This window comes from Parasteatoda tepidariorum, chromosome 3, assembly GCF_982258835.1.
Source record: "Parasteatoda tepidariorum strain Cologne lab strain chromosome 3, Ptep-v5.0, whole genome shotgun sequence".
NCBI classification, from domain to species: Eukaryota; Metazoa; Arthropoda; class Arachnida; order Araneae; family Theridiidae; genus Parasteatoda; species Parasteatoda tepidariorum.
The window spans coordinates 112,291,014-112,363,102 of NC_141757.1; the positions used below are offsets into that span (position 1 = coordinate 112,291,014).

The 72,089-nt window shown below is 27.4% G+C and overlaps 1 protein-coding gene and 1 long non-coding RNA gene across 2 annotated transcripts in view; both read right to left on the minus strand.

The window, feature by feature from the left end:
• The window catches only part of LOC122271514 (uncharacterized), a 5,706-nt gene extending 541 nt beyond the window's left edge, over positions 1-5,165 (minus strand). Inside the window, exons 1-2 of the long non-coding RNA XR_006226414.2 lie at positions 5,035-5,165; positions 3,319-3,363 (exon numbers count right to left, since the gene is read on the minus strand). This is a non-coding gene — a long non-coding RNA (uncharacterized LOC122271514). The remainder of the gene's footprint in view (positions 1-3,318; positions 3,364-5,034) is intronic.
• A 5,733-nt stretch (positions 5,166-10,898) lies between these two features.
• On the minus strand, positions 10,899-22,980 carry LOC139426257 (uncharacterized). The gene is made up of 2 exons (XM_071184404.2): positions 22,818-22,980; positions 10,899-11,341 (listed from the first exon to the last, which is right to left on the minus strand). The coding sequence occupies exons 1-2, from the start codon at positions 22,969-22,971 to the stop codon at positions 11,190-11,192; spliced, it is 306 nt and encodes a 101-aa protein (XP_071040505.2). The 5' UTR covers positions 22,972-22,980; the 3' UTR covers positions 10,899-11,189.
• Between the last annotated feature and the right edge of the window lie 49,109 nt (positions 22,981-72,089).

Here is a 72,089-nt window from a genome sequence, read left to right on the forward strand (position 1 = left end):
GCACACCTTTTCTCAGATATTTAATTTTCAAAGACATGCCGTTTTTTTCCCTTTATTAACTTTATGGTGCTCAATTTTATTGCTTTTAATATTTAAAATAATTATGATATTCCAATGTAAATAAATTATTGTTTTAAGGAAAGGTATAGAAGAAAAATTACTTTTAAATATATATCACTTACTTGCACGAATTTATCAATTGCATTTCTTTTCCGCTTTACTTTAATGATTAAATTTTTAATTGTATGCGCTTGACAAAAAAAAATTTCAAAATTTACAGCATTTTTCATATTAAAATAGGCATCAAAACAATGATATGTAATTAATTGAAAACAGTTCAGTAATAAATGTTAAAAGGTTGCTCAAAATTTGCTAATTAAAAAGGCAGATAATTTTCCAATTCCGTAATAACTTTATATTTCAATAAATTTTTAAATTACTTTAATGGTGATGCTTTGCGAAATTAATATGTTTTCCTTACATAAAAAACTCAAGAATTAGATAAGAATTACTACAGATTTGACCAGTATCACGATTTTCGCAATGTCTCTATATAACTGGTATAGATGTAAGACAAAATATGAAAAGTTTAGACAACTATTAATAACATTGTTTACATCTCTGATGAAATTTCTTTTCTTCAATTTTTTTTGTTTATTTAGTTACTTTCTTTAGCGAAAAATTTTATTAAATACTCCACTACTACGCCTAGGAATAAAAAAGGGCAAGGTGCTTCCTCACAGAAATGGATACACCGAGTTTTAAAGGGTTCTTAATTAATACCGTAAATATTTAACAAAATGTGTACTATTTTGTAATAGATGAATTTGATTCCCAACGACTGTAAAATTACCATCTTATACTATTTTACATGTATATTTCAAAAAGTATTTCTCACAAATTATCAAAATGAGAAAAATTTGTAGTTTACGAAAAAAAAATATATGCTCATAGAAAATCATTGTGCACACTTTAAAAAAAAATTGTTAGACTTGAGAGCTTTTTCTATAATTTAAACTGAAAATTATGAAGTAAATAAATATTTAAAGGTTAATTTTTAACAAAAAAATTTATTTCAAATTTTTTCTTTAAAATCTATTAATGAACTTATTAATATCAAAAAGAGAAGCTTTTAAAAATTTAACCAGTTGAGAAAAATCCTTACAAAGTAAATATTTGTAATGGTATCAGAATCAAACCTATTATCAGGAATAATTTTAAAAATGTGTAATTATCATTTACACAATTAATTTTTTAAAAGGAATGTTATCAGACAGTGTCATCAAAGGGCAGTGAGGACGGATGGCCCTTCTCGAGGAAGTACACTGCATACTACATGCAGTTTCGTTTGATACAGAAAAATTAGTCGTCATTTTCCGTCGATTAGTATAGCAGGTGTTGCACATTAACCACTTTCAATGTATACTTATTGAATTTAGTAAAAAAAAAACTTTGTTATAGGATACACGTATTAAGGGTCACAAACGAAAAGAAACAAAACTTATTGAAATCTAATGAATAATTCGAAGGAAAACTGAACTGAAAACATTTAAACCTGTATGATTGCCAGAGGACAGGAAAGTTAAAAAAGAATCTTTAAAACTTCAACATTTCAATATGCAATAAAACTGGTTCTGATGTATTTCATCTCGTTTTACTCATAAAGAAATCGTGAGATTTCTATAACTTTTTATCTTCTTTCACACTTAAATGTTAATTTAGAGATTCCTAATGTGTTTATATTTTAAAGTTTAGTTTCAAGAAAATTTTTTTTTCTCTTAAAGGTGTATTTTTGCCAAATAAAAAGATTTTATACTATTTAAGAATGGATAAATAAGTGAAATGTAGGTGTTAGTAACATTATTTTTTAGTTACCAAAAATTAAATTTACTTACACATTTTACGAGGCATTTTACTTGCTTGGACTAAAAAATGGTTCTTATCGAAAAAAAAATTTCTACCAAATGTCTTAGAAGACATGAAATAATGTGCAGGTTAGTTTAAAGATGCTTCAAATCAGTACTCTAACATAATTTTTTTTTCTCTTTAACCTACATGTTTTGAAGCTATGCTAACAAGGTAGGTTTTTAAATTTGATTGTGTTTTCGCAATCAAAATTTTAATTAAAATAATTTTAATTAGTACTTAATAAAATTTGAAAAAATCTTTTATATACACATTAATAAAATTTATAAATATGACACTTTTCTTCATTGAATAAGGGAGAAAACTATTAAAATTAAAATTAATAACCATTTTTAAAATATCAAACAACATATAGTGACCTATCACTTCTGCGCCACCTCTTTTATGTGATTTTGCATATATACAAAGGTTCTCAAGGATCATTTATCATTATATAGGAAAATAATTTTAATGATAATTCATTTATGCATCATTTAGAAAATAAATATTTCAATTCAGCAAGCAATTTTTTTTAAAGTAGACAAAAATGTTTGATTTTTTTTTTGTTTAAATAGAAAAAAAAAATCACTTTTTCTCAGAAAAAGTTTTTAGATTGAAAATTAAAGCAAATAAACAATCTTCGTTACAGATAAAATGAAATATGTTACTGGATCTAGTTAAATAGTTCTTCTTTCTTCCACTTTTTCACCTATATTGTTTCTAGGAAGACACTTTCTTCTATGAATTTGAATATGGTGTCTTACATATTACACCACCCATATTAAAACAACCATATATATGTATCAAACATATGCTTTACAAATTTATCATGCACAGTTTCTTTCCCACCAAAAATTAAAACAATAGTTTTTGGTAAAAGAATGTTAAGTTGTAGCGATTACTATTATACAGTTTCAGCAAAAGCAGAGATGACAAAAACGTTCCTTGAAATCATAAAGAATTAGAAGGTTTAGTCACTATTCATGACTATTTGTAGTTTTATACAGCCATTGAACCTTTTCTATCCAGCTTTTCTTATTTGTATGAACTTACTGTTTTTAAAATCTTATAGACTTTTACTCTTGGTCCCAAAGACTGGTGTACTTTATAAATGAATTCGCTTAATACATTAAATGTCCCTAATTGTTCTTTAAAATCATAATTTAAATACTAACAATTAAAGTAATACTTCTCAAAATGACAATACTTATTTGTCAATAGAATACGAGTTGAATTTGGAGCGCTTCAACTTATTGAAAAATGAAGTTGATAAGCACAGAGCTACATTAGAGATTTTAGTACTTCAACTAGTTGAAAATAGTAGAAATTTCAATTGCAAGTTACCATTGTTACAAACATGAAAGCGAGTTAATTAAATTAATAATTATAAACACATTAAGTAATAAAACTCACAGAAATTCATGGAGGACTGGCACTGGTTTACCAACATTTAAAGAGCTGAAAGAAAAAAAATTCTTATTTTTATGTGAATATTAATTTGAGATATACAGTAAAAATATTTTTTGCTCAACTTTTAGCAAACATTTTAAAAGTATTACACAACGGACACCTGGAATGTTTATATAAAAATTAGACCAATATTTTTTATTAATTAGAATGAGAAAAATAACTTGTATTCCAGGAAATTTTATTAATGGAATTATCAACAATAAAACAAATAAAGTTTTTAAGTTCGGCTCAAGAATCACAAAATATATCGTTAACGTTGAAAATCGTTCAAAGAGTTAAATGAAAAATTTTAATTTCCACTGAACGATTCTCTGCAAAAAATTATAATAAATTTAGCTTTCAGTGATTCGGAAGCAGTTCTAACTTGTTTTTGTAATAGAATACAAGTTAAATTTGAAGCACCTCGGCTACTTGGAAAGTGGTCAAATATCCTTTTAAGAAGTCTTATTTATCAATAAAATGGTATTATTTTCTGTCTATAGTGGTCAGGAAATGATTGTAATTTAAATTGTCAACAAGCACAAGCAACAAGCACAAGTAGAAATTTTGATCTCAAGTTACCAATACAAGAGCGAGTTCATTGAATTACCTAATAATAATTAACACAGTAGGTAATAAGGAAACTTATAGAAGTTCATGGAGAACTATCACAAGTTTTCTAACATTTTCAAAGCTAATAGAAAAAGTGTTGCTTGCTATTTTTATTGATTATTAATTTTGTTTTCATATTGTATTGAAATTTTATATATTTTTGTAATCCCTATAAAAATTGTGCTTTTTTTATATGAATATTAACTTGAAATTCACAATAAAAAAATTATTCACTTAACTTTTAACAAAAATTATGAAGTAACTTAACATTAATTTCTAAATATAAAAGAATTTTGTAATATTTTTTTGTGTAAGTGGGGTTAGCCAATATACAATTAAACATGAGCAACTGCATGCCATAAAACTTTCCAAAATCTATATTTTTTTTAGGTTGTTTCACAACATGAATCTTCATAAATATTTATATTAACACGTACAAAGAATTTTTTCATCTTAATTTAAACTACTTAATATAAATTATTAGACCTTTACCTATTTTTACACTTGAACTTAGCTCAAAAATTTCCTTAAAATTAAATGCATAAAACAGAAAACATTTTTAATATTACTAACAGAAATTAGTTAACTAAATTCAAAATATTATTTAACTTAAAGAAATAAGTTTTAATGAAAATTCTTGATTATTATACAAACCTATTTTCGTAAAATACTTAGATAAACCTGATTTATATCATATGCTACAACAAACATATTATGAATTGCACTAAAAGCATCATCATACAACAGATTTTATATTTGTTTTTTGCGTGCTATTGCTCAATTGTCGCCAAAAATTTGGCGGCGATCTTGGTGTTGATAAAACATTTTTCTGTAGCTTTACATTGAATTAATTTTAAAAAAATTTATTATTCTATCATAAAAAGGTGTTAATTATGATGTATTAGATGAATAAAGATGATTGCATATCTAAAACATAATGCTAAAACAGCACTTCAAACGCGGTTCCTTGTAAACAGAAATCTGCACGATGTAAACATATTTGAACAATAGTAAATCAAAAATTATTAAAATAATAACTTCAATGTAATCAAAAAAATAAAACCTTACCTTTTTTGAAAATTAAAAGAATCTTTAACACAAGATCAATGTCGGCAACTATCGCTGTCCATCGTGCATCTCCCTGCAAACAATGAATTTACAGTTACAGTTACTCGCTCGAACGCCTCACTGGTGGCAGCAGACAACTTTAATTCGCTGGTACAGGGAGCAATTCAGACTGACGCAATGGAGCGGTTTGTGAAATGCGGGCCCAACTCTTCCTACAATATTGGAAAAAAATCAGAGGGCGTCCCAGCAATCAACCCAGCTGACAGTAATATGCACCGTCACTTTTCAATCAGTACCAGCAATTATTTCGCCGATGGCCAGAACTTATGTTTTTGTTGGTCAGTTCCCAGCTAGCGTCGATCACAGTGCGGACAGAACATTTATTATGAGTGTTAGACGAATCATGGGTTCGAATTCCTTTGTCATCGGACTAAACTTTGGATGTTTTCGTGGCTTTCCTATCTATGCAACGCAAATGCTGGTTAGTTCCTTCAAAAATCTTCCACGAAGGCTAGTTTGTCCCAAATGCGAGATCCAGGAGTTCTCTTATCTTCTGGTTTGATCTCAAAAATACAATTGAATATAGTTGAACAGTAATAGTCGAAATTCAGAATTAGAAAGGGATTGATTGTTTGTTACCTTTCATGAAATAAAATGAAATCTAATATTACAAAGCACAACGAATAACAAATATATAAAATTTACAACTATTAATTGTTTTATAATTCATAAATATTCTATAAATAATATTTATATGTTAATAGTGTTTTGTTATGTGCATGGTTTTGTAATGTTGATTCATACCGAAATAATGATTATTTAATTTTACCCCGAACTTTAACAGTTACAATTTGTGTAATGTTACAAGTTATCATTTATTTAAATATTTTCTTTTAATTTTTTTAAACCTTTAATTACCTATAATTTGATAATATTTTGAGTTCAAAAATTTCCAAGTAATTTTCTTAAATTAAGAAAGATTTGTTTTCTTCATTTTAAACGTAAATGTAATGATTATATTTTCTCTAGGAGAACTTTTTTCGAAGAGAATCTTATATTTCTATTCTACTGATCAAAGGTCATTGTACCTGATGCATTGGTATTATATTTTTTTAGAGAAGAATTATCCTCATTCCTCGCCTTTGCCGTCCTTTGAAAGAGGATGACATTCATAGAATTTTATGACATTTTCACAAAATCGTTAATTATGTTTTCTTCATTTCTTTCTCAGAAACATTCTGTCACTATGTCAAATGAAATTTTCTAATATTTGGTTTCTATATTGACATTGCAATTCTTATAAGCCTTGGTTATGATTTTATACGCAATTTAATAAGATATGTGCTTTGTTCCATTGTAACCACACAAAAAAGTATTTTTCAAACACAATGAATCAAAGTTGCAATGTTGATAAACTAAGATCCAATTTTATAAACTGTCTTGCATACTGGTTCTACATCCTGAATGGTGCCCTCAGAAAATTCATAGAATAGATACTTTGACTTTTGATCTTTCAAATACTATTTACTATACTTTTATACTATTTTAATTTTATTCCAGTGTGTTTTTTAGACCTAAACATTCATTTGCTTTACATATTAAGCAATACTATTCCATAATTATATTTATATGTGACCTTATGTATTACACGGAGCAGGAAAATTTTCAAGATTAGATTATTTCAGTTGAATAAGATTCCGTTTGGTTAATTTTTAATTATTCATACATGAAAATACTTCCGTTCTCCCAAATTTTATAATACAATGTTTTCAATTTTTGCTTGTCAATGTATTGACATAAGACATGTCAGGCTTATTAATTGATTGTGTTACGATTTTCATTATATAGTATGTTATAAGTCAATGTTTTATTCGAAATTATAAATAAAAAAATTCATTTGGGATAGTTTATATCCTGAATTGCTCTTGGTTTTGCTTGATCACATCATTTCATTTGAGTTCAATTTGAAAATTCATTTGGAATAACTTAAGTTTTGAATCGCTTATAGTAATACAAAAGCTTCAAGAATTTATTCGGCATTAATTTATATACTCATTTGGGATAAAATATGTCCACCATTAGCTCTTGATTGTTAGTTTGATGGCATTAGAACTCTGTCATGTGTCTCTGCTTTGACAGAACAATGATTAATATTATCAGGAAGCAACGTGAAATATAATCCTCCTTGATTCGATCACAGAAAAAAATATCTTTTCAGCTATTTCAACACGTTTATGAGAAAGTTTTAATTATTTTTTGAAAATATGCTAGATGTACGCTTGATATTTTAGATATAAATTTCAAATTTTATGTGTCTGCGTTCAGCTTGCTAGTGAATACTCAGTTATTATAAACTTAAAAATATTAATTTGATTAATGAAAACAATTTTATGCTCTTAGTTACAGTTTAGTCGTATATATTTAAAATGTCCATGTCTGGGCATTGGCATATTTTACATCTAAAAAAATGATAAGTGAGAGATTTCCTAAGGCTGCTTTTTTGCTAAATGCTCTTAAAGCCTTTTTCCAAGCAAAAAATATCACCAGTTTTTTCTTCCTCTGATTTCTTCGGATTTAAAGAACTCGCTAAAATAAATATAAATATTCACAAAAAAATTAAGTGGAAATATATACTAGATAATATAAAAACATCATTTTCTTTAAAAAAATATATCAGGCAGTAAAAGTCGAGATATTTCGAGAGCTCAAAAATAGGCACCTATCCTCAAAATTCTTTTGCCACGCATTTTTTAAAACTTAGGCTTAAATTCTAATCTGATAATGCTAAAATTCTGTTCAACCTGGTTGCATCAGCTTATCTTGACACAACGGAACTTTGTTTCATTCATATGAATGCCGATTCCCTCGTCAACGACATGAATTCCACGCCTACTCTCCATAGCTCGAGGAAATGCATTTGCGTTACACTGTAAATTTTCTAATTTTGTTTATTTATTTATTTATTCTATATTTCACTCTCGTTTTCTAGTTTCGTTAATCACCATAATTTTTTATTTTTTAGTTGGCAACTGTACATTTCTTTTTTCAAATATCTTTTGTTTTTCCCCATATTCTTCTAGTGAGTCTTGAAAATGAAAGTTTATTTTTGAGCACTCAAACAGTTCCACTTTTATTACCATCTTCTTATTTTTTGAAGCAATTGAAAATTTCAAAAGGAATTTTGTATATTTAAATCAGGACATGGGTTTTGAGAAAATTACTGAACAAATTGTTTTGTGTGTGTCTGAAAAACGTCTGAGAAATTGAATTGCTATTCGTGAAGACATATTAGTCTAAATGCTGCCATTTTTTGCGCGATAACTGTGAAACAGTAAAAAATTTTCCATGCGTCTTTCATCTTAATACTAGTTTATACGAAAAAGAACAAAATTTGTGTCGAACTTTCCCTCCAGTAACTATTTTGAAGGGAAACTTCTCTGAATCATTATTGGATAAATCTTTATGGTTCAACAACTTTGGCTAAGAGTTTTTCCTTCTTGGAAAATTGCCAGGTTGTTTAAAATGGACCCGCTTTTACTTGTGTTAAGTGATCGACATTCACGTACACTTACTTAAAATTTGGAAGAAAAAAATAATGAAACCTGTTGCAGTTTCCTTCTAAAATAAAGGCGGTGCAGATTTTTTTGTTGCAGTTTAACCAAGAAAGCAATGAGGAAAATCAACACATAGGAAAAATTTGAAAAATTCCTCCTTTACCCATCATTAAATGCTACCTACGATTCTGTTTTTTGCTCTTTTCTCAAAATATGTTCTTTGGCATGACTTTGGAATTACCTAAAGTAAAGTAAAAGCACGATGTAAAAAGTACTGCAAATCGCGTTGAATTTCTTTGTCAACTTCGAAACGCTTTGGGTTCACAACAAAAGTATAAATTTAGTGGTCCAATAATATCACCCAGTTTTTTAATTAGTGTTTTAAAAAATTAATATGGTTGAGAAACTTGAAAAAAAAAGCCATCTAGTTTCAGGAATTACATGATTCATGTTATGGTACACATGAAAAGTTGTAAATTGTCATATATTGCAACTTAAAATTAATTATGGTCATTATCTCATGATGATTGAAGATTGAATTTATTAAAATTAATTGAAAAAAGTGCTAAAATAATATTAGTTAATAGATTCAACATACAAATGAAAATGCTGCGACTAAATAAATAAATAAACTAATGAAAACCGAGAAAGTAAAATCTGACCAAATGTTATAATAAAAATTAAAATTTTTAAGAACCACTTTTTTTATCAATTTTTTAACTTATTTTATTTTAATTATTTATTTTCTTTACATTACATTATTTATTTTGTTTTACTTATTTTTATTTTTACTTATTTCTTTCCTTATTTAATCATTTTTTTTATTTAAAGGAGCAATATTTTACGCAAAAGGGTAACATGCAAAAGAATTTTTATCTTTTTCTAGTATTAAACTGGCATCAAGGAAGAATAAAAAACGGATATTATTTCACTTTATTATCTCCATACAATCATGAGCCTTTATGTGAAGGAAAAACGTGAGGGAAACTACTTAACGAAAGAAAACTAAAATAATGCACCTTGTGTTAACCACATACCCCAATTAGTTATAGTCCTCTATTTCTCTAATTGATTTTATTAATAAGCTATTCAGTACTAATCAATGATGGGAAAAGATATTGCACCATATTTTAATGGTTTTCTTAAATCTGGCAAAAACTCCTTGTTTAGTTATGTACAGTAGGGAAAAAAAAACACTCTAATTAACTTTTAATTTAGTGACCGGATTTCTTACTTTCTAGGACTCAATCTTAATGCTTCTCAGGTGCAACCTCAAATATCCTTATTATATAAAACAAATGACGTTTTAAAACGTTTTATATGTGAAAGTGGACTTTTTTTTAAATGTACGACTACATTAAAATTTCATTCAACATCAACTGACCAATTTTGGCCAAATCGTGTATTTTGCGATCCAAAATTACATTCGGTGAAATGATTGAGAAAATTGTATACATTACAATTCAAAAATATTTTTAATATTTTTGACTACAATAATAAAAAATTGCGAATAACTATTAAGGAACATTTTTTGCATGGACTTTTTTTCGATGAATAAATTTTATAGCTGTGTACAAAAATTTTTTTCTCTTAAAATGTTCTCGACTTACGGCGAAAGACGCAAAAATAAATCTTAACATTCAGTGGTTCAAACTTTGAACCACCTTCTTGACCAAACCATTGAGATAATATTTCCCAGATTGAGCCTACCCTGAATGGGTCTGAAATTTCAATTCAACAGGAAAGGGTATGTTAATTCTGTATTTTGTTCCAGATTTCGAAGTTTAATTATCGTCTGCTCTGATTAGTTAACGTACTTGAGGTGACCCCTATGAACCATTAAGATTGAGTTCTTGGACGGGAAAATCCGCTCATTAGATCAAAAGAATGTTTCTTTCTTCTAGTATTCTAGTCTAGGAAAGTGTTTTAAATAAAAAAAAAAAATGTTGAAAAAAAGAGTAAAAGATTCACACATGTTTGTTTCATCTTTTTGTCTTCCCCCCCCCTTTCTTAAAAAAAAATATATGTGCATTTACTTAAAGCGACAGGCAGGTTAAAACGACCTATCGACCAGCTATTGTAAACTTCTGCTATGGTGGACTAATAAGTAAAATGAAGCTGAATTTTAATCAAATTCTTCTCAAAACAATTTTGAAATACAACAAAGAAACTTCAATTAAAAGAGAATAATAATAACTTTTGAATTCAACGAAATTCTAAGCTCAAAATAAAAAAAAAACTTTCCAAGTTCATTTTAACGAAGCATGCAAAATAATATTTCAGGAAATCATTCAATATTACTTACGTACTTTATTGTTAATATTCACCGTTATTACAAATTTTAAAATCATGGATAATTATAATCCAAAAGGCATACATTGAAATACGAGTGACATTTTGACAAAAGACAAAATTTGTCACTTGAACAACTTGGTCATGGTAAAAAAAAATCTGTCACGAAATTTGATTACATATGCTTAATGGTGAAGCTTATGTCACCGACATAACGGATCGAAATAAGTTTGAGAATGAAATATAACAATGGAACATTAATAGATTGTAAAGCAGAAATAGAACAATAATACAATCTTTCGGTCATCTTTAATTTGTAGTGTTTTTCTTCCTTATAAATATTGTTTCTCTTCTTCTTTGCTTAAAAGCTCTTAGAACCTCATCATCAATAACGACTTCCTTTGACGCATTTCGCTCTTGGTGCTTTGAATTCTCCACACTCGCTGCAAAAGAGTTGTTTTCTGTTTCATGAGAAAGAGAGAAAAAAAATCAATTATAAAATATTTCTACTGGCTACTGTATCGAATAGTGCTACATTATAGAAGTTTATTCTCTTTAAGGTAATGATAGCCGCGAAAAAGAATTTCTAATATTTATAAAACAAGTTTCTAATATTACACTGACTAATGTGGCTTCTCGAAGTATTGTCTTCCCATGAAATAACATTTTCCGGAAATGTATGCATATTTATATATATATATATATATATATATATATATATATATATATATATATATATATATATATATATATATATATATATATATATATATATATATATATATATATATATATATATATATATATAGATATATATATATATATATATACAGGGCCAATTATCCAAACGTCCAATTATCTGAACTATGTCCGCATTCGTTTTTTTCTTTTTAAGTTCAGAATACTTTTAAACTTATCAACAATTTTTCTAAATTTAGAAGAATAAATAATATCCACTACATTTAATGACCGTATTTAATTTACAACCTTTTTTTTCAGTTTTCCTATAGTAGTCATACATGCATGTATTGTTATACAGTTAAACCTACAAACCCCTTCAGCCCTCTTTAACTGAAAATTATTTTCCAAGAATGAGAGCTTCAGTTTGACAGTCTATAGCGTCAAAATGATGTTGATCCAGTTCGATCATAACGATTATACTGAATCAAAAGTAAAAGGTAAAAAAAAAAATATACGTAATGAAAGCATTAAATTTCAAAAACATTATTTTAATTTAAACCAAATACTATGAGAAACTATTGAGCAATAATATCAATTAATTGTAATAACGAGTATAAATTTCAATATTACTGCAATAACCATGTTGTATGTTAAATTGTTCACCATATGAGCATGAATTATTTAAAAACATTCCTTTCAGAAATAAAATAAAGCACAATGGTGAAGCAAAAAATAAATAAGTAAATAAAGTAGAAAAAACTATCATAGTTAATTTATGTCGCTATTTTAGAACTAAATGATTCTCGTGGAACAGAATTTATCTAAACACATTTGGAATTTCATTTATCTTTTACAACACCGTCAGTTGAGAGAAATTGTATTTATGTAGAATCGTTGTGTTTATGACACAGACGCATTTTCGATTGTAGAGACACGGGAAAAAACCCCGTCATATTGCGTGGCACACTTTCGATAGGACACATCCTCGATCCATTCTTCTTAATTATTATTTTTTTAATAATGTCATTTCCAGCAAGTTTGAGCAGTCGACTTCCGATGAACACAAGTCCAATTGTGAAAAACGACAAAACACTTCATTTTCAAAGGGAGCTCAAGAGTTTTTTGTTAGTCGTAGCATCCAATTTATACTTCTTTTCTGTCTCATCTTCATCAGGATATTTCAGCATTGGGCAGTTAATTATTTATATAATAGGAGTTTCGTAGTTCGCACCATCAGCACAACAGTTTGGCAACATCTACACCTCGTCTGAAACTGTGTTCGCCGTCGGACATGATGGTTTCGAGGAAAGGTACAGTTCTGGGAAAAAATTCAATTTTTTTTCCAACTGCTCTATCTTGCTAGGCTTGTGATTTTAGCAGTCATGGTCGAATGTTCAGCCCCGCAGATAGCAGTTGGAAGGAAAAAATATTTTTATTGAGCTTCACATCGTGTATTCAGATCATTTTCTAGCACTGGCGAAGCTCAAATTGCTCTCCAAAATCTGTGTGCTTTAGTTTTTATCCTAGGGAAAGTAGCATATACTTAAACCAAAAATAGTTTAATAGACAGGATGTGAATTTTAAAGTGTGAAAAAGAGTCTTTCATTTTGAATAATAAATTAAGAAAAGGATTTGCAGAAAAGGAATAACATAACGAGATTAATTAAAAGCTTTTTAAGAGCATATATATATATATATATATATATATATATATATATATATATATATATATATATATATATATATATATATATATATATATATATAATAAATAAATAAATACAAGAAAACACTACAAATTTCACAACATTTTTGAAAATTTTAAAGCTTTATTTCCATTAAAAGATTTTAACATTATTAAAAGTTTTAAATATAACAAATCACTTGGTAGAACCATTTTTAACTATAATGATATAAGCAAAAATTTAGGGTGTATCAATATATCCGATTATGAATGTCACTGTGAGGAGGATAAATATTTTGATTTTGTTGATAAACATCATAAACATATTATCACTGGTAATTTAAATATTATAGAAAACTTGGAACTTAGGAATTTAATGATAAAAGGCACAAAATTTAGACCCATTTACCATATATCAATCAATAAGATTCTAAAATACTTTCTTAATGATCTCAATAGTTTTTGTTTAAAGATATCAAATAGATTCTCTTTACCTTTAGGTATGCTAACAGAATGGAAATGGGAAGTTTATTATTACTTTAAAAACTTTATTTTCAATAATAAGGATAATTTAAATAAGAATAACAATTCAACAAATTTTTCTAATATTGTTCAATCAATTAAACAACTTCAAAAAAATTTTGTAATTACTCCCATAGACAAAGCTAACAATAATTATGCTATATTCTGTAAAAAATTCTATGCTGAACGAATACGGAATTAAAAAATAGTAAAAATTTTGAACTTAGTAATTTCAATAATAATATTGCCATTAAAAAAATTTTAGCTTTTTACAAGAGATTAAAAATTAAAATTAGCAATATACAATTTCCTTACTTAATTATCCGTCCTAAATTTCATAAAATTCCAGTAAAATTTAGAACTATCACATGTGGGTCTAATACTTATTTAACTAAACTGGCACCATTTTCTCTAACTACTTAAATAAGATTATTAACTATATTACTAAAGAAGGTTTCTCTTGGATAATCACTAATAATCAACCGATTTTAGATTTCATTAAACATAATAAAATTAATTCTATTGCGACTTTTGATTTCCAGGATCTTTTCAATAGCATTCCCCTTTCTAAACTAAAAGATGTCCTTTTGAATTATTACCATGATTTTAAAAATATCCTTTGTTGCGATTTTGATTATTGGGAAATTCTGATTAATTTTTGTCTTTTTAGTAATTATCTTTACAATGGTAGGGATATCTTTCTTCAAATTAATGGAATACCACAGGGATCTAATTATTCATCTCTCTTAGCTAACTTATTTTTGCATTATTATGAAAAAAATTTTACTCTGAGTATTAAATTTGTTTTTAGATATATTGATGACTTAATTATCTTTAATTTCCAAGATTTTACTGTTTTATTGAGTGATATATACCCTGAGGAATTAATCTTACTTCGTAATCATGATGATAATATTAATTTCAATTTTTTGGATTTGGGTATTATGAAAGTTGAAAATATCTGCTTTGTTGATTTATACGATAAAAGAAATTATTTTAATTTTAATATTAATAAACTAGTTACTTGGAATTCTAATGTTTCTAGGAGCATCTATTTAAATACCACTTTTAATGAAATGAACAGAATTAAAAGAATATGTAGTAATATTTATTTATCCAAAATACAAATCGATAAACTCTTTCAAAATCTGATAAAAAACAATGGATACCCAACTAATGTAATAAAATTTTAAAATCATTGAGTTAATCGTATATTTTGGTGGATATATTTTCTAAACATTTTTTTGTTAATTTTTATGATTTTCCCATGTGCAAATCCATTTCAGGCCAAAATTCATTGCCAAAATTATTTACTAAATAATTTCTTTGTTAATTTATGTAATTTTTCCATGCGCAAACCCATTTCGGGCAAATCCGTGGCTAAAATTATGTACTAAAATTTTTTCTTTGTTAATCTATCCATGTGCAAATCCATTTCGGGCAAATCCGTGGTTAGAATTATTTACTAAAAATTCCTTTGCTAAATAATTTCCCTTGTTAATCTATACAGTTTTTCCATGTGCAAATCCATTTCGGGCAAATCCGTGGATAAATTGTTTGCTAAAAATTTCTTTATTAATTTATACAATTTTCCATGTGCAAATCCATTTCGGGCAAATCCGTGGTTAAAATTATCTGCTAAAATTTTTTCTTTGTTAATTTTTCCATGTGCAAATCCATTTCGGGCAAATCCGTGTTAAAGATTATCTATTAAAATTTTTTCTTTGATAATTTAAATAATTTTTCTATGTGCTAATCCATATCGTGCAAATCCGCGGCTAAAATTATTTGCAAAGCAGGCAATTTATGTTTCTATTTATATTTTTTCTTAAATAAACATCTATCTTCTAAAACTATTTATGATCAATTTTTAAAATTATCCAGTATAATATTACCTTGCGCACATCCATTTCGGGCCCATCCTTGGTAACTAACAAATCAAAACTCAGAATAACAAATCACATCAGCAGTGCAGTAAGAACGACACTTTAAAACCCTTTTGTTACACTCAATTTGCGCTTTTGTTTTCATCTTTTGTTTTCATATTTTGTAATCTGGCAATCTTTCTGCGAAAACATTTTTAAATCATTCTTGAAAAATAACCGTCCATGTAAGTTGTTATGATTTTGCTACTCGCTTTATAGTCCCCCCTTTTTAATGTTTTTTCTTTTTATTTTCTTTTTATTTTATTTTATTATCTGTTTTTACATGTTATATTTACTTTTTATGATCTATTTTTATGTAGTTATTTTATAAAAAAAATTTTTCGAGTGCTCCTCACACTATTGTATTAATATATTTTGCTTTGGCTTTATTGATACAATATTAGAAAGCACTTTGTTTTGCGGATATAATCGTGTGGGCTGAAGAAAAGATTATATCTTTTTTTCCGGCTTTTTTTCCGGTTTTTTAATTAACATTTCACTTTTTTTTTCATTTTTTTTTTCAATAAAATGTTGTTTGTTATTTTTTTTACTTATTATTTCCCACCCCCTTTTTTTCATATGTCTATATTTTTTCTTTGTTTTATTCTTCATTTTGAACTTTATATATATCTATCTATATATATATATATATATATATATATGTATATATATATGCTTTCTCTCAACTGACGGTGTTGTGAAAGATAAATGAAATTCCAAATGTGTTCAGATAAATTCAGTTCCACGAGAATCATTTAGTTCTAAAATATCGACATAAATTAACAATGAGAGTTCTTTCTACTTTATTTACTTATTTATTTTTTGCTTCACCATTGTGCTTTATTTTATTTCCGAAATGAATGTTTGTAAATAATTCATGCTCATATGGTGAAGAATTTAACATACAGCATGGTTATTGCAGTAATATTGAAATTTATACTTGTTATTTCAATTAATCGATATTATTACTCAATAGTTTGTCATAAACAAATAGTTTGTCAAAAGACAGTATTTGGTTTAAATTAAAATAATGTTTTTGAAATTTAATGCTTTCATTACGTATATTTTTTTTATCCTTTACTTTTGATTCAGTATAATCGTTATGATAATAATTATAAAATTTATTTAAAGGAAATATTATCTTTTTATTGAATTATATGTTATCATATTGGTTGTTTGGGTGAAATTTAAATTTTTGTTTTATTATGCTTAGCGTTAACATGAATAAACTATTAAATATTCGAAGTTTATTTTTAAATGCAATATTAAAATTTGTTTTTAAGGATTGAATGGCCTTACGGTGCGGCAAAAAATATAAATTAAACATGTAAAAATCGGAAAATGTGAAAACCAATACAAATAATTTCAAAAAGGAATTAAATGCTTGTTTACAAAATTTAAGAATAGATAAAGTTGTACAAGATAAATCAGATATATTAATCTTTTACCCCGACATTGGTGTACAATTCACAGCCTGGCTCAAACATTTCGAAAAACAAACTATACATGCTAAATTAAATGAGGAATGGTAATTTAATTTTTTTTTTAAATGCATTAAAGGTTCAACTTTGAAATTATATATTAATAACTGCTTAAATTATAATTCTTATCAAAAGACAGTTGAAATTTTTCATGAGCATACTTTTTACCTCCTTTTGGCTGTAATGATTTTCAAAATTTTAAATTTTCTGGCCAATCTAAAGACCTGAATTCATATTTTACTGAAAAGGTAGAGTTAGGTCGAAAAACAAATTTAAGTAATGAGCATATATTTGAGGGTTTGTCTATAGGATTGCCCCCACAAATTAAAACACTTTTGGTTTCAAAAGAACCCAAAACCCCAATTGAATGGCTAATAATTGTTACTAAACTAATTCCTGATGTACCTACAGTCTTACCGAAAACTGACACTAAACAAAAATAGCCGGAATCCAAATTTATTGGGTATTAAGAACAATATCAAGGCTGGACACCAAGGCGGCCATTCATTAATAACTCAATTAGTCCGAATTATTCTAATCCTTGACAAAAAAAAATTTTTCCGAACCAAGTGAAAATTTCAAATTACTATCCTAATTTAGACCTAGAGTTAATAAAGAAAGGGACAGATTCCATAAAAATAAACAACAAACAAGTCATTTCAGTCAGTCAGGCATCCCAGGAGCTGCCTCCTAAGACTTGTAAATACTGCGATAAGCTTGGAATAACGAACCTAATTCTTTTACGGCTGAGATTTTGATTTATGTAGATTTAAAAATTTAAAATTAAAAGCTTCTAAATGCTCTTTTTTGCAGAAACCAAAATTAAATTTTTGGGATATGAAATATGTAATGGTGTCGTAACTCCTGATAACAACAACATTGAAGCAATTAAAAATTTAAAACCTCCAACTAATGTTAAATTTCTTCAATGATTTTTAGGTTCAATAAATGTGTAAAATAAATTTATAAATAATTATACTAAAGTAAGAGCACCTTTAAATAATCTCTTGATAAATAAATAATTCTTAAATAAAAAAACTACCTGGTGTTGGATTCCTAAATTTCAAGAAGCATTTGAAATTTTAAAAAATTCTTTTATTTGTATACCTATTTTGAAAATATTTAATCCTAAATTACAATGTCGTATTTTTGTTGACGCAAGTCAGAATGGTGTAGGAGTGATTTTGAAGCAACCAGATTTTTCAGGTGTCTTACATCCAATAGCATTCCATTCTCGTTCTTTGCGAGATAGTGAAAAAAATTATGCTATCACAGAATCAGAATGTCTTGCTATTGTTAATGCAGTAAACAAATTTCATCATTATTTATTTGGCAATAAATTTACCAAACATACTGACCATGTGGCTTTAGTTGGGCTAAAAATGTAGAAAATATAAAAGGTCGATTGCTTCGCTGGTCTTTACAATTAAGTTTACATGATTAAGATATAAAATACACGAGAGGCACCCTAAACTTTGAAGCTGACTTGTTAACTCGGGATATTCCTGACGATATTGAACACAACAATAGAACAATAGTTATAATAATATTGATATAAGTAATGTAAGCCGTTTTTCGCATTTTTTTCCAATTCGACGAAATTCACGAAGTCAAACAAAAGGATAATTTAACTGGAAATTTTATTGAAATTAATAAAGCTTTATGTTTACATAAAAAAGGGTTTTACCCAAATTGCTGTTCCATTTTCTTTAAGGCATAAATTACTTGAAATTACTCATGAAAAATTTGGTCATCCGAAATTGCAAAAAAACTATTAATTTACTTACTCCTGTTTATCATTGGGAAAATATTACTTTGAATATTACAAATTATAATAGACATTGTCATACTTGTCAAATAAATAAAAAACCTAGGCAAAAAAGATTTGGTTTACTTCAGGAAATGCAGCGAGTTGACAAGCCTTTTGACATCCTTGTAATAGATATTGTAGGTGGTTTTAATTATCATAATTCAACTACGAAATATTTAACTTTAATAATTGGACATCACACCCTATATATGTGGTCTTTCGCATTAAATCAATAACAACAGAAACTTATGTTCATTTTTTGCACCAAATTTTTCAAAATTCAAACTCCTAAAAATGTCTTGAGTGATAGAAAAGCAGAGCATTTACTTCTTCCCATTTTAAAAAATTTCATAAATATTGCAAAATCAAACAATTGTTAACTACAGCCCATAGACCTGAAACTAATGGAAAAGTGGAATGTTTAGGACAAATGTTATGTTATGTTTATGTTATTCCTTTTCTGTAAATCCTTTTCTTAATTTATTATTCTACACGAAGCACTCTCTCACACACTTTAAAATTCACATTCTGTCTATTAATCTAGTTTTGGTTCCAGTAGGCATTAATTAAAAAAAATACATGTTATCCTTTGCTCTTTGTGGGAATCGCGTGATCTATATAATAAACCGATTATAATTATAGCTTCCCTTTTCCCCTGAGATCTCATAAAATAGTGAGAAATACATATACTACTCTCCTTAGGATAAAAACTAAAGCACACAGATTTCGGGGCGTGATTTGAGCTCCGCCAGTGCTAGAAAATTATCTGAATACACGAATACGCGATGACAAAATAAACAAAATGCATTAGTTTTGCGTTTATCATTTTTTATTTGATCAGCCAAAGTTGAAGCCGTCGCGCCTGGCCCCTAACGTAAATTATCCATTGACGAAAATATGGATAACAATCGCTTAATTCAAAGAAAAGTTCTTCGAACAGACGTAACAAAAACAATAAATGAGTCAGCGTCAGTAGCATTTGCAAACCTTGAAGAAAAATCGAAAAGATTGTTTGAAAATGACAAAATCGTTTTGAAATATCTGTCTTTAAATCCGGAGGATCAGACCGAAACTGATAAAGAAGAAGTAAAATCTAAATCGTCAAATCTTGAAGAAGTTTTAGAAAAAGAATTGGAACAATGTGAAAATTACAGAGATTAAGTTACTTCAGCGAAACTACGCTTCCAAGAGTTTTCGAAATCCTTCGAAAGTGTATGCAAACAAGCAGAAGTCATATCGTCAGATCGGATTAGCAACAATTTTCCGAAACTCGACTTTGACGGAAATCCCAAAAATTGGTTTTCTTTTTGGGCCATGTTCCAAAAAATCAATGAGGATCCTAGAATCGAGGACGACGTAAAATTCGCATACCTGTTGCAAACAACAAAAGGTGAGGCACTCACAGGAGTTGTGATTGTTTTACTGCTCAAAAAATGACACTTCAAGAAAGAAAAGAAAAATATATTAAAAAACGTGTTGATTGGCCTCTAGCCCAAGTAATTGAAATTTATAAAGGACGTGATGGTGATTCCCGAGTTGCAAAGGTTAAAACTCAAAATGGTGAAATAGTTCGACGATTTCAACGATTATTTCATTTAGAAACAACAGGTATTGTAAGTAAAACTCTAAGATCAACAGTCAAACCTGTTAAACTGTAATCTTCAATTTCGTATTAATATACTTTAAAACTTTCTGTCCTTTTTGATATATATTTTATGTATTTGCAATAATTTTGTTTCATATTTCTAAACTTAATACTTTAACTTTTATTTTAAATTTGATAATTTTAAGCTTTAACCTTTTGTAGTTGGAGGATGTTGTATCTTCCTTCCATTAAATGAATAATTTTACCTTACGATAGACGGCGCAGTGTGCGCATCTGTAAGGATAGCAAAGTAATACATAGCTTTTCTCACCAGTCTTTTGTTTGATGTCGTTTTGTTAAGTTTTAATAAAAACTCTTAAAAGAATATTGGCTCGCACTGAATTATTTCAAACTAATAGCCTAAAAGATCCCGAGACGTAACACGTCGTCTTTGCATGAGTTTATATGGCGACCGTTGCTGTTTGATAAGTTTTTTAGAATTCTTTTTATCACTTCTAATTTATTATGCATTAAGTTGGTGAGTTTATTTAGGTAAGTGGCGATATTTAAGTTAAAGTAGTAAAATCTCAGTAGTTTACTTTTTAAATTAGGCATTTGATTGGTAATGTATTATATTCTTAAAAATATTATATTGGTCAATTCCTAATCTAAGAACTTAATCGAATTGGAAGGTGACGTTCAATTGTTAAAGAATAATTTTTTCAGATTAGTGTGTTAGTTAAACTAAGATTTATTATTTGTAGGTGACCAGTGCTCATCCTTTTATACTTCATTTTAATAACTAATATATATGCCACTTCCTTGGTTTTAAACTATTGAATTACATTGCGTAACTATATTGTCCTTTTACACTGTAAATAAGGGTTACTCAAAATTGAGCAAAAAGTCGCAATATGTAACGTAATAATTAATCGCTTATTTTGAAGTGTCCATGTTTTCAAAATTGAAACATCACATACTATATTTTGGATTAAAATGCAGTCTTTATAGAATTGCCATTTGAATGACACTTCACCACGTTCATTTCATTCGCTTAAATGTTTTTAAGATATAGAAAAATAAGCAAAAAGTAAAGTTATTGAATAATTACCGATCAACTGAATTAGCTATTGAGGCCCTGTTTTCCAATTTGCAACTCTTTGTAACATGGTAATTTAAAATTAGTATGTCATTATTAAACATTGTGGCTACCACCATGTAATCATTCCTAACTTTCCTCGGACTGGAGTATCCAACTATGGTGGTTAGAGCATCTTACTAAGAATTCGGAGGTCCTGGGTTCAGATTCTGCTGACAGCCAACAAACGTCTCTCACACTTTTCTAACTCCACAATCACTTTTGAGACAGTAATCAAAAATGCTGTTTCAATTTTGAGTACACGGGATTTTAAATTTGACTATAATTTGTTTTGAAGTTATTTTGACACTCTGTTTTAAGAGTTAGTTAAGTGCAATTACAAGCTTGATTTAAATTAGAAACGAGGGGATTTTTTTACGGTCGATTGCATAAAAATCATTGATAAAAACTACTGATGATAAATAACATTGTGCAAATATAAACTTATAACTGAATTCACGTGTTCTTTTTACAACTCACCACACTCATGTACTTTCAAGGAAAAAGCCAGTACTTTCTAGGACAATTAAGGGGGTACTATGGCACACGACACCCAAGTGTTCAGGAAAATATCATAATGGCTCCGAAATTCTTACTTCGCCTTCGATAACAGACTGCATTTGAGTATTTTTTTTCTTTCCAAAATATTTTTTTCAATTAATATAATTAAATAAAAGTAATAAAAAATGCTTTCTTTCCTTCAGAATATACGGTGATTGTCCATTCACAGAAAGCGACGTAAAAAGTAAACTCTTCATTTAAACACGTCTATATTATTCTTAAATTTACCTATCTTTCTTTATTATTATTGTATTAATCTGTAATATTTGAAAATCGTATTTATAACAAACAAAGTGGTAGCAACAAAATAGCGTTCGAGAGGGAGATGTGCTTCGTTGTAAGCTTTTTTCTTTTTCTTTTTAGTGACCTAGAAAAATGCATGAATTTGTTTTGAAGGAAAAGCAGAAGAAAAAAACGAAGCCTCTCGAAAAAAATTATGAAGCATTCAGAGACCGATCTCGTAAATAAAATCTTAGACTCATTAAACTTTTATTGCTTATTGATTTTCAGTATCATTAAACAATATTGGGCATAATTAAAATTGTCTTACTTCGAGGTTTCCATGTCCAGACAGGTGATCCTCTTTGTTGCACCTTTTCGGTGGGATCATAAAGAACAAGAAGAAGGAAACCAAAGAATATAACAGCAGAACTTATTGCTATCAAAATACACGTGTATTTTATAGAAGGAGATTCAATACCCATGTTATTGTGATCCTAACAAAAAAATAAACAATTATGTTCAAGCTATAGAACCAATAATAAATTTCATAATATAGATATATAAGCAAATAGATATATAAGCATATGCAGCAAAGAGTGCAGAGAATTCTAGATATTCTCTCTCTGTGTGTATATAAATATATATATATATATATATATATATATATATATATATATATATATATATATATATATATATATATATATATATATATATATATATATATATATATATATGGGTCATTCTCACAAAAACAGTCATTTTCATGTCCCCAGTACATTTTATGTTTGTTTTACAACTTACGAAAAAAAAAAATCAGGAAAACTGTCCTTCAGAATGCAGGCTAACAAAAGAATGAAAATAAAATTATAAATTTTTATTTTTTATTTATTTTCGGTAATTAAAATATACCAATATGTCATTCCCTTACTTGTTCCCACTGCTGATTTAGAAAAAGAAAAAAATTCTTTCTGAAATTTTAAAAAAAAAATTTACAAATTCGTGTTTTTTATTTCAGAATATTGAAATATAGAATTCAGAAAATCAATTTTAATTTTAATTTCTGATAAAAATATTAACACAGCACTATTTTAAACTTTGTCCCTAGTGTTTCGCATCATTCCCTCACATGAATGTTCTTATCACATGCAATCTTCTCAGAATAAAAACTTAAGCAGTAAACAACTGGCATCATAGAACAAAATTGCAGTATGTTTCCATCTTCAACTTAAAGAATCTTTGCTGTGGAATAAATTTGAATGAATCAAACCAGGTAATATATTTTACATTTGTCATTCCCTCATGCCGTTTTTTAGAGTAAAACAAAATACAATTTCATTAAGAAAGTGGATAATTATATGTTGCTTTCCTGTATGAATATAATTGTATATGATTGATTTCATAAATTAATTAGGCCTAACTGTTATTTTTAAATTTTATTAAATTTGTCATTCCCTCACTAGTGTATAAAGTGAGGGAATGATTCAAGATGAGTATATTATTAAATTTTCTATTGTTCAATCGTGCCAGCCAATTTTATTTCCCGAACCTGTAAAAGCTATAAAATATATAAAACGTAATTATAATAAATATTAGATATACTTAGTATGTTATCATTTTCAAACTTGAGGTAGCTGTAACTTAGAGAAAAACATGTATTAAAATAAAACGTCATTCCCTCACTTTTTAAATAGTGAAATTAATTAAATAATTTAAATATTAAGCATAATTTATAGGATATATACTTTCTTCATAATGCCATTACATATTTCTATTAATACGAAAAGTTTCAGAGCTTTTTATTCACTTTACTTTATTGGGATTTTATGAACTGAAAAATGACAGTTTTCGTGAGAATGACCCATATATATATATATATATATATATATATATATATATGTATATATATATATATATATATATATATATATATATATATATATATATATATATAATAGATAAACGCACAAGGAAGGTCACTGTCGACATTAGAACATTCTACGACAGATCGTTCTAGCCGGAAGATCGAAAAACGAAGTGGAATTTTCTAATTGGTTAAACGTTAGCCATTTTATTTTATTTTATAACCGTCGTTGAACAGCCGACCCAATTTCATGGGTTTACGCGACTACTTACGTTCAACTCCGTAGCCTTGTAATTTTGAACCAATCCAGAAGACAAGGAAACTCCTGGATCAGTACCCCCAGAGGTATTGATTTGTTGTGGGAACATGGAGGACTTTGAAACTCGACAGATTTAACGTGCATCAGTCACCATATACTACACGGGGAGTCTTCGGCCGGCGAGGATCGAACCCACGACCTCTTGGATATGAGCCCAGCGCCCTACCGACCAGGCTATCCCGGCCCTAAACGTTAGCCATTGTGTTTACTTTTCACATATTTTAAAGATACATCAGTGATAATTGTTAGCTTATAGCCCTGTTTGATAAAAAAAATAGTTTATGGCACGTATTTAAATATTTAACTATTTTATATTCGCTATGTCAGGTAAATTCAATGAACATTTCATGAAAGCATGCGTGGACTACATCACCAAATTTATACTTTGTCTGATACCACGTAATTTTATTTTATTTATAATAATTCTTTTAAACGTGTTTCTAAAAAAATAACTTACTTAAAGTAAACGGTAATGGAATAGTAAAAAAATATGTATGTATTCGATACCAAAAATTTATGGGAATAGAGTACTAATTCGTTTAGGAGAAACAAAGAGAAATCGACGCCAATGAGGCAGAATTGGGCCAATTATGCTTAATTAATGAAGGTAATGTATGCAAATTGAAACAAAAGAAATAAACTATGTACTAGAAGGCAAAAGAAATGTTGTAAAAGCATTTATTTGTGTAGATGAACCGTAAGAAATCATCATACTATCATTGACGAAATTGATGCTTAATTATATTGGTAATATGTTATAATTAAAATAAAGAAAACCGGACGAAGAAGAATATTATTTTATTAAAGCAGAATTTTCAGAAAAAACTGTATTCTTTTTATATTTTAAGCAATTTAAAAAAATTATAAATACACATAACTATATAAATTGGTTACGTTGGCTCGTTGCTTTTTACCTAAACCTTTATACGAGATGGGGATTTTGTAACTTACATATTACTTTTAAATTAAAGAAATAGAACAAATGAACATGGAATATGAAGTTTAAAAATGTTAGTACAACCGCTGCCGAAGCACTTTTCTTGTGAAATTTCAAATGAGATAGTATATATTATAAAGTAAACATTAGTGGCTGCTCTATATGCACTCAGAGCAATTTAAAATGCAGTTCAAGCTAAATTAAACATGAAATCATTTAAAATACATTACACTTATTTAAGATTAAATTAAGACTGTAAGTTAGAATTTCGGATTCTTAATTAAAACAATAAAAACAAAAATATTGTTCAAATGATGCAATTTTCTTTTATAAACAACTCAAGAAGTATTTATGGGATCTCTCTGGTCTCATATCTCAAAAATAAAGTACCAACTTAATGCATAAGAAAATTAAAAGTGAAGAAAAGAATTCTAACAAAATTATCAAACAGCAGTGGTCGTCATAGCAACGCATGCAATGTCTACGCATGCGTACTGTTTACTATTACTCTTGAACACAGTTGAAAAGTGTGATGACGTATAAATAAGGTGCGCAAGCCATCAAATTCAAAACAATACCCATTTTGCAAATGGGTAAAACTTACTTCTGAACTAAAAAGCAAAAGTATGTAGAAAAGATACTTATTCGCGTTTTGGCTAACCATAAAAAATCAGCATATTATTATTGACACTAATGCTCAATTAATATTGATAATATGTATTTATTGAAATAAAATAAAATAAGCTATGTGCTAAAAAGCCAAGCTCATAGAGGAAAGATTAATGAGAAATTCGTTTAAGAAAACCGAAAAAGATCGCCATTCACAGATGACACTTAATTCATATGTATCACTGACGGTAATATGTACTACAGGTATTATAGTAATTGGTGAATTGGTTTTGGTAAGAATTCAACAACGGGTTTTCCGTAGTCTTAGAAAATATTTTTTCTAGTGGTAGCTAAGATAGTGTATTAATATTTTAAATAATTAGAATTAAAGGAATTTTTTCCACCACTACATAAAAATACTTTAACAGCAGTAAATTAAAGGTCAGATTGAGAAATGGTCATGCTCCAAAATCCTTATGAAGTTCTAATATATTTCTAAAAAATTCAGCCTTAGTGGAGACCACTGACAAATATGTATGATCTCAAATGTTGAAGGGTTATGTAATAAGTACCAAATATAGTTAATTAGGTATAAAATATTATATATGTTTGGTGATTTTTAGAACTGCAGCAATCAGTTTTAATACCAATACTTTGGAATTAAGTGTTTTACGGGCACTCGAAAGGGATATGTACTTCAGAAAATAACTTAATAGAAGTAAATTTTAGCAATCATGAATCTGCCGCAAGCAATAGCATTATGCCAAGAGATGCTAAATATATTTAATCTTTATTCCAATGGTATGAATTACAAACAAAGACCTCTTCTTACTTCAGTAACGTAAAGCCTGCGAAGATTACAGCATATAGCATTAAATTAAAAAAATTAAATTATTTTAGCTATATTAATTCATAAACTTAGTGGAAGAACCAGGTGGGTGCCATTTTTAGAAAGAAAAAAAAGAACACATGCATCCGAATTTTTTTATTACAAATTTGTTGGAGGGTGGGACTAAAATAATTCTTTGCTTTATTTTATTTACCACTGCCTAATCTATCTGTCTGCATAGGAATGGATGTCTGTATGTGGATATGGGTGTCCTTTCTAGACTCCTAAATCATTCAACCGAAATCGATGAAACTAGGCATACAGATGGTTTGGAGGAAGGTCACCGATATTAGAGCATTCTACGGCAAAGAGTTAGAACAGGATGAGTGAAAAATGAAATGGAATTTTCTGATTGGTTAAACGCTATTCATTTTTTTTAATATAACTACAGACAATTCTGCTTTTTACATATTTTAAGAATAATATTAGTGGTAATATCTAGCTTAGAGCTTTTTTTGATTAAAAAAAGTAGTTTATTGCACGTATTTAAGTATTGAATTATTTTATATTAACTATGTCAGATAAATTCAATGAATAACATTATGTGGTAACATGGTAGGGCTGTGTCAATAAATTGATACTTTTAAAGTTGTCTCATACCACGCACTTTTTTCTTATTTATATTTCTTTTTTTATAACGTTATAACGTATTATATTCATAACGTTTTTCTAAATAAATATTAATTTAATTGAAAAAAGTATTTATGTATTTAAAGGCAAAATCAATGGGAATGTTGCATTTATTTGTTTAGGTGAAACGTAAAAAATTGCCACATTATTATGGACACCAATGATTATTCAGGCAATATATGCATATTGAAATAAAAGAAATGTGCTGCATAGATTTAAAGAAAATTCTTTTTTATACAAAATTTGAGAGGAAAGTTCGAGGCAAGAATTAGTTCAAGCTGCTCAAAAGTCACAAGAAGAGTATTCCGTTGATCTAGACAGTGATTTTCCAGAAGCATGCCAATTCAAGAGCATGCTACCTGAAGTCAGTGAACCTAAAGAACAATTGCAAACTTTGAAAAATTTAAATTATTGATCATACTTTTCCCAGTATGGACAAATTTCTCAGAACTTTTTTAAGTATGCCTAATTCAAATTCATCCAGTGAACGTGTTTTTTCTGCTTTAAAAAGAATTAAAACTGATTAATGTCAAATTTAAGGCAAAAAAATCTTAGTAACCTAAAATAACCTACTATTATCATCAATTGAATCAGATATTACCACAGAACTAGATTTTGAAAACATCAAACAATTATTTGCTGAAACAAAGTGAAGAAAAAAGCCTTTTTAAAAAGTCCATTAAATGGAATACTTTTAAATGCATAATTATGCTTAAAGGAGTATAACTCTTTCATTGAATTTAAAATTTTATTTTTAATAATAAATGTTGTTTATATCTAAAAAATTTTAAATGTGATTTTCCTTTACTAAGAATAGAAATAAATTTTGCACTTTTGAGTGTTTTGCATTTGTTGAAATGTGTTTTCGAATGAAAATTATAATCATCAACCTTAATTTCATAGATTTCGAACTTACTTTTAAACCTTAAGAAAGGTGGGCTGTCTTTGTGTTGGTTTAAGTAATGAATAAGTACAGCTTAATGATGAAGCAAAAATTCATGATAGTTCTTGATTGTGGTCACCAAATGTCTTTAACTATTTTTATTTAAGCATAACTTTGTTTCGTATTTTTATATTCTGCTTTAATATATATTTAGTAGTATTTAAGATCAAATTTTAAATCAGGAAAACTTATTATGTTATAAGTTGAATCCGATATTACTGCAGAACAGGATTTTGAAATTCTCATAATATTATTTACTGAAAAAAATGTTTAAAAAAGAAAGGAAAAACTTTTTAAAAAGTTAATTGTATTTAACACTTTTAAATGTATCAATGTTTCGTGTCTAACTTTTTTATTGAATATGAATTTCAATTATTTTGAAGTGTTATTCCTAAATAAATTATATATATATATATATATATATATATATATATATATATATATATATATATATATATATATATATATATATATATATATATATATATATATATATATATATATATATATATATATATATATATATATATATATATATATATATATATATATATATATATATATATATATATATATATATATATATATATATATATATATATATATATATATATATATATATATATATATATATATACTCTTACACTGTGACATAAAAAGTCTCATTACAACTCCCCGAATGGCAACGCTAGAAAATCGATCAATGATTGTAGCTAAAAATGTCACTTGCCAAATCTAGCTGAGATGGCTCAACATATAGCGCTTTTAGAAACGGAAACTGAAATAATCAGAGAGAGCATTCTCACCAAACGTGATCTCTACCGAAATTCACCATATCAGCTGCGGCAATCTCATACTATAGTCTTTGTCGATAGATCTCTATTTTAGTATTTTGTGGAAAACGCATTTTTTTACGAATTTATATATTACGAATTTATTTGATGATTTTTGATTTATATCACGAATTTATTTGTTATATTATTATTATTCATTGAAAAATGAGTCTCAGTCATGCTGTTACTCTTTAAGATTTTATACTGTAGCACATTTCTAATAGGCTTAACGAATTACATGTAATTTATTTGAATTCAAATTTATTTTAATGACTTAGTATTTACTAAAAAGATGTAATTTTTAAAAAAAAAATTTTTTTTAATGGATTTGAATGATTGTTTTGAATTCTTAGAATTTTGTGCATTTGCAATGTACCTAAGTTGGTAGCGAGCGAAGCGTGCTTGGTTTGCGAAGCAATCCATATAAGATTGCGTAGCGATTTTCGGGGGTTGGCGAGCATTAGCGAGCAGAGAGCGCTGCCCACTAGTATATAATATTACCATTCCAAAGGAAATATTTATAGACAAATTAGGAGACCCATAGTGTGATCCAATCTATCTACTTTGACTAACCGCAGAAATCACTTAAAATGCTTGCTATGATTTGGTCACTTATATGGACCGACAGGTTTTAGTAATATGGAGCTACAAATCGCTATTGCTGTAGGACCCAGGTTCGAAACCCGAAACCCTTAATCTAGGTTATGTGTGATTATGGGTTAGAAACCATCGAGACAGTTCACTGATTCTCAGGGATTTTAATGACTCCAAACTTAACTGGGATTATTGTCTAGAACACTGTATCTGCTGGGCTAAGAAGATATTCTAGTTTTGCAGAAATGCTATTTGTAAAACCTTGGAAATAGGCCCCAACATAATTTACTGGATGCACTCGATGATTATTAATCCTATTGTCTCAAATGGGGCTATTGTCTAGTGGTCTAGGACTAGGATTATTTCCGTCAGGGCTAGTCATATACCTATCCACATCTGATCTAGCAGTCAGGCTGCTCTCCTATCATTATCAAAGTGTAAACTTACCTCTTCTATAGTATGGAAGTGCTTTTTGGTCCTCTGTGACCTTATTACTCGTAGCAAAGTATACCTGCATTGGGTACCTGGACATAATGGGTATTCTTAGAAGTGAGCAGGCTGACGAAGCAACGCGGGCATTCTTCAGGCACAACTCAGATTTCCAGAGACAAGTTAAAGAGCTGAATCATGGCTGTCCTAGCGTGCTTCAAAAAGAGCTTCTTAAGCTGAACATGAACAGTTTGAGGAAGATCATTGGTTTTCTCATTACACCCTCAAGAAACCCTTATACATAATGGGTGTTGTATCTGAACCTCTTTGTCAAGGTAGTCATCTTAAAGGAGGAGACCTCTCTACTTTAACTTTGTGATTGTGAGGTCAATTATGCTCAAAGATTTGAGCATTTAGGGCAACATTACATTAAGAAATGGGAACAGCTAGATATTCCAGTCAGGTGTTTGCTGAAATTTATTTCAGCTATAATGCTTTCTTGCTAATCATGATTTAGGGTATGGGTACAATAGACCTCTGGTCAATATTCATTCATTGGAACTGCCCAATAGTCTAAGTCTATCAATAATCGCATCATGTTATTTTTCTTTCCAATGAGGAAGCAGAAATGATAAAAGAAAAGAAAATAACTTTCTAGTAAATTAAAAAAAAATTAAAGAAATAGAGTACTATTTTTTTTTACATCAACTTTTAAATCAGAGTGTTTTAAACAGAAATTGTTGTTAAAAGAGATGACTAATGTTTTAAATAATTATTATAAATAAATTTTTATAAGATAAATTATTATAAATAAATTTTTATAAGATAAATTATTATAAAATAAATTAATATAAAATAATTTATTATAAGATAAATTATTATAAAATAAATTATAATAAAATAAATTATTACAAGATAAATTATTATAAAATAAATTATTATAAAATAAATTATTGTAAAATATATGATTATAAAGTAAATTATTATAAAATATAATATAATAAAATAAATTATTATAAAATATAATATAATAAAATAAAATATTATAAAATATAATATAATAAAATAAATTATTATAAAATATAATATAATAAAATAAATTATAATAAAATCAATTATTATATAAAATGAATCATCATAAATATATAATTATAAAATAAATTATTATAAATAATTAATAAAATAAACTGACTTTAGAAAACGTAGAACTTACGTATGGGAACACTTGTCCGTGGCGTATGGCCATTTCTAGAAATGTAAAAAGAATAATTTTGAATATGGAACATTTTCAGAAGGATAAAACTAAAAAGTATAAATATGTCAAGATTAAATGAAATAAATTACATGAATATTCAAAACATTCCATGAAATTTTTAATATGACTGAAAGACTCCACTCAATGTTCTTTTCAATCGCCAACCCTTTAATTTCGTTTTATTCATCGTTTTTTCCCCTTAAACGTCGATATTTATCACAAAAACACTGAATAATTTGCAATGCTTGGTTTATCAAAACTTGTTACAGTTTGAATAGGAAGGGTTCGTATCACTTTTTTGTATTACTCCGGCAGACAGGTGAAATGAGAGTAAGAATTAATGATGAAAGCATAAAAGCTTGGTACAGTCAGCCCCCAAAAAAAGATATCACCCTGAATAACTATCGTTCTAATGATCAGATTTTCACGTACTAAGTGCCAATCTTAATGGTTTCTGGGAGTGACCTCAAATATGCAAATTGTTTAGTGCCAACTATTAGTTTAGTTACGAAATTGGACACAAAAACGTACTTTCTCTGAGTAACTTATATTTGTTTTTACATATTTGGATTCTTAATCTTCTAAATATAGGGGGTAGCCGCAATATGGGAAATTTTGTCCCCATAGTTTGGTCAAGAGAGCGTTTCAAAGTTGGGACAACTTTTTGTTAACTTCCCTTTTTACGTTTTTAGTCACATATTAAAAACTAATAAAGCAATTCAAACAAAATTACACCCACTCATAAACTCATTTACCAGAAGATAATGTCATGCAAAAAATTATTTTTAATAATTATTTATTATTTTTTATTATTTAATTAAATTGAGGACGAAAAATTGTTGAATTCTAAGGTATAAATTTTTTTATACCATATTAAACTACATATTTTTCAGTAAAAAAATCTAAAGTTTCAACTGAGCTTATTTAGTAGAAGCTGAGAAATAATTCTTTTTAAAAAATTAATTTGGCGACAATGAAGAAATATTTAAATGGGGCGATTAATATTAAAATGTGATTAACTTACGAATAACTTGACTTCGCGCGCATAGCGCAAATTTTCATTCATATTTTTTTCGCTAATAACCGATTGCTAGTCTTTTAATTTTTATTTTTTCAATACCATGCTTCTTTTTTAGTCGTCTAATAATTTATTTACAGTTCAGTAAAGAAATTTGAATAAAACATTTTATAGAATAAAAAAAAAAAACATTTTATTCAATGAATGTCGAGTTTCATAAAAGCATACTACTGAAAGAATCTGATTATACAAAAGATTGTACTTATAGAAGTGCGATTATTTTAAATTTTTTAGTTTGTTTTATCAATAATTGATACAATTTCAATAATGTACATACGCATGCACAGATTTGGAATAATATATTCATCAATGCGAATGCGTAGTCAACATTCTTAAGCATCTTAAAATATCTCAACATCTTATATAAAGTCTTTATCTTAAAATAAATTTTTTAATCACCTGTCCCGGAGAGTTTCGCAGAACTATTTTTACCAACGATTTTTAAATTTAAAAAAGTCTTATTATTTACGCTACTACGTGTATTATTTCTTCATTAATATACTAATAAATTTTTTAGTACTTCAATTTACGTTTTCTTTAAAAAAAAATTCTGCCAACTCATAAAACTCATTTACCCAAAAATTTTAATTTTAAAAATTTTTAAAGTTTTTTTTTATTTTTTAATTTAATTATAGATGAATAATTTCTGAATTATGAAGTATAAAAGTTTTTATATCATATTTTTTTTTATTGAAAAGCTAAAATTGAAAAATCTAAAGTTTCTGTTTTTATTTAGTTGAAACCGAAAAATATTGAAATTAATTATTTTTAAAAAAATAATTTGGTGACAAAGATGAAATATTTAAATGGGGAGATTAATACTTAAGTATGGTTAACTTACGAGGAAATTATGACTCCTCGTAAGCGTGCGCGAAGTGTAAAATTTCATTCGTATTTTTTTTTCGCAAGTAACCAATTGCTAATCTTTTTTTTTTTTAATTATAATATACGATGTTTCTTCTTTTAGTCTTTTGAAAATTTATTCGTAATTTAGTAAAGTGATTTGAATAAAATGTTTTATTGAATAAAAAACATTTTATTCAATGAATGTATAGTTTTATAAAAGCGTGTTTCGAATAGAATGTGATTATACATAAGCTTATTTAATTTTATTTTTTAGTTTGTTTCTTCAAAAATTAATGCAATTTCAATAATGTACATGGATATGAATAAATTAGAATAATATATATTTATAATTTTCTTCAATATATATAGTGTATATTTATTAATACGAATATGTAGTTAAAATTTTTAGTCATCTTAAAGTTTCTCAACATCAAATATATCATGTTGATCTAAAAATGAATTTTTTAATTACCTGTCCTTGAGTGTTTCGAAGAACTACGAGACTTGTCTGCTAAGCTCCGTTTGGAAATAAAAATCAAATGAAAGAAAGTTTTCAGGAAGCACATTTATTTTCAGATTCTAGCATAGTTGCCAAGTTTACTTAAACATTCATCCAGTGGCGTGCCTAGGGTATGGCAGGCATGACGAGTTCCATAGGCGTATTAGTTGCAAAAAGTGCAAAATCAATCAATATCAATGTTTTTTTTTATTATTTTTTCTATTCATTTTTCAGAATATTTTGATACTTTCTTTATTTCAAGTTAGAACAGAATTTTAAAAAATAATAAAAACAAAAAATTTAAAATAATTATTTAGAAAACTGTCCAGAATGCATAATAAAAACTTCAAATGATCCTCAGAAAAATCGTTATTTTTCCAGTGCCCCAAGCAAAACGACAAGATAAGCACCTCTTCATATCACATTTACAGAATGTAAACGGGCACTTATCCGTGAAGGGGTAGAACCCTTTCTGACAGAGAATGGCCCTTTGGTGGTGATAGAGAGCAGAGTAATGTGAAAACCAGGGGATGTCCCTCCCTGAATAACATGTATGTAGGTAGATTTTAAATTTTATCAGGGGTGAAAATCTCTTTGAAAAGCGGCTTTCGAATTTGAATATACAAACAGAACTCACGTTGTAAATTGGCGTAAATAATTCCCTTCTTTTTTGCCTCCCAAGGTGGGAATCACCGTCACAAAACATTAAAAAATTAAAAATGGGAGATGTCCCTGCCTTACTTGACAACTTAACTTGAACCAATGGTAAGACTTAACAATGAATTCACCTTATCTATTTTTTTTTTAAAAAAAAGACATTCTTAAGTTTAAGTTGGAAGGTGTTGAAGCTCATACAAACGAATTCTGCTAATTGAAATAGTTTTTTCAAGATTTAGGATTTTTACAGGGGATCTAAACTTTTAAATTTCATTCAACAGTAAACTTTTTAAGTCAGCGACTTAATAAATCCGCTTAACTATGTCCACTATGTGAATTACATGAAGAACATCTTATTTAAAAAATGTGACTTTTTTTGAGGCAAAAAGAAAAAATACCTCTTGATTCATAGTGCTTTTATTAGATATTTCCTACAATAAAGAACTTAACATTTCTTTTATACTTTTTAGCAATTATCAATAAATTCTTTCATGTCTATGAGTACATTATAGTAATTATTTTTTTAAAAAATATTCCACTTGTATTTGCTTCCATTGTTAGTAATATATTATTTACGTACTTACTTTGTTATTACAATTCTTTGGAATTCGAAATTTCTCGATTCTACACGTCTGAAAAAATAATTGTTGTGTAATACTTATTGTTTAAATGTTTTGGCCTTCCACGTTCGTTGAATCTCTGTCACGTTGTATCTAGTTTTATAAATTCCGTGTGACTTTTGATGTGAAAAATTTGTAATATACATTTACCTTTATTTTAAAACCGTTTGTTTGGCACAGCATGTCCTTCTTTGAACTTTGTTCCATTAAACCCTACATTCAATCTATCAATCCACACTCGTTAAGTATTTTTTCATTTCTTTTCCGCAGATAAATTTCTAGGCTAATCAGAGTTTTTGATGTTTTCCCACCGATAATGCTTTCACTTTTGTTGAAGAAAACTTCATTCAAATTTCTAATTAATGAATTTTATTCTTAAACTCTTGATCAATAGCAAGTATTATTAGCAAAAAAAAAATGTTTTACGTATAATCCTTTGGAAATTAATATGACAGATTCGTAAATTGCTTTTTTTGCATTTTAAAAACAATTAGTTTTTTTTTTAACTTATATAGTCTAAAGCAAGTGGCGTTCAATATATGTTTCACTATTATGATTACAGATTAACTATAGAAAATTTTAAAAATAAGTAATAAAAAAATTTGCTTTCACTAAAAAAATTTCCATATTTATCAATACTTTTAAATAAAAGAATATTAATTAAAACAAGTGTCAATATTTTAACTTTAACTTTTACGAAGTTTGATAAAAATGGTGTCGGAAAACTTGATTATTGTAATAGCTAGTTCTCAGCTGAACAGCAACAAGTGCAATTAAAACGATTCTGATGTTATTTTTTTTCAGTAGCTAAGGACGGTGTTTACGCTGTACAGGAATTTTATTCAAGTATTTCTCGGAGAATAAAATAATAAACCCTTCTGAAAACCACTTACAAAAGTCGAATATATACTTTGTATGATGACAACTTGCTTAATTGGGTGTTTGACAAGCATTGAAGGCGACGGCTCTTATTTGAATAAAATTGAAAACAAATCGCAATATTCAAGAGCACTTTTGAAATATTGTTAAAGATAAAACAGAGAAGAGGGACTAATTGTAGATGAAAATGTATTTGACAATAGAGGAAAGGGTCGGAAACGTGATTAAACGATAATTTGAGCAAAAACAGGTTTCGAAAAACTGGAGATTGAAATTAGACGAAAACATTATTGGAGGTGACAATAGACAAAGCAATTTCAACAAAAGAAATATTGATTTCGTACTGTTCTGGTTTTTATTTAGTGGTTCAAGAGTTACATACTTCTATTTGTGACAACGAAAAAAAATATTTTGGTACTTTTTCTTACAACATTTACTTTTTTTCAATCGGAGAGAAATATTGAGGAGAAAAAGATTTTTTATGGGTCAATAATGGAATTCGTTTGTATTCTAATAACGCAGTATTTTGTTAAGTAATAAAGCATTTAAAAAAAGAAAATACTTTATTTCCTTTAACAATAATATGATTTCAAAGAAAAAATTCATTTTTATAAAATATATATATTTCGTGTTCTATCTAAACTGTTCTGTTCCTTTGTCCACTTTCTAAAGAAAATCATATGGAAAGATGCGATAAGCTATTGAATTTTGAGTGCTCTGTTAATAATTTGGTCATGATGGTTGACAAGATTATGCCAAAAGTGTTTTCATTTAGTGATAGTTTACCTGAGTAAAAATTGTTTAGTTTAAAGTAGAAGGTATGAAAACGGCCCAAAGCGAAAAGAAAATGAATGTCAATCCCATTTAAAAAAGAATGTTTCAAGATTTCTTGTCCCTAATATTATTTTTTTCACATAAAAAACATGTGCCTAATTTCTCACAGTTTTTACAAAAATTCTAAAAATATTGTTATTATTCCCTACATTAGACACAACCCTACATATACAATTATAGAACATATATAATTGAAAAAAAAACATAAAATTTTAAATTTCTTTTACGTATGCCTCAGATCAGTCCTAGAGCATTAGTTATTTAAAAAATAAATAAATAAATAAAAAAAAAGCTAGGAGACTCAGTCCCCAGCTCTCCCCGCCCATCCCCGCCCTTCCAACATATATTATTGATTCGCCTTCTTGCTGTTTATGTCTTCTACATCGTCAATATTTTCCACAAAAACAGAATATTTTGGTTTTAAATTAAACAATAATTAAAATTTTATCTAAGAACATTTTGTTAATCATAACAAGAGGACAATTGTCTGGATTTGAAAGATAATAATCTAAGTTAAATAAGAACACAGAATGTATGACTCAGTACGAAGAGATAAATGAGAAGTAATTTTACTCATTGTTGAAATTATAACAGTTCAAACAGGAAACGGTTCTTATTGCTCTTTATTAAGATTCTTTTTTGTATTTTTAAAATTTTTTCTATGAATATAAAAATTTATATCTGACAATGTGTAAAATCTCTCTCTCTTTTCTTACTTATGATTGATATCTACTACGAATTTAGAAAAAAAAGAAGAAAAAATAGCACTTGAGGGGAAACATTAAAAACTTTTCTATAACATTGGACAAATAGTCAATATTTTAAACAAAACGGCTAAGAAACTCACAAAAAAGCACCTAAATTTGCAATAACTTTCGTACAAATAGGAATTTTTTTTAAAAAAGATCTTTCCATAAAATTATAACACAAAATTATCCTATCAGCTTGTTAAATTTAAGCTCAATGTATTTCAAAGAAAGTAAACCAACAAACATGCTAGTTTTTTCTGTACTGCAAGAGATTAGCTGTTAAAAAGTCTCAAAATAACAATCATTATCATAATTTTCTTTATTCCATCAAAATCGTTGAATTTTAAATTTCTTAGCGTTATAGATTTTGAGCAGCAAAGCAAAATTAAACATAAAGCAGAAAACATTTGCCAAAAATAGCTTTTTACAAATAGGAATTTTGGAAAAAGAATTCTAAATCAAGGTTCATAAACAAATGTGTTCCATTCATCATGCCAATTTTCAAATCTGTAGTTGTATTCCTGCGACGCGCAGAGTGGGCCATATGATATTTTTTTCAACAAGTTTAATAGGTAATAATCTTCAAACTAATTACGGAATGGTAATTTTTCTTCGTAATTTCCGTACACTTTAATACATACCTTAGTAATTTCCAGTTTCTAAGCCTCATAAATTTTATGCTGCAAAAGAAAAATACAAATAACGTTGCATTTTTCTTTGCACACAAGCTGAGTACACAAAACCATGGTTCGCGTCTGCTGTTACCCTTGCGATTTTTTATATTTGAAAAATATTATTCTATAATAATAATAAAAATAATAAAATATATATATATATATATATATATATATATATATATATATATATATATTATTCTCTATATTAAAAATTGTAAGGTCTGCGGAGCCCTTACGATTTTTAAATATAGAAATATATCTATTTACATTAGAATAATTGGTTTATAGCATTAAATTTGGACTCAAAAGTACAAATTAAATTTATTGTTCCATTTACATATTTTTTAACTTTTGACACAACTTTATGAGATAGTTTTGTGATCTAAGAGATACCTTTTTTCTCATTATTCTTTTTTACAATGTTAACTTTGTCTTCTGCAAATAATGTTTAACAAAATATTTCTATGAGCGAATCTAATTTAGATAGATCGGATATATACTAAAAAAACTATTGTTTTTATTAAAGAAAAAAAAACTTGATATTTGTTTTTTATAGTGGGTGGAAGTTATTTAAATCTTAGAGGATGATATTTGCTCATAATCCTTGGGGATGTACAGTCCGCAAAAAAAAATATCACCCTGAATAACTTTCGTTCTAATCATCGGATTTTCACGAACTAAGTATCAATCTTAATGGTTTCTGGGGGTGACCTCAAATATGCTAATTAATTAGTGCTAACTTATAATTAAATTACGAATTCAGACACAAAAACGTTCTTTCTCTGAATAAACACATATTTTTTTTTACACATTTGGAATCTAGACACTTAAATTAGGGGGGGGGGGGGTAGACAAAATTTTAAAAAAATTGGGAGGTAAATTGGGTAGCAATAAAGGATCATATATTTGGCGATAGTCCAGAAAACCGCCAAAAAAAGTCGCCTGCGCAAATGAATATTTTAAGATAACATATCGACTAATTCAAAATAGGAATGCTTAATTTTACTAGGTTGCTAGGCAACCAAAATCTGACCGTAAAAAAATTGAAATAAAGTTCTGTGATTGCTTGGAGAAGTTTTATTAATTGTTAATAGAAAATATAGTTTCTAGGCAATAATAGTTTCTAGGCAATAGACAATTTTTAAGCTGATTTCTGTCCAAGAAGCAAAAAAAAAAAATTTTTTTAATCCCCTTTGAAAAGAAAATTTGAATCGATTTATAAATTATTTATTATGTTCTGAGTTTTTAGAATTTAATCACATGAACTTTTTATCTGATATTATGCAGATTATGTTTTTGCTATATTTATTCGAGGATTTCATACTAAAATCAAATTAACATAACTTATTATAGCTATATACAAAATTTTAGAGATTATCATTTTTACAGCTTTAATCGAGTCTTCTAGGCAAGAAAGTTTGAAGGGAAAAAAAGTGCTTGAAAAATAAAATGTAGATTGTATAGTAATTCTAATGCACATTCACAGAGTTTTCTATAATTTACGATATTTCTTTTTTCTATAACTCAAGGAATTGCTGAATGTTTCGTGGCATTTTAAAAACTTTGAAATATGTTATGTTTAAGAATAAGATATTGAAATAATATGTTGCATATTGTATGATTAATTGTTTAAAAAATCGCTTCATTCTGCTAGATATTTAGGTTACATGGTTTTATATGGATAAAGATGATTAGAAAATAGCATCCTCATGCTTCGATACATTCTGAAACTTACACTCGCAAATTCACCATTAAGTGTCGCACAGCATATTCTTCAATTACGATAAGCTGCATTTACTACCAAATACTGCTCCCATGATTATTTTTGTTTCCTTAAGTACATCTGATACTCTCTTTCTAAACAGAGCTTGTAAGATACTTAAGATACTGAAATAGGGGCATAAAAACTTAAAAGATAAAATATTTAATTTCATTAACAGAAAACATCTGGTCTCAACGTTTTAATTTTCAAGTAAAATATAACTTTTACAATATTGATGCTCTTACGTTTTAAAAGACCACATGAATCCTGTTAAAATATTAAAATGCATATGTTTACTTTAACGAGTGTAAAATCCTTATCAAAATAATGATCAAGACCCAACTGTAAAACAGTATAATTGACAATAAAAAGTCAACTGGCTTCAAAACATATGAAGAGGGTAGTAAAAGTCGACAAGTTTCGAGCTTTCAAATATAATCGCCCATTCTCAAGACTTGTCAGGCTTGAATAACTTGTGACATTTATTTTTGTACGTTCAAAACATGTCTATTTTTATTATTGTTTGAAGTTTTGTAATGAAGTTTTTATATTTTCGATTCAGTTTGTTGGGATTACCCATTTAGTTACACAACATATTAAATTATTTCACTCGATATTAAAATAAGTTTTACAGAAGTTAGAGACATAGGTTTTTAGATTGAAAAAATTAATAATTCACTGCTTTGTGAAAAAATCAATGCAGTAATTTTTTTTTTTTTTTTGCTGCAAGCCTTAAAATTTTTATTTAAGGACATAAAAAAATTCCATTTACAATTGAAATTTCAAAAGTCGAATGTGAAAATGGAATGCCCCCCAGCACCAGGAATCGAAATTAAATAGTTACAAGGACAACTATTTAAAACAAGTTAGCGTTCCTGTCCTACTCGCAGTTGTTTGAAAAGGTATTTTTAATATATCGATTTCAAAGTTTATTCTACATATATTTTAGGGTATACTTTCAGAATATTTCAATCGAGTTTATTTTTACACCTTTATTTGCTTAAAATTATTAAATAATTTGCTTGAAATAAATTAGTCAAGCTACATCATTTAATGCATTTATAGTATAATAGTAAACGGGGCATCCATCGCATATCTTTAACCTTAATACCACTATAAATGGAATAAGCTTAGATAAATAATAAAAGTTAATTTTTTCCTCATTTTAATTTTCAAGGAATAATATGTTTCGATCAATTAGATTTCATTCTGGAAATAGCGAAATTATTGAGTAGATCCCTTGGAGAATATAAGTCTTTTAAAAAAATTGACTATAATTTAGAAAGGAACTTTACTTTAATGAAAACCTAAATTAAAGTACTAAAAAAAATTTATTAGTATATTAATGAAGAAATAATAAACTTTAAAGGGTAAAGAATAAGATTTTCAAAAATGTTAAAATTTAATTAAATAGTTGGCAAAATAGTTCTGCGAAACACTTCCGGAAATTTCTTTTAAGATTAAGACGATATAGGGTAAACCAATCAGTGAAGGAACACACCCCAGTGAAGGAACATTTCATAGATATTTTTTAAAAATAAGATTTTAATCATTTTAATTTCTATTGATTGGTAACAGTAGCTTACTACCTAACAATAGGAAGACATCTAACAATGCACTGAGTTACCTGGTCTTAGAGTCTTCTCTGGAAAAAGTTTTGAATTTGTTATTATCTGTTCAACGCCTTGTTTCTTTGACAAATTATAAGGTCAGGGTTTGTAGTTATCCGTTTGAAGTACAATTAATTGCATATAATAATGCTTTTTTTTCTCATTGTGAAAAAGAGAATTCAAAATATGGTTATTGAAGTTACGTTTTATTTATTTTTAGCATCATAACATAAGCAAGTACTGAGTAAAACTACTTATTATCCATGTAAGTGTTCATTAACTGGATTACCAAACGATGAAAAACCAATGAATAAACAAGTGTTCCTTTACTGGGATTTTTTCACGATAAAGAAAATAAAAGAAAAATTTTAATTTTCTTGTACCTTAAGTCATATCATACATCAAAATTATGTTATGCCAAAATTATGTCGAGAGAAAAATAAGTGCAACCGTAAGTGTAACTGCAAGTGTAAGTGAAACTCTAAGCGCAATTCCTCCGCTCGGAGTTGCCGAAAGGGTTGCTTAATTGCCTGAACGGTTGCATGTAATTGGGTTTCCATATTTTGTTATTTATCTTTACTTTTGGCTCATTTTATTTTATCATATTTTATAATATCATAGTTTCTGAACGATGTTCGTAAAGGGAGGAAAAAGAAATCACAGACGCTGTAGAATATTGATTGATTTTGATTTAATTTTTTACATTTGTATTTGTGTTAAGTCTTTTTTTCAGCAGCAAATTTAAATTCTAAAAAACTTTATTTCCCCAATAGTGAAGTAGCATAGTATAAAAAGGATTATGATTTCTACCTCATAATATGAGATGATATTAAGATATCATTGAATTTCATGCTGCATCCCTAAAAGGATAAGGGGGTGAAAGGGAGATGGACTTAAATACATGCTGCGTCTCTTAAAGTTAAATACTATCTAGAATTTTGACAATTTTTCTTATCTTGATTTGAGTGACTAAGGTATAAAACATGGTGCGTAGCGTTTTTGAAAAGTGCTTAAAGGTGCTTATTTTCGATTTTCATTTTTTAAAGGCCCTTAAAGTTGCTTTTCTTAATGGGTGTTTTTAAAAGGTGCGTTATTTTCCCTTTTCGAAAATGAAATTTATGAAAGGGAATGTCGATTTTCGCCACGTATTATGTAAAAACGTGTTTTTCACATTTTTCTATTTCACTTTTTCAGAATTCATTCAACCACGATCAATTTGAGCGTACCGTCAGTCCATAGCGTATGAAAGCGCCAATCATTTTACAGGTTTGGTGAAGTACTTGCGAGTCCGCATGTGCGTCTAGTGAGCTGGGTTCGGTGAGATTCTTGCTTTCTCATGTGCAACTCTGCTGCATTTTGCAAGATATTCTCAATTTCAGGCTTTATTTTTCACCCTCTGAAATCGAACCGAAAAATCTCTTGAACATTTTTTAATGGCTAATATAATCAAGAAAAGAGTTCTTTGTCAAATTCTAGTTATTTTATCATGATCATGTGAAGTCTGAGAATTATTTTGCATTTTGTCAATTTACATAGTGCTTAAAAATATTTTTTGAGTGCCTAAGATGTTCTTAAAAGTTGCTTATTTTTTGTTGAATTTGGCTCCGCACCCTGTAAAAGCATAGTTTATTTATATATATTTACTATCTAACATGCTAGCTAGGCTAGGCGAATGAGAATAAAAACAAGCTGTCTGATTTAATAGTTTAGCTACTCGAAAATTTATAAAAGTTTCATGTGTAGAAAGGACAATTTTATGACTTATACCATTTTATGCAACTGACATTGCTATCTAAACAAGTAAGGCATTTCTTCAAATTTAATTTTTTAAGCTTAATTAAAAAAAAATAGTCCTTTGAAATAATTCTTCAGAAGAAATGAGGGTTTAATGTATGAAATATACAATTTTTGACTTTCCTTTCGCTCATAAAATATTTATAACATCAAAACTATTAGTTCTATCAAATCAATTCTATTTTATTAATTTAGTCTAAAAAATACATAATAAATAATGTCTATACTACTAATGTATATACTTGTCTATACTACAATGTGTTAGAATTTTATTGTCATCAAATTAATTTACATTGCATTAAGGGATCATCACGCCCCGTGGCTGAGCGGTAGCTCTTCGCGCTGTCGTGCCACAGGACCCTGGTTCGATCCTCGGGCCGAGCAAGGTTGACTCAGCCTTTCATTCCTTCAGTGGGTCGACAATTGAGTACCAAGCATGCTTGGGAGCTAAACACTGAGGGTTTCACGTATGGCTGACCACCTAACCGGAACAAATGCTCCTGCATCCCAGAGCCCAAAGGTCAAGAAAACTGAGATGGGCACAGAAGGCCTTGGCCCTCTGTGCGCAGTCGCGCCGCTGAGTTTAGTTTTTAAGGGATCATCAATTTTATTCATTTACACATTGCATATCAGGAATATCACTTTTATGAAAATTATTTTTTCCAATTTCTTAGTAAAATAGTTTTTAAAATATAAGAGGATTTTCAGTGTCATACTTACAATTTATTATTGTAAAATTTAAAACATTCTTCATTGATATGAGATAATTTAATTAAGAATTATAGGATTTATTTTAGGACAAATTTATTGTAATATACAGTATATAAATTAAAATTTATTTATAACTATGAAAAAAAAAACAATATTTTATTAAGAACATACTTTTTATGTATCATATTATTTTGTTACAGATTTTTACGTGTTTTGTTTCGCATTTTAAATAATACAAGAATCAATTTAAAAAACAAAACATTTTTTGTCAAGTGAAACATTTAGAACATTATTCATTTTCATTTCTTATTTTTTAATTTCTTTCATAAAAACCGTATTGCATCTTTTTCCTTCTTCACCAGACAAACCTTACAGGATTATACGAAATATCTGAAATAAAAGAAAGAAATCACTTTCATGATAAAATTTTACCAACACATTATTAGAATAAGAGAGATTAAATACCATTAATTTGAAATCATTTAAGTCCTTAGGTATCCCCTTTAAACTTATTTTAAGTTTGACAGATATTTTGATTAGAGTTCTAAGATTATTCTATACACTAATGAAAGATGGCAGGTATATTTGGTTTTGTAGTTCCTATGTTTGGATTGAAATTTGTTTTAAGAAAAATAGATTGTATTTATAAACGAAGACTATTAAAAATTTAAGTACACTAACGTCCATAAATTAAGGATAATGAAGTTCAGGCACAGAAAGAGACAGAAGCCAAACAAATTTGACTTACTTGTAAAGTCTATGTATTAAACAAAAGGTAAAGAGCAAAAAAGATGCTGTATGTTTGACATAATTAATAAAAATTGCGATTTTTACTCCCTGGAGCAAATTTCAAAAAAGAACCTATTTACAAAAAACAGTATAACATGGTTAGTATGATGGTTAATACGGAGTATGTCTCCCGGACGATGCAATACAGGCCGTACAACGCCTAGGCATTCTGAGTATCAAATTATCAATCTGATCTTGGGGAATATTACACCACTCATCAAGCAATGCCTTCCGAAAGTCCGGTAGACAGGTGGGAGGGGGTTGGCGGGCTGCAATTCATCGGCCAAGCGTATCCCACACATGTTCTATTTAATTCAAGTCCGGTGAGTATGCTGGCCAATCCATACGGGTGATATCCTCCGATTGAAGGCATTCGTCTACAATGTTTGCACGGTGAGGACGGGCGTTGTCGTCCATAAACAGAAATTCAGCACCCTTAGCGCCCCGAAAAAAACGTACATGTTGTTCCAGAATGACATCTCTATAGATGTGGTCTGCCATCGTTACACTCTGAACATGCAGGTCAGTTCTGGAACCAAGAATAATTCCTCCCCAAACGAGCCATCCTGCACCACCGTAAAGGTGTCGTTCAATGGTATTGTCTTGGTGGTAACGGGTACCTGGCGCTCTCCATATGAAAGTCCGGGGAGAATCAGTCTGCAAACTAAACCTGGACTCGTCGGAAAACATCACACAAGACCACTGCTGCGGTGTCCACAATGCATGCTCTCTATTCCAGGCTAATCGCAGGCGACAGTGAGTTGCGGTAAGTGGAACATATCTGACAGGGCCTACGAGCATATAGACCAATGTGCCCTAAGCGTCTGTACACGGTCTGCCTTGAAACTGTCGTACCGGTAGCTGAAGAGAGCTGACGAGACAGGTCTGATGCTGTGCTCCGCCTGTTTCTTTTGGCAGTAACTGCCAAATACCGGTCTTCATTCTGCGTTGAAACTCGGGGGCGACCTGTGCTGTAACGTCCACTCACACTGCCATCATCTTGGAATCGTTGCCAAAGCCTGGAGATGACACTATGGGTGATTCCAAGTTCCTCGGATACTTCCAGCTGGGTACGTCCACATTCCAGTCGTCCGATGATTCTGCCACGTAAAAAATCATCCAAAGGCTTCCTTTGTGCCATAACTATGCGGTTATTGCACTGACAGGCTTTTAAAGCGCTTGTGAACAATTTTACTTCTTTGCCACCATTCCTTATATACCCCTCTCTTACACTCTCGTCATTGTGACGTACTACCAGCGTCATCTAGTGGTTTCCTGTAATTTGCATATTCTTCTTCAGGATGTGTGTGATAATTCTACAGGTGAAATTTTAATTTTAGAGTTTGATTTCCGTGTGATTCTGAACTTTCCTTAATTTATGGACATGAGTGTATATTGAAAAATTAGTAAGGAACACTTACATACTTACTGTCATTGTTGAAAAGCTAAGTATCAAAATATAAATGTGAAGTATAAATAAAAAGTAAAGTATCATTAGTAAATCATCACACGCACAAAAAAAAAAGAATTGAGGGGATGAATGTAGAAACAGACAAGGAGATTGGAAATTTGCATTTTTAATAATTACTTTTTATATATAATATACTACCTTTTTTTTACTACTTTTCAATAATTGCTGGAAAATTGAGTAACTTTGTGAGAGACAAGTCAAATATTTACCACACATATTTTCTAACTTGTTTTAAAATGAGATTTTCAAAAATTAAAAGAATTCTTAGGGAAGAATAAAATAATTATTTCACAAATAATTATAATAATAAAAAAATTTCAAATAATCGGACACATGCTTTTACAATCAACAGTAATAAAGTTTAAAATTTGAAAATAAAGAAATATAATCATTATTATATTTTATGTTATAATAATGTAACAAAGTATGGCGAGTTGCTTGGCGAATATTTCAAAGTAAAGCTTTTCGCCAGTATAAATCTTTACATATATAAAAATAGAAATTATTTCTATTTAAAGTAATTAAAACTTTGATCGGAACAAATTATAATAAGTTTTAATTTTATTAGCTTAAAATAAATAAATATTTTAAAAGAAAATTTATCTAGAAAATAGTGTACTATACTCACCGATACTAAAATGACGTGCAGGTTCCTGTTATGGTAGTACATCAACTGCATTGAGATGGTTATTTCATCATGTGAAAGTATTTTTAATGCTTTGATTTTAAAGAAAGTGTTATTATTACTCTAAAAAACTGTTCCGTTTCGTCTATAAAAAAATTTCATCCGATCATCCTCTTCACCAACGTCGTCGCCATTTTTATTTACATTTGTATACGTCATCACATAAAATTGAAACGTCATAAAGGCAAACGATCTGATTGGTTCATGAAAGAAATTGCCTGAACAGTTGTAGATATTTCGTGCAACCGTGATTTCTGTATCACACGAGGATTTTTCGAGCAATTTTTGGAGAAATTTCACTTACAGTTGCACTTACACTTACAGTTACACTTGCAGTTGCACTTATTTTCTCTCGTGCGATATAGCCATTAAAAATACAAAAATCAACTTCTAACCAGTGAAGGATCAGACATGTTCCTTCACTGGGAATAGATTTCCCAGTGAATGAACAGTATGGGTGAAATATGATTTTACATGGATAATTAGTAGTTTTGATGTATAGAGGACACCTAAAATTCAGTTAAATGTTGTATGAATAATATAAAAATTTCATTTCAAAATGCAAATTTAATTGCTAAATTTATTTAAAGAATTATAATAATAATTTATTTATTATTTATCTTTAAAAATGTAGTGATTAGTTATTACATCATACTTTAGACACCTTAATAAACTGTGTTTACTGACTAAATATAACAACTAAATATAATAAATAAAAGCTTGAATAGAAAATTTCTTTGCAGGTTTTTGTGCCAATAATTAGCTAAATTATTATCTTATGGCGGTCTTTAACGTCCTGACGGGAACTGGTAGGAAAAATCCATTTAAAGGCAATAATCCAGGTGAAAAATGGGTGAAATTATATTTAAGGTGACATCCACCGATAACTCAGTGCAATGTGAAGATAATTTTAAAAGGCAAAACTTCCCTTAGAGAATAATATTCGAAATACTGGTTTTAAGAACTTTAAAAGAATCTTTAGGAGGGAAGTAGCCCTGGCATCCTTTAAGAAAGTGATTGCATTTACAATGCGAACGAAACACGAGTTGAAAACTGCCCTTAAAAATCTTTGGCCCTAAAAATTATAAGGATTTATATTCTAAAGTACCTAGGAAAGAAAAAAGTACCTCCATTGGTAGTTTTTCTTTACTGAAGAATTCTTTGAGATATTACAGATTCAGTCACTGCTATATATTTCATTGGAAAAAGTGATTCTGTAAATGAAACGATGACCGCAGCAACATTTTACAAATATATTGCAGATGTTTCTTCCCATGGCTAATTAAAAATGCTATCAAATTCCCTATTTTGCTTCATCTGGATAGATATAAATCTCATATCAATTTGAAACTGAGCAAGTTTGTTTCATCAAAACAAATTTTCTGGTTTCTGGAAATCTCCGGTTAGATCTTGAAAACCAAGAAATTGTAAAACATATGTCCAGAAAATTTTACATCCATTTTTAAATAAGATTTTGAGGCATCAACTGATGAAGTTAAAATGCTTTTATGAAATGCGATATTTCTCCATTCGGTGTAGAAAACGTTTACTTTAATAAATGCATGCGAGACAGACACCTAGAGTTAATGAGCAAGACAGCTTATCAACAAAACACATGCGTCGAGAGTAACGATGCTCTATTTCTTCAGAAGCTTGAGAAGGAAATCTCGCAAGTTATGTTGCAAATTCTTAAAGGAACACTGACAGAAAAGTTTAATCTCCCAAATATCCAATAGCCTGTGATTTTCTCAATATAGAAGAATTTATTTCAAAAAGAACATTTGGTTAATAAAATTTTGGCACTGAAGATGAAACAACTAACATTGATAATGCATCTTGAAAACTGATTTGGAGATAAGTCCTCTTAAGGCATTGTTAGTCGCAAAGAAAATTGGTTCTATAAGTAAATGGTAAGTACTGCTGAAGATCCACTAGATATAAGTCAATGAGAGATGGATTTTATTCTAATTTCGAAACTCCTTTTTCTCATTTATTATCCAGTGAGGAATTCTAGAAATGGTACTGGAAAAATCAAAAGAAATTTCGAAGATACATTTACATTGGCCAAAAATTTGGAAAAAAGAGGAGGGTTAAATCAAAAGAAAAAGAAATAAATTACTTTTTTGCATTAACTTCAGAAAATTAGCAAAAATTTAAAGCGATTGAAAGAGCTGGAGAAAAAAGTTAAAGCCGAAAGTATGACGAAAAGAAAAAAAATACTTAAAAAGATTTTTAAAAAAGCTTTAAAAATATAGGGAAAAGAGTAAACAAAAATGTGATCTAATATAATAATAATAAAAACATCATCGGATTACACAATGATAAACGCTCATAATTTAGAACAGACTATTAAACTGTGAGAAAAAAAAATGAAAAACATTTTTTTAAATTATGTATTCAAACATATTTTACTTTCCATTCCATGACTGAAAAAATAACATTTTCCACGTTAACTGTGGTTATATGTTGTTATTCCAAGAAAAATCTTGTTTTTAGACATTTGTGTGGCCTATGGATTCCTAACGAGTATCAAACATTCTCAAAATTTAGTGTTCATTCACTGGAAAATTTAGTGTTTATTCACTGGTAAGAACTGTTCCTTCACTTGGTTATCTTACTACTTGTTATTTAAACCACCAAAAGCTTAAAACAATATTACGTAAGTTATCTAAATTTTTTTACATCATTTGCATTTAATAACAAATACGTCGACACTATCATTTAGCTAAAATTACAAATTTTGAGATTTTTATGATTTTTTTTTAAGGCAAGCTAAGCTTAAGTGTTCCTTCACTGGTTAGTTTACCCTATAAGATGTTGAGAAATTTGCGATGTTGTGAGAGATGCTTAAAAATGCTGACTACGCATTTTTATTAATATTTATAAAATATATATTCTAGAAATTGATAAATATTTTATTCCAAATTTATTCATACGTATATATATTATTGCAATTGTATCAGTTATTGAGTAAAAAAAACTAAAAAATAAAAAGTAATCACATCAAAGAAGCACAATCTGTTGTATAATCATATTCTATCAGAAGCATGCTTTTATAAAACTCGACATTCGTTGAATAAAATGTTTTTTATCCAATAAAATGTTTTATTCAAATTTCTTTACTAAATTGCAAATCGATTTTAAGAAGACTAAAAAAAAAAACATTGTATTTTATAGTTAAAAAAAAAAAAAAAAAAAAAGATTAGCAAACGATTATTAGCAAAAAAAATATGAATGAAATTTTACGCGACGCGCGCGAAGTCAAGTTCTCGCAAGTTTATCAAATTTTAATATCAATCGGACAACTTCTTCTTGGTGCATCGATTTTTTTGTTATAGAGTGTATTTCCGATACTATTACAGCAATTTTAATCAGCATTAATAGAGGAAAAAATCTTCATCATCCGAAATTGTTTTCGGAAGATCAATTGAGAGCGAAGATGAAGTTAAAAAATTGTCTTTCTTTTTTTAAGAAGGAGGTAAAATAAAAATACTTTTCTTAAACAAATACAAATATAAAAATAGAAACCAATAAAAGCAATTTGTATTAATTGTTTTTTTATTAAAAAGTAAAGCAATTAAAAAATCTAGACATAAATTACCTGTTTCTAACCTCCAGATTGTTTCGATGTTTTACTAAAATACAAAAGTAGATGTTTTGAGTTGATAAATTTGTGATGACCTGAACTTTGTATAGAATTTTTGCATATAGAAATTTGTTTTTTACGTTACTATTTTAATTATTATATTCATGGTACTTGACGGAAGGAAAGGAGTAAAATCCCATAATTTATCTACTTATCGTTATTGTTTTAAAATAAAGCCTCTCAGTTTTATTTTCGTTGATTTTTATATTGGATTTTAAGTTAAACATGTATATACAAGATGTTAAACTAAATTGAAAATTTTAGCGCATTCACTGAGTTTCAATTTATTTTTTCATTTTGCTTAATCTTATTTAATCTTATTTGCTTAATCTTATTTCTTATTTATCGTTACAGAATTCGGAACGAAAAAAATACAGAATTACTTCCCTCAATTTCTTATAAAATGTGAGAATTTGATATAGTGATATCATATTATTATTTTTGCATAATTTATGTAACTTTTATAATTGAAGCCATGGATTAGGCAAATACTTTAATATAGTAAAATTTCGTGGCAGTTTTAGCTTGCTTCGGTGGGAAGTGTAAATAAGAGTTCATAAACTAATCTAGTGAGTTTCGAAAAATGGTAGTAATTCCTTCCAAATACTAGCCAGCGTAGACTCATTGACATATTGATGACATTGACATTGATATATTGCTAATGAACATTAGAAATGCAAATAGGCATATATAATTTGCATCAATTGTCAAAAGATCACGAAGTATAGACAATTTAGGTACAGATAATTTAGTACAGTATTAATTTTAATAATGATAATTTCTTTGCCTTTGTTGATGTATGTTAAGAAACTAAAAATATATCGTTTACTTCAATGTTTATTGTAAGGCACCATAGTAGAACTTATTTTTTTATATTTATGCAATGGATTGTAAAGATATTACTGTCATATTTTACAGATACAATTAAACGGACTAATTACATATTAATCATAGTCTCAAATACAAAGGTCATATTGTATTCACAATGCATGTTAATTTTCAATTCACTATTACATACTTTTAAGTATAAATGTTCTAAATAACTTTCAGGTTACTTGGTGAAGATATTTAAAAATAATATGTTTAAGAAAGATTATATTTTTGCATACTATTAGTCAATTAACTTTATGAAATAGACCTAAGATTTCACTAACTGCTGCATTTTTTTCACTAATTACTAAATTTTAATTTGCAAATTACAGAATACTTATCAACAATTTAATAAATTGGTAAGCATGGTTGGTAGAACTTAGAATTATTGCTAGATAGCATTATTGCTAGATAATTATTGCTAGATAATTATTGCTAGATAATTAAATCTTGTTATGAAATTAAATGATAGAATTATTGCTAGATAATTAAATCTTGTTATGAAATTAAATGATAGAATTATTGCTAGATAATTAAATCTTGTTATGAAATTAAAAATATTCTGCTGATCAAATTTATTCGATGCAGAGCTGCTGACTATTTACTAAACATAATTTTATTTTTCTCGAAAAATAAAGATAAATTTTTGACTGTCTTTTTTTTCACTGATTCGGTTCAGTAATTGTATGTTAAATGAACAAAAAATTTATGGATATAAAATTTTATTTTGACATTCAAAGTTATTCGTGTCCTCTAACTTTAAGAAAGTTACACTTTTCTTTTAAAAAGTTGAAAATATTTGCTTAAAAAGTTGTTAATATTATTTCTCAACTCTAGCACTGTTCAAAAAAATATTGTTATTTCTAGAAAATGCTCGATATGCCTTATTTTGTTAAACAGTTACTAAAATAGAAAATTGTGGAAATATTCAAAAATATCCTAATTTTAAAATCATCTTCTCAAAAATTGTTATTTTTCTAACACAAGGTTTTTTTCCGACTTAAATAAATTGTGATTGTTTTAACACACGTTTTGAGGAAAATAATGAATTTTGAAGAAATGAATACAAATTTTGATATAATATTTTGTAAAAAATATTAATGATTCATTGAGCAGAAGTACTTAATTTTTTTAGAAATACTCGGTCTTTGATTTTTTGACTAGGGCTCATTTCATGCAGGTCATTCGACTTTGAAATTTCAAATATAAAATGCAAAAATTACAAGAATGCGTAAACTGGCTTTTACTAATAATGAAAAAAGGGCAAAATCGTCTGCAAAAGAAGTTATCTTATGAGAAGAATGTCTGAGTTAAAAACTGTAACAATTGTTACTCTTGCTTAATTAGGGGTAATATAAACCTAAATTTTCCTTTCTCTCTGTTCTTTAAATATTATTTTTTGATAAACTAACGAAATAAATGTGTAAGTAATACCCATTCTTTCTCAAATCTTATGAAGTGCAATCTTTTGTGCCCCCGTGTAGGTTAATAGGATATTTTAAGCAATTGGTAGTTTCAAGAGTGAACTCTTATATTAGTAGATATCTAACTTCTTTAAAAATTCTAATTTGGAAAATTATTTGCTATTTCACAAATGTTACAAAGTTAGTGTATTTTTTTCAAATATTTATTTATGTTATTTTCACATTGGCCATCAGTTTTTCCCAGATGAAGCAAAAACCTTGACCTTAGTAAGCAGCCGAGAACTAAATAATTATGAATTATTATCTTTTATTTTTTTTTAAATTCTCGAACCCTATTTGAACACTATGATCCGCTGGAATATATGTTTATTTGAGTCGAAATATTGACATTTTTAATTTTTTACTATTAACATACATCAACATAGTTAAAGAAACTAACATTTTTAAAGATTTGAAATCATTTTTTCAAAGACTTCATCTCTAACAATACTTCTGCAAATCATAAAAAATAATTTAGCACATTTTGGCAAATAATTTAGCAAAATAATTTAGCACCACTATATGCCTCTACGCAATTTAAAATTTGATGATAAAAGTGATGAGTTTTTGTTAAAAGAACCTGTTACACCCCAAACTGAAATAATAGAAATGACAGGCAAAGATACATAAAAATTTGCTACATTATACTAAATAAATTATTTATTGTAAATAATCAAAATATAAATTGAAGAAACATTTAGGAAGTTTCAGAACTGAAAGGACAAAAGTTTAGAACAAAAAGGGGAAGTTTTATGACATTTAGTTAATTTATGTTTTACAATATTTGCAATGTTCAAAATGTTCAAGAGGTATCCACTTAAATCCCATAGCAAGAAGTTCAAACATTTTTATTCCATTTATAGTTTTCTATTAATTAACTAATTAGATTATTTAACTAATGAATGTCACTGACTTACTGATCGAGAAATTAAATTGATAATTCAACTCAGTAAAACTTAAAAGAGTTTATTACCACATACGCATTTAGTTTCAGATAATTTATTTTATAAAACATTTTTATCTTATATAAGGCGGTGGGAAGAATAGTTCCTACGAGCAGCATTAATTTTTAAATATTGTTGCTAAGCTATTTTTTTCACCTATAATTACTACTACCATCTTCTAATAATTTCAGAAAATAAAAAAAAGTACCAATGATAGGATTTGTTTGCATAAATGCTGGAAATAGTTGGGGGGGGGGTCAAGAATTGAGGCCAAAGCAGGGGAAACATTTTATCTTGTGCATAAGGTGCTCCTTCAATTTATCACTTTTCATTGAGTTTACTAGTTAGTTACTAGTTTACTGAGTTACTCTAGTTACAAACAGAATTTATAAATTCAGTTATTTCAAAGCAAAGAATGATCATTTCTTTACGATAAGTAAAATTTCACTAAACATCAAAGGTTTTAAAAATCAAACTAGTTTTAGGCGAACTATAAAAAATAATGGGCTCCATAATTTTTCTTTTTACAAATAAATCTCAAACATAGTTTAATTAAAAAATGGTCCCTTAAAGAGATAATAAAGCAAATAGTTTTTAGAAATGATTTTTTTTTACAACAATACATAAAAAATTCAGATCTAAAAATAAAATCAGATGCTGATTACAACTTTATACACTTAAGTAATAAGGAATTTATTTCGAATTATAAATCTCCTAATTATGAATTTTCGACTTATAAATACAATTTATGTACTTCAAACATCATCTTCCAGCTGTATAATAAGATATATTCAATACCTGACTAACTTTTTCTGATGGATTTTCCATCTTCATAAAGAGCCACAATTTTTTCTCTTAGAATGTCGGAGCAGTAGTATATACTTTAATATAACAAATCAAATTAGTAAATATCTTATTAAAATTAGCAAATCTCTAAATATAATATAACTGCAAAATACAACGAAAAACTCCAAGTAAAATTTTCTGTGCAATTCACAAGAGTCCTCATTTGCTTTGACGTTAACTTTTGACGAACTCTAATTCCTTCAAAGATTTGAAACTCTTTTTTTTTTAAATCGGTAATTTCATTTAGAAAAATTAAGTTTTCATGCTCAAAGTAGCAAACATCTGTATTTTAATATTTTAACAGGGCTTAAATTCCCCTAATAAAGAACGAAAACTGTAGTACCAGCATCTTAATTAGAAAGTTAACAATCAATTTAAAATTAAAAATTATCAACCCAGCATTTCATGACAGCAAAGGTTTTTGAAATTAAATATAGAATGTTGTAGTGAATAAAAGCAAAAGATGTATCTTTTTAGTTTTGCAGCCACATTTTTAATTTCTTAGGGACCTTACAATCGTGTGGGCTGATGAAAAGATTATATCTTTTATTTTCCGGATTTTTTTAAAAAAAAAATTATCTTTTTTTTCTCCCCAGTTGTTTGCTATTTTATTATTATTATTTTTCCTTCCCCCCCCCCTTTTTTTTATAAGTCTGTAATTTTCCATTTTTTTATCTTCATTTTCCTTCAGGTATTCACTTTAATTTAGAAAACAGGTTTAACCCATTTATTCTCAATTTGCCGTATTTTGTTTTGTTCTTTCTTAATTATACTATATAGATTTTTTTCCCTTCACTAAATAGGATAAGTCATAATACGAGGAAAGTTTTTTAAGCAAGGATCGTTTTTCTTTTCGTGAATTAATGAAACAACTGAACAAAATTCATAGTTCTTTTCTCAAAAATAAAGCAAAAATTTCTCTCATGAAAGTAGTTTCTGCTATTTGCAAGTATGACGAGAAAATAAAAAATAAAAAAATAATAATAAATAAATAAATAAAAATATGTGTAGAATCTAAAATTATATACTAATTAAAACTAATTTATGCCAAACTTGATTAAAATTAATATTTTTCTGTGTTTATGATATATTTATAAAATCTTCTCAAGAAAGTTACTGCGAAGAAAAATTAGTTAAAATAAATATAGAGGCCATTTCATACAAATTTAAGTTTTTTTCTGTATTTTATTACAGAAGAAGTAAAATTATGTAGTTTTTAGTATAACTTAAGCGTATTTTTTTCAAACCAGCAATACATTTGTCGTGTATGAAAGAAATATTGTATAAGCATGAATAAAAATTAGAACAGTCGACAAAAAAAAAAGATATCACCCTGAATAATTGTCGTTCTGATAATCTGATTTTCACGAACTAAGTGTCAAACTTAATGGTTCCTCGGTATGACTTTAAATATGTTAATTTAATAGTACTAACTATTAATTAAGCTTCAAAATCATACACAAAAATGAACTTTCTCTGAATAAACATATGTTTTTTTTCATTTTCTATGTTTGGAATCCTGATCCTTGAAATAAGAGAGGGGCAGATAAAATTTCGAACAAATAGGGACGCAAATTCGGACGCAATAAAGATTTATATATATGGCGAAACTTTAACAAAAAAATCCTAATTACTTCTCTATAGAACGTGAAACAACTGAAAACAACCAGAAACTGAATGAATGACAAGTTGGCAAAACACTGAGTTTCTCGGTTACTTAGAGAGGACAATTTTTGAGGCTGCTTTCAGTGCAAAGAAAACGGATTGTTTTCTTTTTAAATAATTGTTTCCTTTGAAAATAAAATTAGAATCGATTAATAATTTATCTATGATTTTATAAGACTTTAAATTCTGAACGTTAAACTTTTTATCTGACATTTCTTTTCAGCTGTTTTAACGTCCTTTGTATGAAAATGTTGTACAAAAAAAAAAAAAACAAATTTAGTAAAGTGATTATAAATTTATGAAGAGTTGGAGGGTCAATTGCTTTTACACCTCAGCTTGAGTATCTTAGGTAAGAGAACAGAAAAAAAAGAACCAGAAAAGATTTGGAGGGCCTGAAAACTATAGCAATTTTGATTATACATACATACATACATACATACATATATATATATATATATATATATATATATATATATATATATATATATATATATATATATATATATATATATATATATATATATATATATATATATATATATATATATATATATATATATATATATATATATATATATATATATATATATATATATATATATATATATATATATATATATATATATATATATATATATATAAAAATATTAATAATATATATAATTAATAATATTATAATAATATATATAATATTAAAAAAATTTTTGAGTGCTCCTCACACTTTTGTATTAATATATTTTGCTTTGGCTTAGTTTGGCTTACTTAGAGAGGACAATTTTTGAGGCTGCTTTCTGGGCAAAGAAAACAGATTGTTCTCTTTTTAAATAATTGTTTCCTTTGAAAATAAAATTAGAATCGATTTATAATTTATCTATGATTTTATAAGAATTTAAATTCTGAACGTTAAACTTTTTATCTGACATTTCTTTTAAGCTGTTTTAACGTCCTTTGTATGAAAATGTTGTACAAAAAAAGAAAATAATAATTAGTAAAGTGATTGTAAATTTATGAAGAGTTGGCGGGTTAATTGCTTTTGCACCTCAGCTTGAGTATCTTGGGTAAGGGAGCAGAAAAAAAAAATCAGAAAAGATTTGAAGGGCCTGAAAACTATAGCAGTTTTGATTATATATATATATATATATATATATATATATATATATATATATAAATACAAAAAAACGAAGAAAGTTAAGGAAAACAATAAGTTTCATTTATTGCGCTTAAGCTACAAGTAAACAGAACTCATTAGATAAGTTTAAAATGAAGAATAAAACAAAGAAAAATTATAGACATATGAAAAAAGGGGGGGGGGGAATAATAAGTTAAAAGTAACAAACAACAGTTTATATATATATATATAAATAAAAAAAGGGAATGAAATTTTATTTAAAAAACCGGAAAAAAAGCCGAAAAAAAAAGAAGATATAATATTTTCTTCAGCCCACACGATTATATCCGCAAAACAGAGTGCTTACTGATATTGTATCAATAAAGCCAAAGCAAAATATATTAATACAATAGTGTGAGGAGCACTCAAAAATTTTTTTAATATTATATATATTATTATAATATTAAAAATTATCCAATTATTATATATATTATTATATATATTATTATTATCCAATTATTATATATATTATTATAATATTATTAATTATATATATTATTAATATTTTTATATATATATATATATATATATAAAAATATTAATAATATATATAATTAATAATATTATAATAATATATATAATAATTGGATAATAATAATATATATAATAATATATATAATAATTGGATAATTTTTAATATTATAATAATATATATAATATTAAAAAAATTTTTGAGTGCTCCTCACACTATTGTATTAATATATTTTGCTTTGGCTTTATTGATACAATATCAGTAAGCACTCTGTTTTGCGGATATAATCGTGTGGGCTGAAGAAAATATTATATCTTCTTTTTTTTCGGCTTTTTTTCCGGTTTTTTAAATAAAATTTCATTCCTTTTTTTTATATATATATATATATATATATATAAACTGTTGTTTGTTATTTTTAACTTATTATTCCCCCCCTTTTTTTTTCATATGTCTATAATTTTTCTTTGTTTTATTCTTCATTTTAAACTTATCTAATGAGTTCTGTTTACTTGTAGCTTAAGCGCAATAAATGAAACTTATTGTTTTCCTTAACTTTCTTCGTTTTTTTGTATTTATTTATATATATATATATATATATATATATATATATATATATATATATATATATATATATATATATATATATATATATAATCAAAACTGCTATAGTTTTCAGGCCCTTCAAATCTTTTCTGATTTTTTTTTTCTGCTCCCTTACCCAAGATACTCAAGCTGAGGTGTAAAAGCAATTAACCCGCCAACTCTTCATAAATTTACAATCACTTTACTAATTATTATTTTTTTTTTTTTGTACAACATTTTCATACAAAGGACGTTAAAACAGCTTAAAAGAAATGTCAGATAAAAAGTTTAACGTTCAGAATTTAAATTCTTATAAAATCATAGATAAATTATAAATCGATTCTAATTTTATTTTCAAAGGAAACAATTATTTAAAAAGAGAACAATCTGTTTTCTTTGCCCAGAAAGCAACCTCAAAAATTGTCCTCTCTAAGTAACCGGGAAACACAGTGTTTTTCCAACTTGTCGTTCATTCAGTTTCTGGTTGTTTTCAGATGTTTCACCTTCTATAGAGAAGTAATTAGGAATTTTTTGTTAAAGTTTCGCCATATATATAAATCTTTATAGCGTCCCAATTTGTTCGAAATTTTATCTTCCCCTCTCTTATTTCAAGGATCAGGATTCCAAATATCGAAAAAAAAACATATGTTTATTCAGAGAAAGTACATTTTTGTGTCTGATTTTGAAGCTTAATAGTTAGTACTAATAAATTAACATATTTGAAGTCATACCGAGGAACCATTAAGTTTGACACTTAGTTCGTGAAAATTAGATTATTAGAACGACAATTATTCAGGGTGATATATTTTTTTTTTGCCGACTGTTCTAATTTTTATTCATGCTTATACAATATTTCTTTCATACACGACAAATGTATTGCTGGATTGAAAAAAATACACACACGTTTTACTAAAAATATACATATTTTATACGAATAATATACAAATAATATACGAATAATATACGAATTTTACTATTTCTGTATTAAAATTCAGAAAAAAACATAAATTTGTATGAAATGGCCTCTATATTTATTTTAACTAATTTTTCTTCGCAGTAACTTTCTAGAGAAGATTTTATAAATATATCATAAACACAGAAAAATATTAATTTTACACAAGTTTGGCATAAATAAGTTTTAATTAGTATATAGTTTTAGATTCAACACTTATTTTTATTTATTTATTTATTATTATTTTTTCATTTTTAATTTTCTCGCCATACTTGCAAATAGCAGAAACTATTTTCATGCTACACTTAAAAAAAAATTTTGCTTTATTTTTGAGAAAAGAACTATGAGTTTTGTTCAGTTGTTTCATTAATTCACGAAAAGAAAAACGATCCTTCCTTTAAAAACGTTCCTCGTATTATCACTTATCCTATTTGTGAAGAAAAAAAAATCTATGTTGTATAAATAAGAAAGAGTAAAACAAAAAACAGCAAATTGAGAATAAATGGGTTAAACCTGTTTTCTAAATTAAAGTGAATACCTGAAGAAAACCAAATTAAAATGTTTGTTTTTGTTCCCATTAAAAGTTTTGTTTGTTAAAAAAAATATTTATCAGAAAACAAGAGCTAAAATTTCAAATTGAGGATGAGAGTACTTACTGGTTTGCTTTTCCGAGAACCTACCTGATGTTTCTTCTCTACGGAATTTTCATCGAATGAAAATACCGTTTATATATTCCACCTTGACTTACAAACTAATAGCGCCATCTGAATGTAAAGGAATTCTTACCTGATTTAGAACAACAATGAAAGTTTCTTTCGAAAACATGTTGGTTGTTCAAATTTAGTTATTATTGAGAATGGTTTTATTAAACACTTGAAATGGAAGAGTTTCTTTAAATTAATAAAATATTTTTCGAATAAGATATTCGGTGCAGAGTGAAACCAGCGTGAATCATTCACTTGTCGAGAATTGCTTAAAGAGAGTGGGGGGGGGGAGATTTTTTTCCCTATAATTTCTTATATTATATAATTTTTATGAATAATATATTGTTTGCACTGTTCATGTTATATCTTATATTTCAACAATCAAAGAAAAATTTTATTAATTTTTTAACATAGCGTTTTCCCTTAAATGAATGAATTTTTATTTTTAATCTTATCGAATTTCGGAAAACTCATGACTATTATCGAGTTTACCCGGTATATCAATATTTTTCATAGTAAAGAGGTTTTTCAAAATTTACAAATCTAAACCCTTTCATAACTAACTACATAGTATTTGTATTACTAAAACTACATAGATTTATCTGAGTAATTTTAAAAAATTCTGTTGTTTTCTGCAGAATATAAACGTTTTAGACCAAAATATTAAATTAAACTAAAGTTATATGCTCTAAAATGGCGAATTTGTCATTATCCTAGCTGTCATTTTCCTGGCTTATGAATGCCAGGACACTGAAGTGCTACCAGAAATTTTTTTTATCTGCTAATACTGTAAAGAATGAAAACAAATATTAACTTAATACCAAGTTTATGTATGATTATAAGATTGAAAGTAATCAATGTTATTTATTTATTTAATGATTGATTATTTTACACAATTTTATTCTGTACATATCAACATCAAAAATTTTTTTGATTCTTTCTACTGTAGATAAAAGAATAAATTTAAGTTATTCATGGTCCATCTAACATAAAGGCTTAGGTTTTGTTACTTAATAATAGCTTTAAATGACTGTTTTTTCAAACTTCTAAACTAATATCATTTTCCTGGCATTCAAAATGTGGTGGATTTCTATTTTATTTTTTTCTTGAGAAAATGTCAATAAACTACACTGCTGTCTGTAGGATATTAATAAATGCAACTAAATAAATATACAAAAAAATTTTTTTAATTATTTTATAGACTTTAAATTTGAAGAAAGTTTTTGATCTGAACTGTCATGTTTCCAATGAATCACCCATATACAGGGTGATTTTAAAAAGATGGGCAAAATTTTAGGAAGCGATAGTACACACCCAAGCGAACAATTTTTATCGAAGAATGAATGCATGGTCGAAAACAAAACGCAAAGGTGCTGGCGCATTTGGAAAGTTGTCTGATGCAAACGTGAAAGCTCCATTCCTGTTGCGAGTTACTACGCTGCGTTACTTGTCGCCTAGCTTTCAGCCGCTGCAGGGAAAGTTCGTGATATGACTGGTGTTTTTCAGAATGTTCGCCTATCTTTTTTTTGCCGTTGTACTGCGTGCATAGCCGCTGCCGGCCACTGTTTTGAACACTTATTGTAATCACATGCCATTAAATTTGCTTTTATAACTTAACTTCATCTTTCTTTGTGTGTTTTTGCCTCATATAAGAACATAAACTTTGACGCCCTCTGGCGGTTTTGCGTTTTATTTTCGACCATGCATTCTTTGATAAAAATTGTTTGCTTGGGTGTGTACTATCACTTCCTAAGAGTTTGCCCATCTTTTTAGAATCACCCTGTATATATGAAGAAAATAAAATAACTAGGTATTTCATTCGTGTGTATAACAGTTCAAAGCTTTCGGAATACTTTACGATGAGTTGTTTAGTCATTTGTTTTTAAATATTGAAACTTATTATTATCAAAATGCTATACCAAACACAAGGGAATAGCAATAAGTTTTTGAGAGAGACCAATTTGTTTTCTAAGGCGGACAGTAAACAGTTCTTATCGATAACAGCTAATTATGCTACCAATCAGATATTGCTTTTAGTAGTCAGACTTTGTTATGATATGCTTGAAAAATTTTAAAAGTACTTTTATATTTGACTGACTTTTTGTAATATTTTTTTTTTGCAGTTAACATGGTATATCTTCAAATGAAGGTATATCTTTGAAAGAAGTGTAATAAATATAGATAAATAATTCAACACGTTACCCTTTTAAGAACATGATACGTAATGTTTTTTCTTTATTGGTTAGTCGAAACTGATATGCTACTTTGTTCATTTTTTTTAAGCTGGTAATATATATAATGACTGTTGTAAGAGAAAAGTGAAGTAAAGATGGATTTTCGTGTTTTTTCAATGATAAGATGTTTACTAGAGCAACTTATTAACTAGAAATTTTTTCTTATTTAACTAGCTATATTTGCATGGTAACTTAAAATGGAAATGAATCCTCTATCATGATTTTAGATATGTTATATTAAGTTCATTAGCAGGTAAGATTATACTTACCAAAGAAGATAAGTAATTGTTTTGAATATATTCTATGTGAAGAATGAAATATTTAAGTCATTAAATAAGCAATGATCTTAAAATTGTTTTCCAGCAATCGAAGCTAAAAATTTGTGATTTTTGAGTCTCTATTTTAAATATATGCAATAAACATGCTCATGCTTCCATTAGTATTCCGATAAACAATTTTCTTATTTAATTTTAAAATTTTATTTTAATATTCATACTTTGAAGAATGAATCTGAAGAATATGTTTCATAGAATATAATTTATTATTCCTTCCCCTTACAGTAGTGTTTAACTAGAAAAATGCTTAACATTATTCTTAAAGGCTTCAAATGGAAAAGTATTTTTCTTTTTTGTTTTTGATTTACTATAATATAACCCCAAAAATAAATTTTAAATGTTCTACAGGTTGATCATCCACTTTAGAGATCATTCTCAGACTGATTAAAATAATTCCCGCGTTTACAAAATGCAGCATCGAATAATATTTTTAAATCTAACAGTGAATATTTATCTAAAAGAATATTTTTCTGCACCACATTTTGCAATTCTAGTATTTTGAGTGGGTATTGAAGTTCATAAAATAATCTTTAAGATCAGTGTAAATTGGACAACTTACTGTGTTTAAGAAAGTTTTGCACTTTGAAATTAGTTTTGTTTGTATTTTCATATGCTAAACCAATAGCTGAGAGAAAAAATTTTCTGAATTTCATATCAATATTTTTATTTCTTTATTTTAAATATACTATTTATTTATTTTTGTACATCGAAGAATAATAAAAGACTCATTTGACGAAAATGACTCAATAAAAGTCATTTTTGTGCACTAAAGCAACATTTTTAAGATTTAGGGCGAAATATTTAATAATTTAATAAATATTTAATTTTTTTTCCCTAAACACATGAAAGAGATAGGGGAGATGGGGACACTTTTAAATACTTTTTGCTAAATAATTATTTGGGAAGTTTTATTGCCTTAAAAATCTAAGTTTTAATTACTATTTACTAAATTTATATTTGAGGTAACCTCTAAATTTTTTCCGAAGGTCTAAGCCAAAGACAAAAGACCTAATTTTACATATTTAGTGAACCATGCATTTTTTTGAAATCTACCCCTAGCGGTGGTGGGGGGGGCAGTTTTCAACGAGTGGTTGGGCACACTTTAATAATCGAAGATTACGTAACAATAACATATATTTTGGAAAATTAACATTATTTATAAAATAATAATTAAAATTATGAATAAACATATTGGATTGATTTATGTTTTTTCTACATTATTTTGTCTTTAATTAAGTAAGAGTTTACCGAGAATGTCATTAAAATACAGCTCTAGCTGTTCCTCATCTTAAACTTGGTTGAAGCATATGATGCCACAACTGGCATTACATATTTCCTAACTTTTAAAAATATCTTTAATTACTTAAACTTAATTTTCTAAACATCATTAAACAAATTATATTTAAATTAAATCAATTAGTTAATTTTTATTTAAAAGCAAACATAAAATATTTTATTCTTTCCTTATCAATCAATGTAATGGATAACTTTGCATTTCAATAGTAATGCAGACTCATTAATTCACTGCAGCGCCTAATCGAAAACAAAAATCTATTTATGACCTTTTATTATTAATTTTTTAAAAGAAATATGTTTTAGTTACATGGTTATAATATTTCTCACAGTCTTGTTGGCGATTCGCGATTGCCAAAGTGTTTTCAAACCTAATAATGATTACGGGGGTGTGTCTTTACTTTGGCTATGTAATATTTCGATAAATTGCCAACCTTGGAGGATCTCTTCTCCATGCTTCTGTTGGGGCAATGGTGGACTACGCTCAGTAATTGCCTCAATTATAACCCCCACCCCTAACAGTATGCTGATTGTGCGCTACTAGTTGATAACGTTTGCAGGTAGATCTCTCTCCTCATTGACATGTGAGGGGTGCAAATTATAAAAATCAAGCACTAACTTGGCGATAAGCTTCTACTTGGCCAAGAAATATATCAAAATATATTAGGCCAATTTATTAAATTCGAGATATTGCAAACAGGATTGGATTTACAATTAGAATATAATACATTTACTGATATTATTGTATTTATCATTACAATTTTATTATCTTTTTGGGTAGGTGAATTTACAAATGTAATTATAGAACGGGTGAACTTACGCATTTGAGAACATTGTATAATTCTCTTTTCAACTTTTGATATATTGTGAATAAAAATTTTGTTTAGGACACATTTAACCGTATTATTTTGTTTAAATATAGTACTCAGTGTTTTGTATTTAAAATTAAGAAACAGTTTCAATCACGAGATACTTAAGAATAAGAATGAAATAATTTTTTAAAATTTTACAAAACAGCTTTTTTATAGTTTTATTCGATGAAGTAAAAATTAGAATATTGAGTGTAACTTTCTAACTTTGGGAAAATCGAGTTAATATGGCTTCAGTTAATTTTTCTGATATCATGGCATTTTATTAAATTTTATCTTAAAATTTGTTGCAGGATTTTCTTATTAAAACTAAAAATAAAGATAAAAAGTCGAATAATATAAAAATATCAAATAAGTTACCAACTTTTATTTTTGAAAAAAAAATAATTTATGAGAAACTCTTGCAACGCCTTTTATGATAAAAGTTCTATTAAAAAAACATGTACTTGGAAAATTAACTGAGACGACAATGTCGACTCGACTCTCATAAGTTAAAAAGTTACACTCAGTATTTTAAGTTTTGCTTTTCCTAACAAAACTTTAGAAAAGTTATTGTTTTTTGAAACTATTTTATTTTATGGGACATATTAGGGTTTTTATTAAGTGATTAAAGAAAAAAAATTGAATTGACTTAAAAAAATTGTTTCCAATATTTTCATCTTTTTTCAAATTTGGAATTGACAGCAAGACTCGATATATGATCACATTTGCATTGCATATATATATATATATATATATATATATATATATATATATATATATATAGAGAGAGAGAGAGAGAGAGAGAGAGACATATATGGCAGTACTTTTACTTTCATTACTTGTACCGCCGGTACAAGTAAAAGGTACGTACTTTTATTTGTACTTCGTTACTTTTTAAATGTAGTACTTTTACTTGTACTTTCGTTAATTTTTTAGGGAAAAAGTACAAGTATTTGTAACGGAAATGTCGAATGAAATCGTTACCTTTTTCTAAAACTCGGTAAGCTTTCTAAAAAAAAGGGAAAAAAAATGCTTATGTTTTTTTTAATTTATAAAATTAATGCAACATATATATGCATTCGCAGCTAACTTCTCGTTTTCGTAACCTTTATCTTTTAAAATTGTCATTCCTGAAAGGAAAAAGACGGCTCTTTTGAAGAAGAGCTTCATAGTAACATTATTAAAACAGCAGTTTGTAAACCTTAAACAAAGCTCTTTTAGATGGCGTGCGCGAAAGGTTTCGCGATGTGAAATCGCAGGAAGATTTATTATATGCTGCAGCCCTTATGAAAAAATCGAGGTATAAATGAGATATAAACTAGGTATATTTGAAAGGTATAAAGGAGGTTGTTATTTAAATACGTCGTTAAGGTTGAAAAGGGTGCAAATGAATACCTCAAAATCAACCTCAACTATACCTTAAATATACCTCCAGAGGTATATATATTTCAACCTGAGGTGTTTAATTTTACATCTGTGGAGAGGTAGATATTTACTACTTTAAAGTGTTTTATTTTCAATTTTAGGTAATTACTTATCAGCCTGAAGTATATTTTTTTACACTTGTGGAAGTATTTTTTCAACAACCTAAGGTGTGTCATTTTACACTTCAGGTTATTATAAATCAACCTCAGGTGTATTTTGTTCTACCTCAGGTAATTATTTTTCAACCTCAGGTATATAATTTTAATCTTGTAGAGGTATAAATTTAATAACCAGTGGTGTGTCGTTTTACACTTCTGGTTGTTATAAATCAACCTCAGGTGTATTTTGTTCTACCTCAGGAAATTATTTTTCAACCTCAGGTATATAATTTTATGCTTGTAGAGGTATATATTTATGAACCTGTGGTGCGTCGTTTTACACTTCTGGTTGTTATAAATCAACCTCATGGGGTATTTTGTTCTACTTCAGGTGATTATTTTTCAATCTCAGGTGTAAAATTTTATGCTTGTATAGGTATATATTTATCAACCAATGGTGTGTCGTTTTACACTTCTGGTTGTTATAAATCAACCTGAAGTGTATTTTCTACACTTGGAAAGGTTATTTTTTTATTAACGTCATGTGTTCCATGTTCTACCTTAAGTTATCATAAACCTGAAGTATATATTTTTGTATTTTTAGAAGTACTAATTTATCAACCAAAGATGCGACATTTCACACTTCAGGCTTATGTAGCTCAACCTAAAGCTGTTTTTTCAGTACTTACGAATGTGAAGTATCACCTAGTTGATTAATTTTTAACCTCACTATATAAAAAATATACTATATATATATATAAAGATATTATTTATATTATATGAAGAATAATGTATGTCATTAAATTTTTTCACTAGTAGAGATCTTCATTTATCAATCTGAAGTTTTTAATATTAAACCTTCGGCAGTAATTGCTTCTTTTGTTAAGTTATAAAAGAAGGTTTTAAATGCATAATTCTTCTGTAATTTTAATAGATTGAATTAAATCATCTTAAAATTACACTTATCCAAACTCTACAATTAGTAAAACCTATCTATGGGAACTCATATTTTTAGAAAATAGTTGTCTAATGTGCTTGAATTTCTTAAGCTATAAAACTACAAATTTAAATAATTAGTCAGATGAAATTCAAATACTTTTATTTAAAACTAAAATTTAATTTTTACAACAAAATTATTTTAAATACTGTTTCCGTCTACCTGTTGAAACTTGTAATTATTGGAACCTAAAAGAAAAAAAATGAATTAGTAAGTAAGTCATATTTACAATAATAGTGGCAAGTTTTAAACTATTAAAATATTAGAAATTATTTTTTTTTTATTTAAATTAATTGGATGAAGTCAATTTTCTTTTTCAGATAAATAGTAGTACTCTTCTGCCATTTCTATTCAATCCTCATAGCTAAAAAGCATGACAGGTACCACAGCCACAAAATAAAGTACACTGAAATCAGTACTACCATTAACAACATTTACAGAAATTCAAAGATATACTTCCAATCTTAATATGCAATTTTAACACTTTGTATTTTTCTATGCATTTGGTATCATTATGGTACTTGTAAGTTTGATAATTATATTTTCTTTCTTTCTTTTCTTACAAATCTTTAAACTCAATAAACCTAGTATATATATATATATATATATATATATATATATATACATATATATATATATATATATATATATATATATATATATATATATATATATATATATATATATATATATATATATATATATATATATATATATATATATATATATATATATATATATATATATATATATATATATATATATATATATATATATATATATATATGTAAGAAAAAAAAATTGCAAGTTCATCAGATTTAAAAAAAAAAAAAATTCAGATTTAAAATGCAGTGTTATTATACATATTTTGACTCATAAGCAACAATATAAACTTTGCAACAAATATCCGAGCAAACGATAAGCATGCAGCTATAGTAGAATTTCAAAGCAAAATTGCTATTTTAAAGATATTTCAATTTTCAATGATTTATTTATAAGAGAAATTATGAACATTTTACTCAACTAATCAGCTTTCATACTGCAACGTTGAAACATATACATTTAAGCAAAATGAAAGAATAGTTATATTTGAATAAATTGCAAACAATAAATTATACTGTGCATAACCTGCTGTAACGATTCACCAGTAACGTTACCCTAAACAGCGACGAGAAATATTTCGATTGTTCTCTCTTATTGCTAAGCCTACACTAATAGCTTCTAAGAATATCCTCCAACTTAAACTATTTAAGATCAGAAGGCATCTTTAAAACAAAAATAATAAAATTTAAGTTTGAAAATTGAAGCATATTTGATTAAAAGTGATAAAACCAAATTAATAAATGTCAAGCACACTTACCGAATTTCGAATACACTTTCGATTGTCAACACACACGCCATTTGCCAGCTCGCACGGAACTCTGGGAATTGAGCTAGTTAATAAGAAGTGTACTTTAAACAACCTTGAAACAAGCTTAGGTATAAATAAAATGACTTCATACACCTCAATAAATACCTCACTCTCGTTAGTTGAAATAAGGTTGATTTTTTTATACCTCATAAATACCTCTTTTGTTACAAGTGTAAGAAAAACAACCTGGTATACCTTGGAAACTACCTCATTAGTCTGGTTGATATGAAGTGATTTTAAAATAACCTCAAAATAAGCTTAGGTATAAATAAAATGACTTCATATACCTCAATAAATACCTCACTCTTTTTAGTTGAAATAAGGTATATTTTTTTATACCTCGTAAATACCTCATTCTCGTTAGTTGAAATGAGGTAGATTTTTTCATACCTCATAAATACCTCTTTTGATACAAGTGTAAGAAAAACAACCTCGTATACCTTAAAAATCACCTCATCAGTCTGGTTGATTTGAAGTGGATTTAACACAACCTTAAAATAAGCTTAGGTGTAAAAAAAATGACTCCATATACCTGAATAAATACCCCACTTTCTTTAGTTGAAACAAGGTAAAAATTTTTATACCTCAAAAATACCTCTGCTGTTACAAGTGTAAGAAAATCAACTTGGTATACCTCAAAAATCACCTTATCAGTCTGGTTGATTTGAAGTGAATTTTAAACAACCTCAAAACAAGCTGAAGTGTATATAAAACAACCTCGTACACCTTAATTACAACCTTGACGAAGTATAATTTTTATTGCTGTTTTCTGTGCAACCTTAAATATACCTCAAATATACCTCAAATCAACCTTAATACCTCAAAAATACCTCAAATATACCTTAAATTTTCGTAAGGGAGGTCTGGTACCTTGAATCAAGTTTAATTGGTTGGAAGAAAAAGCTAGGGAGGAGGCTACAAAAAAAAAAACTGGAAAGAATTGTCCAAGCTGAACACCCTGCTATAACTATAACGTAACAGAAAAAAACCAGGGATTTTACATTTTCTAAAGTTGAAAACATCATGCCAATCACCAGCGATAGAAGAATTTATGGCATACATGAGCTCATGTCGAAACTGAAAGCATATCAATTTCGAATCGATATCCAATCGTAAAAAAAAATTATATGTGAAATATAATTCTGCAGTACCTTCTAGTGCTCCCATGGAGCGCTTATTCAGCGTGGCTAAGCACGTTCTGAGAAATTCTCACAGCAGACTCAGTGACACCACTTTTGAAATGCAATTATTTTGCAAAATGAATAAAAATATTAATTAGCAATTTATTTTCATTCATTTTCGAGTTTTATGCATTTATTAAATACATTTTAAATAAAAAATTTCGGATTTTGTTATTGCGTTTTATAATTTTCTGTTTGAACTCACTAATAATACATTTTTTACTAAATACACTTTTACCTAGTACATTTTTTACTCAAATTATGTTCATGCCCGACCTTGTTAAATAAAGCCCAGTCAAATCTCTACGAACTTCAAAACTATTTGTGCTATTGAAAACTATTATAATTACTATTTTAACTCTTGAAAACTCGAAGGTATTAATTTAGCCGCTGATACTAAAATTCGTTTACAAATTTTAATTAATCCGTTAGGCAGAAATGTTCGGAAAATGATTTTCTCGCATGACTTTAACATTAGCCATTGTTACAAATAAAACTGTAGACTGTTCTGTTTCAACTTATACTGCACATTCAATTATTTTTTACTAGCTCAAAGATCACAAAGCTATCTGAAACCTTGTGTTTGCTTTGTTTATGTTTGTGCTTTTAATACGCGTTTCTATAGAGTAATACAATTTTAAATCAATGGTAATTTAAACAAATAAAAAAAAATTAAATTAAAATCAATAGATAAAATTTCTTTTTCGTGCAAATCCATTAAAAATTTGATATTAAAATTATATTTGATTTTAAAATTATATTATACGATTATATTATAAAATTATATTATAATATTCTTCCGAATTTAAAAATAAATTAATGTCCATAACTTTCAAAATTAAAAATAATTAAATAAATAACAACAATTTTACAAAAACATTAAAGAACATAAGAATATTATTCAACAAAATTTTAGGTTTCTTTGAATTTTCGATTTCCTAGAAATGTACTTTTAAATCGTTACTTTTTTTGTTTAGAACTTGTACTTTTACTTGTAATTTTTACTCGTTACGTTCTTTAAAAATACTTGTACTTTTACTCGTTACTTTTTAAAAGTAACGTTGCCATATATATATATATATATATATATATATATATATATATATATATATATATATATATATATATATATATATATATATATATATATATATATATATATATATATATATATATATATATATATATATATATATATATATATATATATATATATATATATATATGTATTGAAAATCAAATTCTTACTACGAAATTACAAGCAAATCAGAAATAATTTGTTAAAGATCATTTCGAATGAGAAAAAATATAAGAAATAATTAAACTTTATTTTAAGGTTTTCTTTAAAAACACATAAATTAAATTTTAAAAAAATATACTAAATTTCTAAGTTTCTGATTGCTTCTGTCAGGGTTGGCATAAATCACTTTATTTTAGTCATGAATTAAATCCTGATTAAATCATTTCAGTTTTTTAAAAAGAAATCACGAATTTAAATCA

What these genes read in the sequence shown, in the direction of transcription:
- LOC139426257 (XM_071184404.2), bottom strand. Translation starts at nt 22,971, where the DNA reads ATGGGTATTGAATCTCCTTCTATAAAATACACGTGTATTTTGATAGCA. An exon ending in CTGGACATGGAAACCTCGAA is followed by an intron (nt 11,342 to 22,817) that starts GTAAGACAATTT and finishes CTCATGAAACAG; the next exon opens with AAAACAACTCTTTTGCAGCG.